Source organism: Helicoverpa armigera, chromosome 4 (genome assembly GCF_030705265.1).
Source record: "Helicoverpa armigera isolate CAAS_96S chromosome 4, ASM3070526v1, whole genome shotgun sequence".
In the NCBI taxonomy this organism is placed as follows: Eukaryota; Metazoa; Arthropoda; class Insecta; order Lepidoptera; family Noctuidae; genus Helicoverpa; species Helicoverpa armigera.
The window spans coordinates 259,599-331,687 of NC_087123.1; positions in this window are offsets into that span (position 1 = coordinate 259,599).

The following is a 72,089-nucleotide window of genomic DNA, read 5'->3' on the forward strand; positions in this document are numbered from 1 at the left end:
TTAAAAAAAGCGTGGGGTGCATGGTGTCAATAGTTATAAATATTTTATTGACAGATATGAGTAGAGTGATTTTCATTTCGATAATATCTTAAAAAGCACCCCACGCTTTTTTTTAATAAAATATTTTTTTATTCACACTATTTTTAATTAATATTCATTTAAATTTTTAACACTATTTTCTTAATTTAAATTCATTAAAATTTATTTTCTATTTTTTTTAGTTTGGTTTTCTATAAAAAGCGTTTTTTTTAGTTTTTTTAAAACTATTATTTATTTTCTACTTTTTAGTTTGGATTATTTATAATAGCTTTTTAATTTTAAACTATTGCACGACTCGTGATGCGAAGCATCAGAGAGTGCTTTACGATCGAAAAAAAAATTTTTTGAAAAAATGTTTTCGCCTTATTGCGTTAAAAATAAAACTTATTCAACTACGGGTAAAATACATATTTTGGATGTTGGTCTCTTGATGGTTGAGGATTTGGTGCGTAACGTGACACGGGTGATATTACGAATAGTTGTCACTATCCATATACAAGTGGGAAGTTCTCATCAATACAAAGAATATAAGTCCAAACGAGGTATTTTACATATTCAGTTGTCGAGTTCCCTCGACTTTCTCTGGTCTCCATCATCAGGTCAGCTCCAAACCTTCACTGTTGCATAGGTCTTGTCAATACAAATAATTTAAGCCCAAACACGAGGTAGTTTACATATTCAGTTGTCGAGTTCCCTGGACCCTCTCTGGTCTCCATCATCAGGTCAGCTCCAAATCTTCACAGTTGAATAGTGCTTTTAGGCGTACACCTGAGTGTCAAGTTTTTACCCTATGTATGCCTACAACTTTCGAAGGTTGCCCTCGATTTCTCAGGGTTTCCATCATCAGATCCTGACCTGATGACTATGGGACCAACTGGCAGCTATTCCGAGTCGTACAAAAAAAGAATCACGTAAACCGGTCTATAAACCTCGGAGTAATCGATGTGTATGTGTAACCTCCTCCTTTTTGGGAAGTCGGTTAAAAATGGAATAATTTTATCAAATTAGTGTAATGTCATCGGTCTTCAATAAATCTACAAAGTTTGAACGAAATCTGGCCGTTTAAAGTGGGTCAAAATCGCGCCCAAAGAAGTCGGTTACAAACCTACAAACATACAAACATACAGGTGAAGCTAATAAAAAGCGTGTAAAAAGGGCCATTGAAAGAAATTGGAATCTTATTTAAAACACATTCCTTAAAATTCTAACTTAAGTAAAGTTAAGTAAGTCGAGTCTCATCACCACACATGCAACGGTAATATAATCCAATAAGCCTGTCACTACCAGGAGTACATGAACACCAAGAGCCAAAACCAACATAAATTAGAAGAAAGTCTTACGCAACAGTTTCCCACCGAACACAGCTTCTATTTTAATCGGCGCCATTCTACGATAAATTGTACGAGTGTAGGAATTCCCTGCCTCAAGGTCGGGGGCTTATTAGACTACAAGAGAAATGCATTTGATCGCCTTGCGTTATCTCGCGATGTGGAGATAAACAGGTGTGTGGGCAGTCCCGTAATGCACTTGAGTCGTGTTGCACCGTACGGATGCTGAGCCGTACCGAATCAATTGTACGTGCGAGAAAGTATTGTACCTGCATGCTAGAAAACCGACGTAAATAGAAATTACCTGCTCTTACTACTTGCAGTAGTTTTATCTCAGTCGATCTCCGTTTCAATTTTAAATTGATTTATTTTATTTAACAGAATACTGCTGTTATTATTATTATACGCCAGTCATAAACTTCATCTAAAAATCATGACTGAAAACGACTCATCAAATGAACCCCACAGCCAGCAGATTGCGTCCATAACATTTTACTACGAGAAAAACATAAGCTGGAGTTCTTATATTATGAAACTAAAAATAATAATAGAATAGTGCTAACAAGCGCCATCCGTTGGATACCAATATGACCATTAAAATGCCCGAGATCTTCCTTATAAGAACTAGTTGTCACATAACATCAGTCGCGGAGGAAAAATTCAGCTTTTGTTCCACTCGAGAAGTCACTTAAATGCCTTACAAAGTTGAAGGAAAATGATTTCGAGGAAATATAGCTATTGTACAATTTGACACCTTTGTTTAAGAGAACATTTATTTATATACGTCTGATGTAAGTTAGTGTTATGATCAACTCTATAAATGGTCCGTAAATAAATAAAACAGCCTAGTCTATGGCAGCCGTGGGCTTTATTGTTAAATTCCTGCCTGCGACTGATGTGGGGTAATTAATATATCAACTGCCTTCAATGCTAAACGTTAATCTAGGAATTGAATCAGGTTTGTCGACCCATTAAGAACAGAAACTAGAAAATAAATCCGTGCATTAGCCTTCCTAGCTGGAATTCATAAACTTCAAAGATATAAAAACTAGTTCAAGATTCACGTTGAAGAGCTTCCTATTAGAATGTTTCCTAGTTGGTTCTCCGTTTTTCATTGCAACAAAGTTTTATTATTCACTGCACAATGCAATCTTTAAATCCGAGGTTCAACAGGTGGCCTGTTCTACTTGCCATTCCGCTAAACCCTACCGACATAAATTTCAATAAAACTTGTATTGAGAATATGTAAAAAATACAGAAAAACATTGCTTGAGATGTTTTTTTGCAAGATAGATGCAGATACAGTTATCTATGATCATAGCTATCGGCTAGATAAGGCTCGCGTACCAGGAGTGCAGAAGTAGCGAAGAGCTCTCGTTGCGCTGTCAACTGATGGAAAAACTCAGATGTACTAACTGCAGTCTTAATGAGAGTCGACAAACTGGATGGCGAAGGGCCTTCACGTTCGATTTGTGAGGATATGCACTTGTGTTTTTTAATGTTTGCGTTTACATGACTGGAGTAAAATACACTTCTTATAAAGATAAACAAAAGAAATTTTATTCAGTAAGTGAATTTAGGCTTGAATTTTTCCAACCAAGCAGTAATAAAAAGGGCCTTCCATTTCTTAGGAAAACACAACATGATGCGATGTGAATAGACACATCTTTTATGAGACTGATTTGGGAGCACGAGGTTAATCTTTTAGTAACGATGCTGTAAAATATTTTATTGTGTTCAGTTGTTTCACGAAAATGTAGGCAGATGTAAATTATTCCGTCCTAGTTGAGTTAAGTATGGGATATGAAGTTGATTGTGAAAGTCCAGAAAGTTCTCTTCTTTTAGGCATACTTTAGTGCGCCTTTTGAGTGGTACGAGTAGTTACAGGTGAAATTACTGCCCTCAAGAACACCATCGATCTGTAGCACCATCTGTTTGGGACCCAAAAAGGGCATAAAATATGCTACCGTTAGCGGACCAGGGTCCATTTACAGTTAGATGTCTGTCGTATCCACAGTTCGCCGCTGGCCCGTCATAACACGCGCCCTAAAAGGCAGTGGTATCATTACCCGACCGGTCGCTACCGGCCACCTCCGCGCCGCTCTGCGCGCCTGGTAGCCGCGCACCCAGCCTCGAGTGTTGTTTTTATGCACCTCGCTATGTTTGTGTTGCTATTGAGATGGCATGTTACCTAGTCCATCTGTCAATTACATCTCGCAATACAATCCCTACCTTTCTTTCATGAAATTAAAGTCCAATTTTCTCCTACGCCACTCCAATACAATGGTGGACAAAGTCGTTTCATTCACGTTTCTTTGTGTTCGGTATTTGGAATATGACGTAAATGGACGTATTATATATTTTTTGTGAAGTTTATTTACGATGTCTCGTAGGTGCGGCCTTTTTGCTGTGCACTGACTGGCAATTTTCTGAAACCCAGTAGCTGGGAGTAATTTCACATAGCATTATACGGTAGCTCTGTCGTGTTCTGGTCGCCGGGTACCGCCTCTGGCCGAATGCGACTACTGCTAATAATAAACGTTGAGAGGCGAAACTGAGGAGCATTTATTACTGTTTATTATTATACGGTCGGAGCACTGTGGTTTGTTGCACGATTAATGTGTTCAATAAGCCGGGGAGAGAGGAATTAATCCGGCGTATCGATCGCATTATTGTTATCAATAGCATCGTGTTCGTGGAAATAAAACAAATAACCTTCTGCACTACCTAGTTGATATTATGAGGCCGAGTGTGTGCCGGATGGCTGTCAGTACATCGCAGGTACTCTAGCAAACAAATAGTCAACATTGAACAATTAATCTGGATAATTAGCAAACATTATAGCTAGCTAGTTATCCGACACACATAGATTGCGGTAGTTTATGCGCAGCGCGATAATTAGCAATACTTTATCGTCATAAATCGTAGTGTAGGTAGCAATTAGCGAGTAGTTACTTACTGGGCATCCACTAGTGTTGTATCTAATGGCTCAGCTTACACCGGGAGGGAACTGTTCTATGAGTCTGCGAAGCTTCGGCGCATATTTGACATGTCCCTAACTAACGTTACTCCTTATATGGAGGCCAGTTATTGGACTTCGTATGTTGTTATGAGAACTATTAATATTCGATTGTACAAAACATTGAAGCAGTTAAATGTTTTCAACAACTTGAAGTACCTACTATAAAATAATAATATATAGGCAATAATTGAGGTATGAAACTGTGAAGTTAGTTTATGTAATGATTTCTAAGTCTTAGCAGTATCTGTGTCTAGGTAAAGTCAATTTCACGCACATTAAGAACTTGGTGATGAACTAAACAAGCAAGAAATTGATGAAAGGCAATCAGCACGCGATGGCACGTGCTGTACCAAAAAACTCATGTTATTGAATATTACATAACTAGAGTACATTTATCTACGACAGGCACTGAAAAAACATGTATTAACAACGTATTTGAGTACTATGTTTAACTATTCAATTTGCTCCTTATTTTCGAGCTTTTCTCTTTCAACAGAAGTTGAGAAGAATACTATGTTTCTTGCTGCACACAGAATTACCCGAAGAAGTTTTTATATAGTTCTGACATTCTGTGTAAGGCATGTATAATGCAACAGAGATGAAGATCATAATTATCTGATTTCTACCGCAATGTTTTATCATTAAGACTAAATGATCCTTTACCAATCACACGCGTTTAATATAAATTGGCAAAGAAAGCGCATCTGTATGATTGATGAGCGAGATAAATGTCGGGTCGGCCGCCACGAGGCGACGGTTATTATATTAATTCGCAATTACCCACTAACCTTTAATCACTGATGTACCTACGAAATGCGGAATCTTCATGACATTAACATTATGGCTATAGTAAGTTCAATGGTTCCTGTTGTCACATTGGTACCAAATGAAAGCTTTTAACATGTGTACCCATAAAGTATCAATTATTTCCTAACTCAGTTCTAAAGCCATATTAAGTACAAAGTGAGAGTACATGTAGGCACTCTCTTAACCTCAAATGCATTGATTCCAGACAATTGAAGTAAACTCTAATTAATGATTCCTGTAAAGGCTATAAGTATTTCATTACTTCACACGTTTCACGGCGTTCGAAGTCAACGTAAACTAATTAGGTTTGAGGAATCTAAGAACGAGTCAAGATCTAAAGGAAACGAGAAACGCAATTTAAAGGCGAACTAATGGTCATAATCTAGTTGTTATACAACAAAAGTTACATTAATACTAATTCGTGAAATCGATTAATATAAATCAGTATTTGACACAAAACAGCTGGTTTCTAAACTAATCCCAATTTTACGACATCGGGCGATATTTTTAGTGTCAAATAAAATTACAGTTAAATTCCAGTGAAAGTGAGTACGTTTCTCTTCCCACGTGGGCTTATGGGACGACCTTTAACTTTCCCATGGCGGACCACGGGGAGATGACACCGTAACGTATGTTTTCTTATTCTTCTTCATTTACTTTGGGAGAAAATTCTGAATGATTTCTTAAATGTCACAAATCGTGGGAGACTTGAAAATCCCGGAGAATTAAGGTGAAACAAATCTTTGGCCGAACTTTGGCCTGATTGCGAGTTGACCACGGACACAACTATCTACAATATAGAAAACGCTACAGTTGAGTAATAGCTTGCTTATAAAATAATCGGAATAATATCTTAATTTAAAACATTTTCCAGAAAAACCGCATCTATCAAGGAAAATCGGCTTGCTAAAGATATTTGATAATTGATAAGGCCAGACAAATATTTTGTTTGTATTAGGAACATAAATATTAGGTAACATGCACCATATTGAGTAGCGGACGTATACGGCGAGCCTCCGATGTATGGACATTAAAGTGCCAACACCTCAACCATAGCAAATCATACTTTTAAATCGAAATTACATAAAAATGCATTGAATCATTCATCATATCTCGCACAAAATATCGCTACCATATTGATAGACTTCCACACTTTTTTGTTTGTTGATTATGTTAAACAATTCTATATGTGTGGTCTAATTCAGTTTAAATAATTCGGAGGGCGCGGCTCAGACTAAGCTAAATATTAATATTGCCATACGTATGGTAATGTTATGATTTATGCCTATTACCGGCACAAGCGTTGATTAATTGGTAATTATATTTACTAATCGTGAGAATTGGGTACCAAAACAGCGGTCATTCACTTTGATTAATGGTTTTAATAAGATAATTTTTGTTCTTCTTTGAGATTCTATGCAAAATTATACGTCATTATCACGGTTTTACTTTTTAATTAGATAACGGTTTTAGTAAGTGTTTATTAATGAATAGTATTGGTGATCTTTAAGTTAGATTGTTCAATTGTAGTTTAGGAAAGATTTCACGATAACAAAACCATGGAAGGATGCTTAGTTTATTCTGAGGTCCCAGTATTTAGCTGAAACCATGTAACCAACCAGCACATTTATAAATAACAGCTACGTACAGAATGCTCTTAAAGCTTCGGGAACATAATCCCTGCCTCCCAGTGTCGCCTCAACTGTGCCCGACATACCTGTTGATATACAAAACTCACACCAAATACTTGTTTTGCACCTACACAACAATTCTCTACAAGAATTTGGGCTACTTTTAATTGATAAAAAAAAAACAAAATCATGTCATAGTATAACATTTTCGTTGTATATTTTAGTTCACATAATAAGCATGTTTTAGTTCCATGTAATTATATCTGAACATCTTCTTCAAACATAGTAACAAGAGAGTTTACTCAAAGTTTACTTTAGCGCTGTTTTTCAATTCAAAGTCGACTAAATTGGTCAATAGACTATAATTATTCTTTTTTATCTACTTAAGCTCATTGACCTGGTTATGACAGTGTCCAGTGATTTCGTCACCGGGTGATGGATGGGTGAAGCCGTGACGTCACGCTGTATGCTCGTTTGTCATCGCGGCGATAGACCGACTGCTACATATCTACGGAACCACATCATCCATCATGCTGTGCCAGGGTTAGGCGCCACGGTTACAAGTAGGTACATTAGAATAGAACTGTGGTGATAATATTATGATGTACTTTTTGAGTACTTGTTGGAAAATTATTATGAACAACGTGATGAAGTACATTTTTTGTTGAAGTCTCCTCCAAAGTTAGCATTTATGATCTTGAGCATGCTCAGTTGTGTTTTGTTAATACATTTTGATCATATTGAAGTCATAATAACCAACTTTAGGCAAGCCAAACTGCTTGACAAAGGCGACAAATAAATATTTCTGAAGATCCCTTTTTATGCAGTAACAACATGAACTATAAAATAGTTTATAGCAAAGAGATTGGAAGCAACCCCACATTTTTCATTTCCCAAGAAATATAGCATCGAAGCGCAGACAAGTCTCCATTACGAAATAAAACTAAAACGGCACCATTGATATTAATACGATACATTCAAAGCAATTGACGCTGTAAATGTTCACGATAAATCCTACGCGCACTAAATAAAATAACACGAGAATCGAACCCGCTATCCGGTAGCCGAGAGCTGTCTCTCACACACTCGCAACACCGCTTATCCTGACACACACTACAAAAAAACGATCCAAGATTTATTGTGCATCGATCTTGAAATCGAACGGCGCAGTAATCTTGCCTCCGTCTCGCTCACTCGCCAACAAAAGGGTTTCCCATTTCAGCTTTCATTCAATAATCGAAGCTCATACAGAATCGCTTTTTGATCTTATTTTCGATTAAAGTATGATGAATGAATGATTTACAATGTTATAATGTAAACGCCTCGGAATCGACTTAGATTCAATCCTCGATTGACGATTGAACTAGTTTTCATTTGTTTTGTTTTGAAATAATTTTATTGTTGTTTGAGATACGATCGCTAAGCTTAGAGATGTTTTGATAGACAATCGTTTATTGTAGAAAAAGGTGTATAATTGTTTCGTGACACAAAATGCAGGTAATTTCAATGGAATTTTTTTATTGATTGATTGAATGCGTGTTGTTGAGGAATTGGGACGAACACTAACAAAAGATTTCAACGAACGATGTTTACTTTAACGGCAATTAAGTTATTGAATGAACGTTAAAACAACATTATTTTAGAATAGAATAGAATAGAATATCATTTATTTCTAAGTATATGGTACATTGAGGTTTTACATTGAATATAGTTTCACATACACTACCATTGCTGGTGTAGAAATATTTAGTTAACCATGCTTTAAAAAGAAAGAAAAAAAAGTAATTATAAAAATGTCAAGTAAATTGAATCACAAAAAAAAATAATGTATAAGTAAGTATATGATAGTAATTAGAAGTAGGTAACAATATTATTTGCGTCAAAATGGTAAAATATTAGAAGCGTAAATTGGCGTTATTTATTGACACCAAATTTTTTGACATACTGTTACATTAGTACAACAGCGTACACAGACGATTTAAGTAGGTGTACCTACTGATGTCTACCATAAACTACTTTTTTCCTTAACATTACAATATGACTCCATCTACGAGAAAAATAGATCTCGATACATTGAAAGTCTCAGGAAACTAGCTCAAAACCTCGCAAAGCAATAGCTGTTGAGACGATTAGACCAACAAGGCAGTGTTTTAACTGCGATTAAAGTACTTCACAAATGCCATTTCTAACTGCCACTAATACGTGTGTTTAATGAAGTGATAATTTTTAATGTTATTTGTTATTAACCGTCGTTATTACGACTAATAGCGGAATGCGTTCAATCGCCAGCGATTACGCGTTAGGAAAAAATGTAAACTTAGCAATTCGTTTAAGTAGTTAATAGCTATAATCGGTGTAATCGGTCAAGCCGGTCCATCTCCATATACAGAGAGAGACTAGCGCGCCCCGCGGCGGCGCTCGAGACCTTGCAAACACAAAACTTGACTTACTTTTACTGGTACTTGACCAATTTCTGTGTACGATATAATTTATAATCGCCAAAAACAAGCTTCTTAAGGGGTTATTAGATGTTGCAATCGCATAATGAATGTTTGGTTTCGGCCTCGATACAATTGGTGTTCAGCTCGCCTCGTCCTGCATACCGCGCCTATGTTGCATGTCCATCGCGAACTTCGCTCTAATATCCAATACGCGCATACATTCGATACAGATAAGGTAGAAGAACCTTTAATTGATACTTAAAATTCTGCTCACCCTTTAATAGAAAAATATCATATAAATAAGTAAAGTAGCGACGGCAGGCAGCACTAACATCTTCACAATATATAAAGTGTATAATTACGGTGCGTGGTGCGCTCGCGCAGCTAAATAAACGCGAACATTGAGATCGTGCGCTGGAACACGTTATAAATGCCCCGTAATGATTGATATTAGACCATTACGGAACATATTTGAGGCTACTAGGAATAATCACGATTAAACCGTTTATTCAATATAGTAAATTAACTACGAATATAAATAAGGAAATAAATAATTCTTTGTTTATTAATGCGACACGTATATTATTCGAATCTTACAAAATCTCTAATTTTATCTATTGCTTCAATCTGGGACGATGGATTGTAAGAATAGTTAACAGTTTTTTTCAGAGATTAAGATAGTATCTCAGAATATCAATATTAGTATCGACGGAACGATCTCACTCATGTTATTGTCAATAAAATATCGAGGTATATTTTACACAACAGTTCTACGAATGTCTGGACAAACCCAACATAAAAATTGCGACTCCACCGCAAACTGATGCGAAATATCGACCATTAGATAGAGATTTCTACAATAAATTAACACCGTATCGAAATCTTAGTTACAAAATGAAGATGATGCTTTCCACATGTTTGGAAACAAGATGGCGAATATATCTAAAATGATTTTAAATGGACACCTGATACGATGCAGAAGGATAAAGTATCTGGCAAATCGTTATTGACGATAAGGCGGGCCGAGGTCGCGCCAAATCACTAGTCTAGGAAGCTGATATAGTGATAAGCGATAGCGGGGTTTTGACAACGAAATTCAGCCCCTGCAAGCACATTTGTGTATATTGTACTAGACCAAAAGAAGGAGTGCCAGGTGTCCAAGAACGATGTCGTAGATAGAACGAAGTGGAGAAGAAAAATTAGGAAAGCTGACCCCACCACCATGTGGGATAAATAGCTAGAAAGAGAGAGAGAGTACTAGACCAAAAGATGAAGCGTCATGAAAAACAGTTTTGTTCATGAGTATATCTGAATCCTTGTCCTTTTTCCACTACGAATCTTATTAGCAACACCACCAAACAGTGATGATTCTATTGTCACTTGTGTCTGCCCCGCTCCCGCGCTCGCTCCCGTCCCCGCTGGTCTCGTGGCCCGTCGCCTACACATAGTTTAGGCGAGCCCGCAGTAATGTTACCTGTTTGCGGGGACATTCCGACGACGTTGCTGTTGAAATCGACGCGAACCAGATTGTTTACGTTTTAGATAGAGATAGTTGAGCACGTGAGATACTGACGCGATTATGTTAACGTGGATACGCTACTGGACACTCGGTTGGCTTGTTCTAGTAGTGCTGTAATGTCGCTATATTGGGTCGAAGAAATTATTTCAATTATAGAGTTATTAGCAAAACTTTTGATTTACAATATTCTGTAAAAAAGGTCAATTAATTCAGTTAGATAACTTTTATCATTACGAAGAAAAAACGACCGACGGAATGTTTGAAAATCACGAAGTCGCAAGTGTTCGTACAAAAAACTACCAAACAAGGATTAGACCAACAAAAAAAGCAAACATTTTAATCCGTAGCGGTGTCCCATCCACTTATTGAGAACGTGGCAGTTTCAATAAGTTGCCATACTGGTCAGACATCAGCACCGGGCGACCTTCCTTGGCGACAGGTCAGGCCGTCGAATGGCGACTAATAGAGCGGCTCCGAGCTGCTCCACTCACTTGCGAAATAAACAACCTGCGCTTGACCATCCTGCTCAGCTACTGAACTAATAGGGATTTTGTCTAAGGAGAACTGTTCTAATTGAATCTTATAAGGTTTCAGACAAAATAATAATAGATTGACAAGACTGGGTCAGAATAATGGGGGCCGATCAAGAAAAAGTTGTGATCAAGAATATTAGGCAGCTATAGCCGAAAACCGTCATTGTCATTGCTCTTAGAAAGAAGAAAAGTTAGTGTCTCAGGAACATAATGAGGCAAAGCGTAAATGAACAAATAAACCATCAATCAAAGTTCTGAAAATAAAGCACACCTATATCCGATACGACACTTACGAAAGAAGACGGATGACCTATTGCTGTTTTGTCTGTCACACAGGATTGAGAGCACGGAGACAGGTCCACCGACCAGGCGACACTCAACCAGCCGGCTGCTGACACTCCATCGATTCTCGCAGATTAGGCACAATGGAACCAGTTCCTCCTGATAAGATAATTTGAGCAGCTTAGTGTAGTGACAGTTAATAATAGGTCGAGTTATAAACTGGCTACCAGTGACTAGCAGTCCACTGAGCTCTCATTACAGTTTAATCTGCGTATTACTGGCAATATTACCGGATAATCTTTTTGTAGATGATCCTCCAGAAAGGGCAGGCTTCGTGTGCGATCCTACTACACATAATCTTTAACTGTAATATTATTAGACACCAAACCACTTTAGACGGTTTAAAATATATCAGACATCCTACAAAACTGCGACATAAATTAGACGTCCTTAGCAGTGATTCGTAACTGACGTAACAACGACTAACATCCCAATTTCCTCTTGCACAGTATAAAGAGTGATGGTGGCGCGAGCGCAGTACTATTTGGCTTGTAAATCAATATAATTAGGGACGTTAAATTCCTGTTAACACCTCCCCGTGATTACGATGTCGTGATCGTAAACGAGCGCCCACTTTGTACATTTCTGCATACATATACATAAATTACATTGCTGGCCGCGGCGGCTGTGCGTGGCGAGGGACCGCTACCGGCTACACGATGGAATAAAAATAAACTTAACCTATTATAATTACGGATGTGTCGCGTTAACTACGTGAGGAGAGATAAGTTTGTTGGTTATTGTTTTAATAAATTGTTTGGTAGAATTTCAACACAAGATAACAGACATAGCCAACTGCCGATGGTTGTCATATACCATATTAATTTGTAAGGGTGATCCAAGTTCATAGTCGTTTTTATTTGCAAACAGCATACTCATGTAACTTTGAATTTGTTGTGTTTTACTACAGAGCACATTAGAAACTTCCTTCACAGATTAAATTCTCGGGGGTTCACTTTTTCGACTGAAAAACATTTTTACATTTTATTCAGCACAAAAACTACACACAGCGCTTTGATATACACACAACAGCTTGTCTGCCAGTCTGTCAGCAGACAAGTTTCCAGCAGTTTCGATTTCAGTTGTATCTGAGACATGAGACTTGCATTTTATTGCTGTAACACTAAGTGGATGGCGTTTAGAACTTATAAATAGCAGGCCGGTCCAACGGGTCGCATATCATTTCTAGCTTTCTATACCACGATGGGTCGCTTATGCTATTTCTAATGCTGGATTGAAATGTCCTTAAAAAGGTTCGTGGTTCGTCTTTGGACTCTGTTGTCCTGCAACAGCCCGCCCTTTCAGACCGTTTTGAATAACTATCTTACAAACTTCTAACGTGCATTGCTTAACCATCTACACAAGGGTTTTAAATTATATGATTAACGCTAAGATACTACAGTTTTATTTCGTTTTCAAGTGATGAGGTAAGTCCAAGATAAATCAGATGAAATAGAATCTCAGCTAGAAATGATATTACATTTATAGATCGATATGTCAAGTTTAAGAAACATGTCGAGCGACATGTAGAGCCTCTAATGGTGTACAATAAACCCACCAAGTTTTACGATGACAATCATTGCGCTAGCATTAATTAGTGGTGGACTGGTGGGTCGCCCGTACACCTACCATAAAAACGTATTTATTCCATCTTGTAAATACGCTATAATGAATAATTAATGCGTTAATGGTCGCAAGTGACATATTTATTGCTGAAATAACATGTATTTTGGTTCGTGAAAATACATTTTATTAGTTGATTCGATAAAAAAAGAAACAGTTATGATTTAATTTGACAATATTATTGAAAAAGTTTTTTGCTGCGTCTGAATTAGTGGTACCTGTTTGGCGACATAATCTAATTAAAAAGCTACGAATGTGAACATAAATAAGATAATTTCAGACAGTTGTTATATTTATTTTGTGTGAGGTCAGGTGGCTCGACCGCAGCATCCGCATCTAACATTAGGTGAACATTTATGCGTGGATTGAGAGCTTTTAAATCAATTTAAGCTACCAATAACTTACCTAGGTATTAAGGTATTAATTTACGATCAGGATGTTAGTGTTTATATACCTACTAAGATATTTCTTTATTAAAATTACCTAAAACCATATATTTGCCAGACACCATAAATACTGAACTTTTCAGTACAACTCAGTACAAAGTGAGGCAGTCTATAAGGCATCGTATGAGTTATGTAGTTATGGTGTCGCGAGTCAGGCGTGATAACGTTTTATCACCGGCAAGTGTTGTACAATCTCTGTAATAACCAAATAACCTTCAATTTATAGTCCTCTTTACGAAACTGCCGTATCACCGTACTGAACGCAACGCAAACGGGATTGCGTATAATGTTACTTAGTTGCTAAGAAATATTGTTAGAAAATGTAAAATTTTGTTCATAATTTGGGTAACTACAGTTGACCGCCAGAGAAAAAAGATCCGGACGAATTGAGAATATCCTCCTTTTTGGGAAGTCGGTAAAAAGCTCCCTTAAAACACAATTAAAATCTCAACAAAAAGCTATTTAAACAAAACATAATAAAGTACTTAGTACCTAGTATTGTATATTGCAAATCAAGTAAATATAATTGAACAACCGTGACGCGGGAACAAGCATTTAATGTCTCTTGCATTAAACTGTCGTTACTGGTACACGCTTCTCGTCAAGAGGAAAATCTATTAAACACAGCATGCGTTATTTAATAGTTCATATTTAATGTATTTATTTAAACAAAATATTCTAATTGAACCAGTGATTATGTTAGTAATTTAATTACTATCGAAAACCAGCTAATTTGTTCATTCAATATTATTTTTCATTGAAATTTTGTAGTCTTTTCACACGTTTCTCCTTGTAGGGTCAGCAGCGAAACTATAAAGAGTATAAGTAATGAATCGCGCTTGCCGTCGGTACGGCACGGCGATGGGACACGGGCCCAAAGTTTTATTGGTCCATAAAGTTGCCGGTATCCGGTATCTAGCGCTGGTACCCGTTACTTTAGATACCGAATTTATTTCATCAAGCACATCTCTAGTCGCTTTCAAGTTCCCACTGTTTGTTACAGCTATTTCGTGAATTATTGCCTCGCTTGCCAATGTTTGACTGGGCTATTTATCACTATTGAGACTATATTGATGGCATACGTTTATACTTAATTATAAAACTGCTACGTTGTACTCAATTCGAGAATTTTATTGAAAGTTATATCTTTGTAATCTGTGCCTCTCCTTACACTAATTTCTTGTCAAGTTTCAAGTGGAATACCAGCTCTTGTTGAGCCTGTGACTCACCGGTAAGTAAGTTTGGCCATTACCTTCCCCGTATCGGCATTAAACTCGGCTCAAGCGGAGAAATCTTCCGAATCGCTTACGCTGTGTGTCTGCTTTATACGCGTTTTAGATATTATTAACAGCGCTGTTTTAGTGCGTACTTCACGTTTAGTGTTATTGTATTGCTGTTGACCTAGCCATGAGTGTCGTACAATATAGAAAACGATGCATTTATTTGTGTTTGAGTTTGAGCTCTCACTTGATCGTTCACTACAACTTAGGAGAACATCACGCTACCCATAAAATTAGAATGGAAATAAAGTATACAAGAATATTGCTAAAACCAATTCATAGATAAGCGAACTCAATCAAACTCACAAATAAAGTTTTATGCCTTCATGATACGGTGATCCACAAAATCATTCTAAATGCAATACAATAATTTTAACTTCTATTGTATAGATAGAAGAATCCGCAACTACATAATGTGAACGATAAAAAGGTGCAATAAGCAATCCCGGAAACAACACCTAAGTTACACAAATAAACCAACAATCGATTAGTTTTCATTTCCTTTTTACAATTACAAATAATTTCGCATTGCGCACATCATAGACAATCATAGACAAACGCTTGGTTCCGTTCACGATGGCACAGTTTTTTGGCCATTCGATTACTCCGTGGCTAATCAATAGCCACGCGCGGGAATTAGCCGGCTATTTGTGGCTAAGATCCTCGAAGGCCGGCTAATGCCTTCCGGCTTTAGGCTCCAAATATTAATCGATTTCGCGATACATGATATAGGTCATTAGGTTTTGAAGGCACGGATATTGGTAATTAAAATGGTGGTGGAATTATTGCTTGTAATGCTTGTGTTTGTTATGACTCACAGGTATATATTTAGTTGTTAGTATCCTGAGCCTGCTAGCCCAAGGCACTATGATTATGATGGCATTGCGAAACCTATTACGCATTAAAACTTCTCACTTGGTTCAGTTTTGTTATGCACTAACTTAGTAGATACCTTGATTCTCCTCTACGCAAGAATCCTAATCAAAGACAAAACTATATTCCCACGAAAAAAAGCCATCACATAGATCATTGTGAAATGCATCAAACAATCAATTAGTGAGTGTTTAACCTTCCAAGATGTGAGTGCGCCAATAAAATATGATTTCGTAAGTCTAATCGCGATGTATGAACATAAATACCGAAGTCCACATGACGCCTCTTGATTTACCGACCAGGCCGGCCTTGGGGCAAGCGGGAAACTAGCTCCGTGCCCTGACTTCACCCGTTTTGGATACCTTTATTGGTTATTGAAAGTCGTTTTGGATTTTCAATTAGAGGTCTGATTTCCAATTAAGTATTGTGTGGTTTGTGGGTTTATGGTTGAGATATGTCAATGGTAGTTTGGGTTTTGTTTATGGTGTGATAACTGTCGTTGTTATTTGAATGGATATTGATTTTCTTCAGCATTACACATATTTTGAAAAATAGACCATTAAAAATTATGGAGATCGAAAAACAAACACTCGAATATCTGCTAATATTACAGACCAATTTAAGAGACTATCATCAATTATACCACAATCATTGCTAATAGATGATGGTGTATGTTCGTAAAGGTTAATATAACATGTAACAACAGACGTATTAACTACATTTAATTGATTATCTAATCATGTCCTCAGGTGTATCGCAGTGAGAACGTGAATGTTTCTCTTGACGTAATACATTACAATATGTCGGTAGGAGGATGAGTTGCGATATACAGGTTTAAACTGCTTAGACAGAAGCTGTTAATTATTTTCTTAAAATGAAGTAATTTTCTCTTAAACTGTCTTGCTTTAGGCAGCACTTCCATGTCTTTTGATAATTAACACAACATTAATTTTCAATTACCTGTAATTAATATAGTGTTCATGTTTTAAGTTATTTTTGTCTTACGTTATTCTGTCTGTAAAATTTCGTGTTAAACAAAAAATATATTTCTCCAGTTTAATCAAAATAACTCAGAAACTAAGAAAAAGTCAGCAGCCCATCCACAAGTGTCGTGGTACAAGACGTTACGCCTAAGGGTGCGCAAGCGCCGTCGCATGTCACCCGCTCATAAAGCCCGCGCCCCAGGCGACCCATGCTATACCAAGCTATGCTACACTCATTTACAGATCAACTTCATATCCTCGCAGGATGCTTGCAATTTGAACAGAACCTTCCAAACGCCTCGAGTTACAATTTCGGCAATATGCAACTTTGTAATAAAGTTGGATCAGTGATATGGTGTAATTTTTCTGTCTTGGTGGTCCAGGCTGTAAATGTAATTATGAGACTGGCACCAATAACGGCATTTACTTAGTTGCTCTTAATGCTGATACTCGCAATGAATGTTTGCATTATTGGAACAAATCTATGGAAGTTCCATATTCTTGAAGTGGAAGTATTCATCTACTTTATATCCTTTCGGAGGAGCAATGATCATAGCAAGAATTGATTTAAAATAACAAGAATATAAAACCAGGTCGTAAAATTGCCCCACTTACAAAATGAGGATCCACCCCAAAAGGCATCGGTGCAATATTTTCAGACATTAAAGGCAGAGAACACAAATATAATCGCATGTTTAACACTAGTCCCGCGGCGGTCAGACATGCGATTGGACAGAGTTAACGCAGATCAGTTGCGTGCGCATACGACTTAGCAACCGATGCTTTCGTCCTGCATCACTAATACAGCGGACTTGGCGAAATTAATGCACGAAGCCAACTCTGTCAAACATGGATATTAGACTTCATAATACCGATATCAATACATTTCTTGCAGCTTTTTAGCAAATCTTCTAAAGCTCCCAATCTGTGTGATCTTTATCGATCGCAGCCTTTCATCTATCTAGTCTATGTATATTAAGTTCATTACGACTTTTATTAAATCAACTTATCCTTTGTTATAGATTTGCTGTCATTGGCATTCCTGAATGAGCTATAAGTGAATTCCTTTGGTGCTAAAAAATATTCATTTTTAAAAGCTCCAAAGCTTTCGCGGGCTAACCCCACAAAGTTGCCATCACCCAAAGATATGTGCAACTCATCCGCATATATCCGATTCCGTGCGTGGAGCCCATGCACCTGTGCCTGACGGACACCGGACAGCCGGACAGGCACCGCCTCCGGATAACATTGCCGTGTCTTATAACTATTGGGACGATGTTCACGCTATTTCGCAGAATGCAAGGAATTTCGATTGGGGTGATCTTGAGATTCGGAACATAAGGGTTGCGTGATGTCGTGCGTCTCATCTTAGACAGACAGTGAAAACATGATGGATGGCCAATTCAATTTTAAATCCATTCAAAACCCAATACACCTCAGGAATGCTCGTGTATTGTCCTAGGTATAGTTTATTATAATAGCGAATATCATTTAAATGTATAATGTGTAATTTATGTCAATACGGTGTCAGATAAGAGATGGCATAATTTACTGTTATGATTTAAGATGACATCATAGAACTTTGCACAGGAGGTGAAGGTATACAAATCTCAATGTATTATATAGCTTTTAGTGTCACGTTTTAGTTGTACTTCAAGATACCTAATAGCAGGTTTTTAACAAGGACTGTTTATAACTTCTTGCAATTTTTTCTTCAGAGTGTCGAGTTTATTACTCACGAAATTGGATCATAAATAGACGAGTAACCTTTAACTACATAGAAAACTAGTTTTTTTTTTTTAAATTCTAATAAAGCTACATAGGCACTATGATGGAATGCAACAATTCTCAGTACATGACGATGGAAGCAATTATAAGGAACGGCTAAATAAATAACTGTGACACTTCAAGATCAGCGAGTGTTGGCGCCACTCGCTGGCGACGTACTGGGGTTGCTCATAGCTAAGTTATTTTACTGTTGAGAACTAATATACCTTGTGAAGAGCTTGAAGACCTTGATGAGCCGAAAGGAATCGTTTGGAGGGAAAGGGGGCTACTCGTCATCATCATCTCCCGAGCATCGACGAAAGTTATAGGTTACTTTTTGGGCTGTATGCTCGCATTTGTTTTACGAAATATCTATATATTTCACCTGCTGGAGGAAGCTAGTATAAGATACATGTATCTGCATTTTCGATGCATCGTTTGAGATAGGAAGCAAGTGGTAAGTCGATCGATGATGTGTTCAAAAACATTCCCAAGTACAGGTACCTAATACTATACTAGTACTTGTAGCTTAGTAGCGGCAACACGACGGTAACCGACGTCGGTCGTCCGTCATTGGTCCGGTAGCGGCAGTCACGGTGCGCGTGATCCGCGCAGAGTAATGACGCGCCTGCGCAGATCGCTATCTCTTCCGCGTGCCACGCCGCGTGACAACAACCATTTCGGCGTAGGGCATTGTGGGTACAAGCATATCATCTTAATCAATAATGGTTACTACTATAAAGATTTAAGAAGTATGAGCCCTTACTTCTTACAGAATAAAAGCTAATTATAAAATGCTCCTTAAGCTTTTAAATTATACTTTTCCTTAAAATCTACGGGTTGAATAAAATTTATGTGCAAAATAAAAGCTATTTAATAAGCTTTCGTTGTTTTCCTGTTTTACAACCGAAACAGCTTTTGATTAATGTGCATCTCTTTCTAGTAGCAAATATTAAAAATAACAAAACAAACTATTCATCAATGGAGACCAGTTTTTATGTTTGTTTGTTTCTACAAGTCTTGATTTACATGTGTAACCTATAATAATCATATTTCAAATGAAAAATATGAATATATAAATAAATTATAGTGCGATCTATCCGCGCGGTAACATCGGTAAATTATTCGGTTTTTACCATTCAGGAGCACGGACGAATGGTAATCTGCTCAATTATTGTACAGCTACACATAAAAATACAAATAAAATGAGTAATAAGTACTTCCGAATTTATATTTCACATGTAAAATTATTCATAATTAGTCGTAAAAATTATACGGACTATTTATCAATTATTTAAATGTGTATAATGTTACACGGCAATTATGATACGTTCGGATAGGCTGCTGACGTGGTAATCACTCGCGTTTATTTTACTGGGTAATTAAGAGGAGAAACAAAAACTATACTTCTCTATTAGTTAGTCATTTTAAAGCTATGAATCATTTATCAGGAATAACGCAGGAAGAAACATGAAGATGTTCTTAAGATGATGATGGTAAGTGCATCCAGGTATTAAAGTTTATACTTCTTCTATAGTTAAGTATGGGTAATCTGATCTAATACCTGCGTCACTTGCAAGTAATGTTACTACTTAGAATCTAGACACACGGCAGTGTGTCCGCCAAGTTCGAGCAAAAAAGGCTACACACCGGCCGTGGGTTATATTACACGAACCATTTCGGGCCAAATTCGACCCCCCTGTAACTCAAAATCTATTTTATTTACGCATATCAAATTTCTAGTATCTGTTGAGACCCCCTCACTTATCTAAAATACAAAATTTCATTAATATACCTTTTGTAGGTCTTGAGATATTGACGTCAGAAAATCGCTATTTTTACTATACACTCACTGACTGATTCACTGATTCACTGACTCACTCATCAAAAACCTAGACCACTTCCAATGGTCGTATTGACTTGAAATTTGGCATGGAGGTAGGTCTTTATGTCAAGGTAAAGGGAAAAATCTGAAAATGGCCAAGTGTGAGTCGGTTTCAAAATAATGAAGGTGTTTTATACCCGGTGTAAATTTATACCCCTAAGGAACTAAAACGAACTAAATTTATCTATATTTATATAATATATCTTCGAATGGTACAAAGGTTTGAATTTAGTCAAAGTAAAGTAAAAATCTGAAAACGGCCAAGTGTGAATCACTTTCGAAAATAACGAATGTGTAACTTTGATCCACGAACATAATATATGATAACATGTCATGTCAATCAGTTGGTAAATCTAGTCATAGTTAATCTAGTTCATTTCTTTGTAAGAAACATAGTGCATATTAAAAAATCTAAAAGATAGTATAAATGAGACATTTCTTTAACTAACTTCATCATAAGAAAAAATAAAATAAACAACCTTACAAAAATAAATGAAATCCCACCCAAAACAAAATGTGAAAGACTGCCAAGTTCGATAATATGGGAATGCTTCGCCTATAAAAGAAGTGAGATCTGAATAAGTACCAAGTTCCATACACATACCTCAGTTAAAAATAGTTACTTTTTAATGATGATTACTTGGCAAGTTTTAATAGAAAATTAAATACTTGATTCATTGCGTTTAGTAGGTTTATAACAAGGTGTATGAAAACTTGCCAAGTAACATCATTAAAAAGTAACTATTTTTAACTGAGGTATGTGTATGGAACTTGGTACTTATTCAGATCTCACTTCTTTTATAGGCGAAGCATTCCCATATTATCGAACTTGGCAGTCTTTCACATTTTTGTTTTGGGTGGTAATGATTACATCCCAGGGTGAACCACCTAGTTTTATCGGCAACAGGTTCCAGTAAGAAGAATTTATTGTTATAATTTTTGAATGACACAATAAAATATGAATAAAATTATGAATACCCATAATATTGCTTATTTATTAGCTTTAGAATTCTATTTTTATTTCACAAATAATAAACATATTTTATTTATAACTCTTTTTAAGGCGTAGACGCAGTTGCTAAGCTCGCTAGGACATAGATTAAGCAAAGGATAGACAGGACAACTTTATGTAGGTATAAACACATACACAGGCTCTCATGATTATTACCTATTGACATATTTATGTAGCGAGTCAGCTGTGAGTCAGGCTGGAGATTTATTGAGACAATTGTAATTGTTGGCAAGCATTTGTTAAAGTCATGTCGCTAATCGTATGTACTGGTTCCTAGTACAGTACATAGGTAAGTTTGTGCGAAGGCAGGTTTCCTTGGAAAATTTTCTCAAGGATGGAGAGAGGAAAAGTACCTAGGTAACTAAGGTTATAAGATGGATACGCTTTAATCAAGCCTTTTTTCAAATAAATACATGAGTATACAATACTTGACATTTCCTCATGTATCTTTTTTCTTGAGATTGCAAAAAGTGCAACCCCATTATGGTTCTTAAAACCTGTAATTTTGTTACGTAGCTATTAAGTTACTAGATTATTGATGAAACTCTTTAAGAAATCAAAACCTCAGTTATTTGAGAATGTTGAGTAGGTATTAATGGGGACAAATGTGGTGAATCGAAAACAGTCTTTGAAAACCTGCCAAGAAGTCAAGGCATAACATCTGATGATGACGTAGTTTTTAACATATACGTATCTACCTATCTACGTAGGTACGTATATACTAGAACTACTGCGCAGATCTCAAGGTGCGCGGGCGCCGCCAAGGCCGCCGTCGCTTCCCGACTCCTGCGCATAACAAAGCTATAAAATAAAATAATACTAATCGTAATCCTTGCCATGTTTTTTTAGTTGAATGTCAGATTGTTTGTGTTAATGTTGTTGACAGTTGAACTAGTAAAGTTACGCTCTTTTCTAAGCATGGTACTTGAAACATTATTGAATCGATGAATGATCTGTTGGGCTATCTACATAAAACGTGATTTAGTAAAAAAGCTCACGAAAAGTAAAGCAGGATTTAAAGCGGGGTTGTACTTAAGGTATAGTTAGCACCTAGTTATATCCTTGCGAAAGCTGACCAAACAAACTCTTAACCGAATAAAGTACCTGGTCAAGGAAACAAGCAAATCCATAAACAAAGATATCCCCTTAATTGCCTCGGCACTGTAAGCAACCTTCTCAATAAATTAGCGGAGGTTATATATCGGTGGCTGAAAAATGCGCGCGATATATACCCGCCAGTGGTGGGAGTGGGGGGGGGAGTGAAACAATGGGATAGTGAGCTGTTCCAGCTGTAAGGAGGCTGATTGCTGCCTTCGATCCGACATCGATCCGAGTAATGTGTTCTGGATAAGCACAAGTTATAGGCGGTAGCGGGAACAAGAAGGTGAAGCGATTTGAATACTGCATAATAAGTATTATTTAGTATAATAAGGAATTAACTCTTCTACAGTGAATTTTAAGGAACAAAACTTTCTGTTACATATTTCACCTGAATTAACGACTGTTTCAAAGTGACAAGTTAGATAAATGAAATTATTGTTAATAATGAATTTTATATTCTTGTGTAATTCAGCTGCCTGACTGTTACATACATTGAAATTGAATCTCATCTACCTTAATCAGGTTGTGATACAAAATTATAAATCTCAATTCCTACAACAGAAACTTCGTCACACTCGACACGCCACTTAAGTATGTACATGCCACTTAAGTTTGGCAAATCGCTGTCGCCTATGCCTATGCCTTACAGTCTCCTCCAGCGTATCGTAGCGTAATGGGGTGAGCGATTGCGCGTATTTACGCACGCGGAGCACGTACAGCGCAGGAATTACGCGTCGAGCCCGCACCACCGGATTCGGTCAATCGATGCCCTCGCGGGACGCTCCAGCATCCCCCAATACCATATCTTATTTAAATCCAACAATATTTATAATTGGATTTTATAGCTATCTAGAGATAGGCCCTAAACCTCTGCCTAACTTGAAGGTAACTGTGAGATATCTTTTGCCAACTATGTTGGGATCGGCTTCCAGTGTAACCGGATGCAGCTGAGTACCAGTATTTTACAAGGAGCGACTATCTGACCTCATCAACCCAGTTAGCCGGGCAACCTAATACATGTGAGATATCTTCATACATAGTAAATTTGTAAAAATATTTTTGGAAATTTCCACTATAGCATACACAAACAAGCGCAGTGATCAATGCCTTCTCTGCCTAGTGGGTCAATAACAGGCTAGCAACATTCCATTTTCCACTTTCACAATTAAAACCATAGAGTTTGAGCAATCTTCTGTTATTTGAGCGCAATTACTTACAATTTGTTTGTTTGTATGCGCGTCCACCTGCCGAACTAATGACATAATATCGAGCGACGCTAATGGAGCTATAAACTAGTGTTCATGTTCTAATGTAATTGATTCGTCAGCCTGCCTGAAACTATGTAAAAATACGTGCACTATCGTGGAGTATTGAGTCATGCATTCTTTTTCGTAGAAAATGTAATGAGTATTTTATGAATCGATTAATCATTTACCTAGAATTTTTGTATCTAAAACTTGGTTTACATCGATTCTTTGAATTCTTTACGGTGCAGAAAGCTTTCAGACCTTAGGAGCGCAGTTGCTGGGCAAAATTACCCTACTTGTAGGTTAGGTTCCCACCAAGGTACCATGGTAACTATTGGCCAGAAATAAAAAAAGCAGTGACTTTATTGGTTACATAGCCAAAGAGCCACTAAGACACCTTTCTTGGGGCCTTACCTGCCTTAAGGGATACCTATCCCTTATCAAGGAGAGATAAACCATCATGTATTATGTAATTACAAGTAAATTGATCAATGATCGAGCTGCAACACACACATTAGCCACACAACACCAGCAGCCTGTACAAAACGTGAGCCACGATCTAGATTAACAACTCAGAGCTAAATCATTATTACTGACACCTTTTTGCTACACGTTTTTACTGCTATGGTTTAATTGATTGGTGTTAATCTATCCTAGAAGAGTGTTGAGATGTATGTGAGATCTCTATTTTTGTGATGAAACTGTACTACTTATACTTCAACTGCGACTTTTCCGCGTTTCGAGAGTACTATATCCCAAAGATGAATAAAAAGTAATAGTACTATTTCCATCTCTAGGTTACCCTTACCTCCAGTCATAATTTCAACGATTAAGCCATGTTAACGTAAAGCAAATGCACCAAACTTTCATTCACACTTTCACATGTAGGTTCAGATATTACAAGGATTATAAAACGCCTCGTTCTGGCCTAGACTTTGAACTGTGAAACATAACGACAGTACGAACTCTGACCTTTAAACTATAAACTCATACTTATCATAGTTTAAACTGTGTAAATGCAGAGGTGCAGAGACATAAACCGTCACGTCCAAGTGAAGTGCCTTATGATGCGAGCGACACAATGCAGGCGTTTGTATGGCCCTTCGAGTTTATTGCGCTCGCTGTGAACAGACACTAAAACATCGCTTTTATTTACAGATTTATCAATTGCCTTCAAAGTTTAAGATCATCGTCTTGAAGTTATATTTGTGGCGTATTTTCTTAATAGTTGTGGAGTTTCCACCCTCGCAAAAAATCATGGTCATAACCGTCAAAGTCAAAACCAAGAACTTCGCCGCTCAAAAAAATGTTATTTTGAAAAAATCCCTTCGTGCGTTAAACGCCACCCCGGGGGTGTTTGCCCCCCGTACCGCTCTCCCCGCAGTCAGTAATACCGCTTTATGCAATGTGTACGTGCGTGACAATCACGCTTTATTGCCACAGACGCGAAATTGAATGGATCCCGGTACCAACGCGTTTTTCCTCAAAGAGATGTTTGGATCAAAATTGTTGTTCTAATTGTTTTGTTTCACTGCTAACATAATTAGACATCTTTATTTAAGGTAAATCGGATTATAGGTCATTATTTAATCATTGTTGGAAAAGGTCAGTTCTGTCTGTCTCTGTGTTTAGCTGTCCCATAGATCACGGTATAAACTGTAGAGCTACGTCAGAAACAGTTACGTAAAAGGAAAAGTTAGGAAACTATTAGTTTTTCAGTACCTATTTGCATTGTCATCAGATTGTAATTAGACAATGAATATAATTAAAAATAAAAAAGAAAATGAATAAAAAGTATTTGATAAGATAATAATGGATGTCCCTGTTGCACGCAAAAAAGTTTTTTGTTGATCTTGTTTATAATTAAATTATCGTACGTAATTTGATTCCGTGGTACGTAGGTAAATACAAAATTATGGTGCATTTTGTGCTCTTGCAAAAAGGTCTATAACCAAAATCTGAAAGCAATACACCGAATTGTCATACATTTGAATGTTTAGCAATAAAACGCGATAAAACCAGGGACATCGGTAGGGCTGTCACAAAAATATCGCGCGTTTAGAAAGATATACAGTAATGCATGGCGTACGTGCCGCGTGGCGCGAGGGTGACGGAGGACTGTCGGCCCTAACAACAATGTTTGTTATGGCAAGTGATGCTGTACTTCAGTTTTACAGGTAGCATGGTGTCTCTTATGGTGGAGCTCGTTATCCAGAAGTGCTTCGAATGTCTATGGCAAGTTTAAAAGTGGAAAGTGCGTGATTTGAGCTTTGACTGTTAATGGTGGTGCGATGGAGTCTTTGGTAGATACTGTGTTTGCATCGCTTGACCGACCGAAAACACAAGGTGTGCAGTAAATTAACCAAGTTATTTAACGGTTAGTATCGACTTTTAGAGGCAACAGTGAGCAGTGGTTGTCCCAAATCCACAAACAAGACCTGACAAATAAATACGAGCGAGCACGGCGTCACCCGCCACAGACTTAGCAAGCGCTAGACCCACCCCCCGTAATCTTGAATTATTGATGCGGAAAGCGTAACGTACAACATCTATTTTTACGACTCGCCGATACTCTAGCCGCTTTTTACGACTATAATATATATCATGCAGTTGTAGAAGAAAAAATCTATTGGATGTATCGAGTGGTGTCGGTAACCTAGTGATTTCTGATGTGCGGACGCCGCGGCGCATAGTAATGTGATGTTACTGTTGTATGTGACGCAGAATACTCTTACTGAATTGGGTCGTGAACATATAATTTGAGTGTAGAATTTATCAAGAAAGAGTGGAGATAATCCCGGATTTTAGTATGTGCGGATTATGTCTCGTTACTTATTAGGACATGTTTATTTGGACAAGAAAACGAATTGAAGGATTGAGGCATGGTTTTATTAAAACTCATTGGACTGAAAGGAGATGTGCTTGATTATCTGCAAACTGAGGGAAATGTTTAGAATAATAATAACATATAATTTATTTATTAAAAATATGTTGTTCACGTCTATCGGTTTCCACGCCTGCGTAGGTGTAAATTCTCTATCGGAATGGTGTTAGTGACCATATCGAGTGAGTACTATTCAAATGTTTGCATAAAACGAAAATTACGCTCTGGAAGTGATAATTCGTATATTAATACAAATATTTAGTCAACCACTGATAAATGGCCAATTAATTGATTTCAATGAATATTAAAATTAATAAATCCATTAATTATTCATTCATTGACATAATAACAATGGTATGTTTATTATTTTTGAATTTGTGGATATACATTGTTTAATTTCAATGAACAATATTTAACGCGTTTATCTATGTATCTGTGTTGTTATAGACGCCACTTCTAACATTATCTAATGCTACGAGGTCCCCAAAAGCAGTCCATCATTGGTTAATAATAATTTATTTGTTTGCGTCACATCGGCGGTGCTTTATTATTATTGCACCACATATTTATTGACTGCGCACACTTAGGTGCATTCATATATTGCTAGTAAATCCAATATGAACAATATTTGTTGCTCTTAGAAGTAAATTACAAAGGATCATTAATATCTTTTGATTCATTAAGTAAGTAACCGATATCTATCCTATTTTATTTTCATTTTGGTATGCACATGGCTTAGTTGACTATTAAACTGTTTTTTGGTGCTCTGTTAGCATTGTTACCAACACCGAGAGCAACTGTTGCAACTTTTGAATTTAATTTTAAAACCCCATTAACTAAAGCACTAATCCCAGTTCATAATAACTCCCCAGCACACAGATAAATAAGTCCTTAAAGACATCTCAGCGTCCAAATCAAAGATACGAAGTAGTCCGTCCAGCAAATCAGTTAAGCTGTCCACAGAGAATGCTGTAAGTAGGTTGGTGGAAATAAACTAGCCACTAACTATACCGGCTGATTGATGCGGTGTATCTGGCCGATAAGCTGGCTGCTAATTAACATTGTGGTGCAGAATGCCGTCCTGCTGCTGCCACTTATTGTACGCTTAGATCACGTTTGTTAATGATAGTATCGAGTAGTGCTGGTTTGGGATTTGTTTTTGTTCCATTGGTGTGATGCAGGTGCATTGAGGCTAAAGTTTAGTGGTCATTGGCCACCTGCGAGCGTAAATTTGATGTCTTAAAATGCGTTCAGTCAGATCAGTTTCTCAAGTAAACTTATAACCAAAATCAGTGTCGCGACTCACGGTCAGAGAACAAAGAGTCTTAGTAAGTTCTAAACCCAACTTTAATGTACATCAGGTATGAGTATCTCATTTAATCACTACTGCATTTTAAAGGAACTCACATAACTTTCCTGTATGATGTGTTATTTGTATCACAAAACGACCTTGTCTTTTAACATAGTCTAACCTTTCTCTTACAAACTTAAGACTTGCCAGCTTCCACGCAACAGAGCATTAATGACAAATATAGGACATATTCTACTTCACAAGTACCTACTGCCAGCCGACCAGCCTACACAGAAGTAACCCGTCTGCAACTAATTCCACGCGTAGGAAGATAAACAACTAATGGGCCGATGTACTACATTGTTTAGCGATCTCACTGAGGCTGGTATTGGGTAGGCAGAACTTGTGCGTCGCTCATGTTCGTAAGAGATAATTTATGAATGTGTGATGGGTAACATGAGACAGGGAGCCATATGGTTTAGTAATGATGTAATGGTTTTAGAACTGCTATTTTTCAAATTCGATAAGTTACATTCCTACTTACTTGTTCTTAGCAATAAACTTAGGACTCTTTAAATAGGCAAAATCAAGAGCAACCCACTTGTTTAAAAACTGATTGTTGGCTGCTACCATGTTTCATTATGTTATCCCATACATAACATAAATTTGCAACTCTTGCATTTTCATCTGCTTCAGCTTATTAATCTTCTACCTTCACTTTCGATATTTCAAAATACAATACCTACAGCATAGCTTTTCAGATACGAAAAAGTGAACCCATCAAAGCCTAAAGAAGGTAATCATAGAGCGGGCGCGTCACGTGCTCGTGCGCAGTAATTATGATGATAATTAAATTATTTGGACCGCCCGCACCACGCGCCCGCGGCGCAAAGCTACGGGGTCCGAACAAAGAATAGATTGAGTAGCTGTAGATGGATAAATAGGTACAATTTAGCTGAAAGCAATCATAGAAAGTTATAATTTAGACATGATTAATTATGTAATCAACAAATTAAGGCCTCGTATTTAACGCGTTCATTCATACATACCTAAGTTTTTATTTAAAACTCTCCGCACTGTTTAAAAGTATTCTCGATTTAATTGTGAACATAAGCATACAAATCAAACAAACCGAAGATCAACTATCAGCATTACGAATCAATTTTTTCCACTAAACAAAAAACAGTAGCAACAAGTTATTAACTTCCAATCATGTCATCAATTTTAACATTATACTAAACGTAGGTGAAATCGTGAGTGTCAATCATGTGTCACTTCTACTCGGCGGCGACTGATCTATCAATCCTCTCAGAATATGAAGATAGCAGCCGGTTGTAAGATTTTATTACTGGTCTCAAGTATTTTTAGTGTCCGAGACCATGTGACCAACAATTAGTTGGGAACATCGTAATTTGTGGCTATGTCCACAGATTTAGGAGGTATTAACATGTCCGATGAAATCATTAGTGTCTTTTTTGGGATTATTTATAATTTTAAAAAGTTTGTCTTAAAAAAGATGTGAAATGGTCCGATATTTAGGTGGTGATATTTATTTTGTTATGGTAGGTATAGAGTTAAAGATGTTAGAGTTTGGATGTCAATGCTCGATGATTTGCAATCCAACCACTGATCAATCAATGAAATAAGAATACATCTATCTAATCTTCTGACTAAGATAACACACTGTATGAATGAACAATAGCTGATATGATAGCCATCTGTGCGATCTAATAAAAGACTGGTAGATAACATCAGCTGATCTGTCTGATAGCTTGTTATAAACAAATAAGGAAGAGTTTAGCGTTAATAGGTGATAGATAGCTGCGTCACGTACCTTGCAGTCACTTGTACCGGAAGTTTCTGATGCACTTACCTGAAATTAAAGAAAATTAAATTATTTATTTGCTATAAATGTACGTACCGAAATATGGTGTTAAATGAAAGTAGATACCTCCAGAGTTTAGTACATGCAAAAATGTATAAAATGTAATTTAAAAAATAATAATTATTAATCTTATATCAAATTAATAATATCTTATCTTATTTTAACATATATTTCATTGTTAATTATTAAATAAAAAAGCACTTGTGTTGTTAATTTTCGGGCTGAGAGCATAAAACCTACCTCCGTTTTCTAATGCTTATTTTTAATTTTCTAATTGTTATTTAAATTCAACTACTTGCCTGTTTGTATTCTGATAGTACTTACTGCACTCCGTGTTAATCGTAACACGGAGTGCAGTAAGTACTATAGTAATATGTGAATTTTGGCGCTAACACGGTAGCTACTGATAAAATTAAAATTAATATTGTTCACGATCATTATTATCTAGACAAAACACTCATAACCCAATACTTATTAAACCATCGTTAACAGTAAACGAGTGGAATTAAATCACCAACCCTTCTGAAAAGCTTAATATTTCACCAAGTAAATTTCCTTTAATTCGGCTTAAAATACTGCAAGCTGCATCGGTATATAAGACCCGGGCTCAATCTTAACCCTTCCGTAACGAGCGGCGAATGAACCCGCGCTTAGGGTAGCACTGGAGGGTTACACCCGCGATGCCTAATATCTTTGTTAAAAGTAATGAAGAGACTTTATGTGACGTCATTTAGATCTTTTAATGATGGAATGGATAAATCGGGAAGGTGTTTGGAGAAAAGCTTTTTGAGCTGTAGCACAGATGACTTAGTAGTTACTGCGGAAGCTATAGTAAATAATTCGAAGGCATAAAACAAAGTTACAATTAGGACCTTTTTTACATCGAAGTTTTTCATTTCCACCAAATTAAATTATAAAACTCTTAGAAATGATTCTGACTTTACAGATCATATATTAGTATGTACTCGCGTAGGTAAGTACATCTGCATTAAACACCTACACATTGTTATCTTATCACGCGGATAAGATGTAAGTGGGGCTAGATTACCTATCTGCTGCCACGCGATTGGCTGATAAATATTACGTTATCTGGGAAGATAACGAGTTATAATGATAAAATACTTGAGGTTTCTATTTATCTGATACCTAGTTCTTCATCAATCCTCTAGTGTTGTCAAAAAATAAATCAGTCTAAGAGTGACAATAAAAAATCACGTTTGTATTACCGAACCGTTGTTTACGCCTAGTGTACTGAATCTATTGCCTTGGTAGGTCCTACTTCATATTTTAATCACCAATACAAATTTAGTATTACAAGCTTATTTTACACTAACCAGCCAGTTTAGTATGGAGTCGTATATAATTGTGGAACGAGTCTATTGCCTTCTTATCTATCAATCTTGCATCTATTACATCTGATAGATGCACGATTGGTTGACATAGGTCTTGCAGAGCTTGCTACCAAAAACACATAATTCGCGTAGAACTTTTCTTTGGAACATCAAACTAATCCATCAAAGTTCTCTTTACACATCATGTAGAGGTACATTAAGTATCAAAGTCAAGTACAATAAACAAAGGTTGCAGCTCGCTCTTGGCTGCAGTCTGCACGTTGTAAATACAAGAACAACTAATTTATAATGAGATGAGAGGCAAGTATAGGCCGGGAGACTGACAACGTCATTCTCACACCATTTCTATTGGAACTTGAACTGAAATGATATTCAAAATAAAGCATTTTGATTGTGAACTAAAATTAGGAGGTAAGTTATTTTTTCAGCTTCTATAACACTCACAATATGTCACAAAATTCTAAATCTATGTCAGCACGGATAAGATTTAGACCTGATTACATTACAAATGAATTCCATAACAATAGTGAGTTTTTGATGATCTAACTAAAGCTTTCTCCTCTAAACTCTTAAGATAGTAACTTTTGTACCACATTGTCACATTTTTAGGTTAAAAGCAAAAGCTAAACAGATTTTTTCGAATTTAATTTGTATTGAAAATCAGAAACAAATAACATTAAATAATGGTTGACGGCGATTTCAATTAGAGATAAAGTTGTATGTGAGTAAATAATTGAAATTGTTTATCTGTTCTATCGGTCTAATAACTCAGCTTTGTATATTGCGTAGGTTTTTACTAAGTGAGCAACTGATTAGGTTTCATTTGCATTTTGCTAAATTACGTCTTTAGTTTGATCATAGCAAATATTTTGTCATAAGTTTAATAGTTTTGAATGAATAACTGCACTAAAGTACCATTCTATTGGCGATTATTTGTCCAATTCTAAACATGCAATTCTTATCATGAATCTTTTATACCAATTCGGAGCTTGTGTTGATTTTTCACGAGTAGGTACTTTTAATGTAAAATCTTTATAATTTTTCCAGTGAAACCCTCTGGAATTTTCCATTGAAATTGCAAAAAAATCACTCTTAATGAAAATCCTCCCGAATTCACCAAGACTGCCAATCTTGACTGCATCTCCTGTACTATACCACTGGTGTTATAAATCCCGGGCCCACGGCGCGCAATAAATAAGGGTGCAGCCACACCTGGCGGTTTGACGGACACCTACGAGCGTACAGCGCCCCGTCGCGCCGTGACGCATGGCCGCCAGTGTGCACAAGGCCTAAAGCACAGGTTACGCTCATATGCAGATGTATGCGTATGGTATTTAATGCTGAAATTGGGTTTTCATACAGCTAATGAGGAAAAGTTTTACAATTCATATTATTAGTATGCAGAGGGCGAAAGATTTAACGAAAGCCAGAGGCCCCACACACTATCATTCATGTGTGCACAATGTTGTCTTCTGCTCTGCCAAATGAAAAGTTTTATTGGAATCACGATAAAACTGTCAGGCAATCAACGGGCCAACGATTAGCTGATTGTTTAGTCTGCAGTGAGCAGAAGCTTTGACTCATATACGTTATCATCATATAAACAACATAGTTGTCTTCTGCTCTCGTAGCACTGTATGCTACGAAGTTTTAATAAGCTTTTAAAAAACTCAACTCCTTTATACCATAAATAGTACTGTTAGGTTTTTTACTACTACTATTTATAAAACGTCGCCAACATCGTATCTAAACAAAATGAAATTTAAATTCAGTCACAAACAAACATCTCCCAAGAAAATCACGGGCTGTCAACCACCATTAAAATAAAGTAAAAATACGTTCTTCCTTACTTATATAGAAAAACAATAAAGCTTGTTTAACGAGACGCGTCATAACCTACACCCACAGGACGCCACACAAATCGCATTACATTATTTGCAAGCCGGACAGCCGGCCCGGACCGGTACCCGTCCGGTATCGGACGCCTGACTTATTACGGATGTGTATTTCAATTGTATTTACGTTCAGCAAATAGGTGTCGAAGAACCTCATTATAATGGGGATAGTGTAATGAGAGGTGCTTTAGGTGAAAATGCAGATCTAGATAAGGGCCTCAGATATGACCATTATCGTCAAGATTTTATGTCTGATGCAGAGGAAAACATGGGTATTAACGTTGAATTTATAAGTTATAGTACCTAGGTATGGTGATGTAGCAAAACGGCACAATTAATCTCCAGCGACGCACGGTGTCCTGTCCCATTTAACAGACTTGAGCAATCCGCAATTCGTTGTCACAGCTTAATGTAAGCAGCTGACACTAATCATGCTATATCGCAAGCTTTAACTCCAAACATCAATGTGTTTATGTCGCGTCGGTGATTAGCAACATTAATAATAACATTTATCTCGCGACCATGTGTACCTAAGATTATTTACCCGCAGGTAAATAATGAGGTGATATTTAATTAAACTTACTTTGTATTAAATCCACCTTGCGAGCAATTACAGATACTCACACGACCGGCCATTAAAGCCATTTGCCTCCCGATATTAATGTGATCATTAATGTAAACAACAATTTTCTTCGTCGTGAATCCTGGTATGTTAGTGATTATAGGAAATTTACTAGCGTTGAGTGCCAGCAAACGACGCTAGCTTTACATTTAATACAGAACTAGTCGCACCAAATATGGGATAAACAACAATAAAGTTGAATGATTTATCAACAATACATAGTCTTGTAGATAGCACACATAATGTAGAGCGTGTTGGTGCCAGGCCCCGCGAGCGCCCACTTCCTACACCACGTGTCGCCGCAGGAATGTGGCCTTGTGGAATGCGACGCCGACGCCAACCGCCAACATCTCGCCACCAACCACCACCATGTCAATTCTAAAACGCACTCTATTGCCTATGACACTATTCTCTAATTACCATCAACGAACACGTGTCAATCGCTGGCCCCAACGTTGGTCACATCGTTACCTAGACTCCTTCTACATGTGCTAGAGATAATTGTACATAATTTGTATGCTAATATGTTAATGTCCGCGAAATTATAGCCAATAGACTATCGGAAGTCGGTTAAGGCCATTTTTTGTGGATAAAAAGTTACAGAGAATGAGCGCCGAGTTGTTTTCTGATATTGGCACATAAATATTGCCCAAATGTTGTTTAGAAAAATGTAATTAAAGATAGCTGGCATAGTTTCAAAATAGGCCTTAGAGGCGAGTGGAAAGAGGGTCGCGGGGCGCCTTGGGCCAGCTTCATCACAAAAATGTGGCTTGTACAAGCGATACTACAAGAAAGATTGATTTATGAGTAATTATAATCTTCTGCGATGCGAGAATGTGTGTTAATTGTATACCTAAGATATTATTTCTAAATTTTATCGTCTTTAAAATCCATAAATAAAGAGAATTAGTATGGCAAGAATATTTTTTAATGCCGCGGTGTGTCTGTAAAATGCAACCAGATCAATCTGTTACGCTGATCGCATATATCACCATATAAGCTCTTGTATCTTTAATTATGTGGACATTATAGAGTTGGATTGTGCATTTAACTACTACCGTTTGTTACTGCATCGTTGATCTTAGAGACAAAGTAGTGGGTTGGCCAAATAGGACATAAGTCTTAGAAGAGTCTTGCCTTACCGTTTATTTAGGGGCTAATAACAAAATGATAATTATATTTTATGCACAGAAGTGTACCTAAGTATCGAATAAAAAAAACATCCAATAAATCCGTAAGACCACAGATACCTCAAAATCACTTACAAATTCAATAACCATACCGTTCTCCATAGGTTCGGGGAAGCGAGCCTACAAATCATTTTTTCCATAAACATGTTTTTAACAGTGACAAACAACGGTATGGCGCGAAGAACAACTTGTTCCGAAATGCCGTAAATAACAGCTCAGCTATTTATTTTTATTGGTTTTGCTAGTGAGGAGAAAGCAATAGATATGTGACACAGATACCGCTGGTACTGTCGGACTCTGGACTGCGGTTTAACCGGCTTACTTAAAGGGAGATTCGCGAAACTGCAAACTGTATTGTCATAGGTCAAGTTCGGGGCTTTCGGCTTCATTTTGGAGATTTGGATGACGTCAATGTTAATTTCCATAAAAAAAAAAAAACAAAAATAATAGTTTGTTTGCTATCTTGTTTTGGAATTACCTGTTACACATTGGAAGCAGTTAGTCTAGAGAGATCTTGTTATGATCGTTTGTGGGTTATTAAGTAGGTAACGTAAACAAATACCTGTTTTATGTTTTTTGGAGATGATCAGATATCAAGTAATTTAACCATATAACACAAATAATCCGAAATACCGCTACTTGATCATAAAAGCATTAATTATGGCGATAGCTACGCCATAACTCCACTTGTGGACTTAACGACTGTTCCCACACATCGGAATGTTGATTAAAATATCACGTGCTAAGAATGCCTAATATACACCTCTTTAAGGGGTTAAAAGTTCCTTTGTATTAGCCACAAAAACATGTAGGTACGTCAAAATTTGCGAATAACTTGTTTACATTCGCTTAGGATTTTTCCAGAGTCAAACTTCATTCGTAAAGTATTCTATTGCACTGCCTTGCTTTCAAACAGGCGGGTTCTCAAAATCCCTTAAAAGAGCTCATCCCTCTATTTGCCAACCGACGCGTAAGACTTACAATCAATACTCTCACTTTAAAATTGGCTCTAAATCTAGTCGTCCCTTGTTTAATTCCGCTCCACTTCCAGCTTATAATGGGGAAGTTAAAAAAATAACCATTTCAGGCTCGGTTAGTTCACCTTGCTGGGGCATCGGCCGAGATTAACTACCTCCTATTTAGAGAGGAAAGATTACGCAATTATATGAAAGAATTGGATTAGAGTTTCAATAGTCTTGCGGGGGTGATTCGAGTGTGCCGTGTTACTCGACGGGCCGCGAAGGTCGCCATGACTTATGAAATCTATAAATGTTGAGTGTTTTGACATTTCGTCAAAAATAACAAAAGGCAAAATCTCAGATATTCCTGTTTAGTCTGAAGAACAAATACACTACTAATGAATCTAAGCAATTATTCTTCTATCAAATTAAAACAATTAGTTTAATAACACAACAATCGACATTGAGAAACGAAACAATTAGAGGTGTCCAAATACTACGACCTACATTGTTATGATCACCTGTAAAGGTCAACGAGAACGTTATAATATATCTGGATGTTAAAGTTCACTAAGCAACAATCCGACCAAAACCATCCATCACGCAGTTTAAATAATAAATAAATCAGTAATAATCTTCAAGTGGGTCGGGGAACAACCACCGATGTTATTTACAACCTACAAGATACGAACATAAAAATCTAATGTACGTTTGTGTACTATAAATCACTCAATGTTGTACGATATAAGACGGCGGTGGAGGCCGAGTTTAATGGCGAAAATTCCACTATTTCGACATTGCGATCCCACAGAAGATTTTGTTTGAACGTTAATATACGACTGTCATTATTATATGACATAGTGTGAATGCCTCTGGAAGTCAGGATTGAGGAAACGTCATTTGCGTAGGACAGGGTTAGACAACGCCAAGAAAGAAAAATAAAAGTAGAAATGTTGATAAAATTGCTACACCTAGGTGTGAATATTCATGCTCGGTTTTATTGCAGGGTATTTGAAATTGCCAATGTATTGCAACTTTTATGTCCGATTTAAAGTAAGGGCACATTTTCCCATTATATCGAGAGTCAAAACGATTTCTTTACGTGTCATGTTTACGGAGGATGAGCGCTCTCGCTCGAATCTGTCATCTTAACTTGTGTGACATTAAAAATTGTATTAAGTAGGTAGGTATATTTACGGATAAACTATACTTAAATTAATACTATACTTAATATGCGATATTTTCAAAGCTTGTTCTCTGTACTTCTCTACAATATTTGCACTGTGATTTTATACCCGCCTTTTTAATTTAAGTTGGCTAATAATACAAACTTTTATCTCAGCTAAGAGGGAGATTTCCCCAGAAAGAAACCGTTTCCCATCAATCGAATAAACTAAGTCGCGTCCTTACTTTAATTTCATTTGGAGCTACAAATTAATTTGTGGATAAATTTTCCTTTATGGTGTTTTCTGGGGGATGTTTTTTGCATGCGAGGGGTGTCGTTTAGTTTTTATCGGATGTATTTAAAGATCCCCCGGCATCCGTGGGGTTAAGTCGTACGAGTTTAATACTTCCTAGTCGCACGTACGTGGGGGTCGTGTCGGTCGCATCGCTAGGGTTCCTTGCTGGTGTTTTGTAGTTTCGCAATCACAAGAGATATTTATTATGTTTTATCGATAGCAGTACTATCGCATTCAGTCATGGGAAATGATTATGGCAATTTATTTGCGAGGACCTGCGTTACAAATATAAAAAGTCTCGTCTGGCAAAATGACTGAAACTGAGCCTAAAATTGCTACAATAACTTAATAACTTTAGGTAGCTACATGTATCCATTTCAACAGTCAGAAATCACGTCTGTTTCGTGCGCTCATATTGCATACATTAAACCTCTTATTATATTTCCATTATAATCTCTATAACAAACATATTATTCAAAGTCTCATTACTATCACACTCCATCACAGTCTATCAGTCTCTATCACAACACGGATTCAATTAAAGTATCTCGGCAACAGCAGCGCACTGATCTCAATCAACGTTTTTTGTTCGCTACCGGCGTGTGCGCAACTTGCGCCCGACAATTAAATACATAATTGCTTAAGGATTAAGGTTTATAGAGCTTTTTTACAGTTTTTTTTGATGCGGTTGATGTGTAGGATCTGTAGAATTTTTGATATATTAGTTTGCTGGTAGCAATAGTACCATGGTATATGATATTTAGGTTTTCCTCATCTCAAATTCTATAATATTCATCTTTAAACATTGAAAGTAAATAATTATAATTCACTATATGTATGTATCCTATTTACTAAGAGACCATAGATCTGTTTTATCATGTGAGGAAAATCTTAGTATGAACATTATTTACTAGGAGGCTGACCCACTTGTGTATCTCAAGTCGATCTCAATCACATTGATCGTCTCACTTTTAATTGAAAACATAACTATAACGATTTTTAGATAAACGACTTTAATTCCCAGCTTTGGTGTGGCATCTCCGAGATAATATCTCATTGGGGACTCAAATGTTCTCATAAAATTTTACGATGACGCGGCCATTTTAATTACTATAACTCTTATAAATTATAATCAAGAATTAAAGTTACACCTGGATGGCTCAGAACAACAATTCAGTAGGCTTCATAACTCATTATAATGATGATTAAAATAAAGTTGATGATACTTGAAATGATAAACAGCCATTGACTCATTCTCCAGTTTAACGCAGACATACCTACTAATTGATTTAATAAAATCGATAAAAATATTTTATCGGTACCAAATAATCAAATCGATTTTGGACATGAACAGAAACAATTGTTAAGAGCAATCAGCAATCGCATCACGTTCGAGCAGACAATGTAAACGAAACAATAACTCTTAAGGAAGGTTTCGATTAAAATCGTTCAAGTTTTATGAGCTTGTGCTTGAGGGAAGCCATGCATATTGCTAGTTCGCTATAAGAATTCTTAGTTCCCCGCGAGGGAGTCTTACCTAAATTGCCGTAACAATAAGGGTTCGGCTTTAAGGGAGACTTCTTTTTTTATTTTACAGTAATTTCCCATTACATTTTACGTGAGTCAGTCCTGTGGGGTGAAGTTTTTGCAATTGCAATTTTAACTGACGCTCCGCATCCTGTTTTATGATTGTCGTAAGTGGGAGCCGTGTTGTGTAATTGAAATAATGAAATTGAAGTGGGTCTCACTTGCCATTTCATTCGAAAACTATTAAAATAATAGGCACAACAAAATAATTCAATAAAGCGTAGCCATAAACCAAATAATACAGGAATGATAGGCGATTGCGAAATCACATAAATGCAAGCATTACACTCAATGGCCTCCAAAAATGGCCAGGATTAGTATTTGTCGTTTGCCGTTGAAAATAGAGGCTTTTTATGGCTCACCGCCCGCGGCTCGCTAATCCTACGCCAAAAAACACAATAAGCCATATCGTGACGTCACAAGAAGAATGCCACCAAAATTATTATCCTAGTGGTCGGAACCCCTGCGCGATCTCTGTAAAGCGTTTGATAAAGTGGATCACAAAACGCGACGCAGCGCTGCGCTGTAATATAAATAAAAACGGGCCCATAAGTGGCCCTTGCGGTAAGCCCAAGTCTCAACCGCCCCACGCGGAATCGCGAAAGTGGTTTCATAAGCTAACCGTGCGAAACGCCTTCTCAGTTGTTATTGTGAAATATGAATTATGAAAATAATAAAAAATAAAGCGTTCGGGGGTAGAGCGGGGTAAAGAGCGGCACGCGGCAGCACGTGCGCCGATGCGAGCCAACCAAAATATTGAAAAGTTAACCGCACTATTGTACCCGCGCCCGCCGTGCCCGCCGCCTCGCCAGCCGCCTCGCTGACACGTGACTGTCTTAATTTCATCAATTAAAGTGAAAAATTGTAATCGAATTACCTACAGGGAATGGCTATAAAAATAACCGATGAGATATGGCAACAAAACATCCCAATGTTGAATGTTTTGTTGTTGCCCAGCACATGAGGATACGCTACAAAAACAAATGAATTCAAAATGTTTAAGTGAAGTGTCGCAGTCGTGACACTACGCATAACTAGATAGGGATTGTCTTTCATCGGAAAAACATGTTTTTCTTTAATTTAAAAGTAATAAACCCGGAGGGACAATAAGTTGGCATAGTTGAATGATTAACCCGTTGTCTCAGGGAGGGCTGTTTAACCTCTCTTAATAAGGATTATCTGCGGGAGCTCGTGCATTCATCCAATATTGACGCGACGCTAACGCCTTTGTATTAATAGTGGAAACATTTAATACTGTTTGTGTGCCGCGTCCGTCCCGCCGCCGGATTACGGGGGGTAGTTTTTTAAATAGGGTTAGGTTTTTTCCGAGGGTCGTGATAAATGACACATGCACATTTTTCGAAATACCCAATTTCGGATTTAAGTCACCCTCAAAGTGGCCGGTGTCGCCGGACAATGGGGGACTCCTCCAGTCATTTACACCATCGCTTTGTTGTTACGCGAAAGGGTATTATGGTGTTACTCGCTAGGATATTGGAAGCGGTTATGGGGTTTAATAATGCATTTTCCTATCGTGACGGCCCACCATTACTTTGAGATAAACTGCGCGTAAAATTGCCTTCGAAAAAACTTAACGAGTGTGTTGTATTGACGTATAATTATGGATTCTGTTTACGTTGGGTTGGCGAAGCAGCAGACAGCCTATGGTGCGGTTTTTGTTAGAACAGACAATTGAACAAATTGCTGCAAGATACACAACTTTGTTAGACTAACGGTTCGCAAAAACTGCACAAGTAAGCATCGGTAATGGTAGTGCATTAAAGTTATGAAGCGGAGGCGTCAAAACGATCAATTACATCGTCTGTCAAATGGACTCGTGCGCACATCCGCGCGACTTTTTACGCACATGATCGAAGTTGCCTGGTGATTAAAGACCTGCAATTATATTGCGATTAGCTATCGTGTCAACTGATACTATGTACGTAAACGAATATATTGAATTTAATTATGCATCACTGATAGCAAGTGATTGCTTTACCAATACTTAGTGTAATCTTGAATGAGTTCATTATACTAACTTGTACACGTGAATATCTTTCGCGCAATCAAGAAATTTTCTCATTCTATTAAGTCGTATGCGAGATTATAATTTAATTAGATTCAATATTTAGTTCTTGTGTCTAATATTGAACAGATGTAAAATAATATACTTGCGTTAGCAAAATGTATACCTATCAAATTTTAATTTAGTAGTTCATTAATTTACAAAACGAAAACTGTTTGACCTTTAAAAACATCTTGACGTATTTTTTTCCTAAAATTTTGACTCACGTACCAAAACAAATGGTTCTACTTAAAGATGTTCGTTATATATTATAAATGTGGCCATTAAAAGTGTGGTGAGCACAAATCAAAGTGTCGTGGAACAATTCTTAAACAGCTATTAAAGGAATCGTGATAGTCGGCCATCTTGGTGAAATAGTTCGGTAAATACCCGGAACTTTCGTTAACACAATATTAGCATAGTTTTTGTAACTAATAAATCTTAAGTATTGTTGAGTGCCTGTTTTAAATATTCATAGTCAGTAAAAATAAAGTTAGGATCTCTATGTAACGTACTAGGTTGCAGTTAATCTCAACTAGCTTCCAGCCAGCGGTTTTACCTTAGTCGAACATGGGAACTACTCCACGCATCCGAATAAAAAGAAGCTTCCTTGATAAATGGGCTATTGAACTGAACAGCCTAGTAGTAATAGGTCTAGTAGTCAGTGGGACCAGCACGCTTATGCAAACAAAGTAACAAAATCTTTAGTTTTATAACATAGATAAAGGCATTGTGAGATTATTTTTCTTCAGCCTAAATGTGAAAAATAACTTTCAATATTTATCGTTTGTGCGTAAAGGTACTCTGTCTTCCTCAAAACATCCAAAGCTACAGGTTCATAAGTTTAGAGAGATAATTTAAATATGACGCCATAAACTGTGTAACGGTCAGTAAACAGATCGCGAGTGGTTTAAGATGACTATATAAAGTTAGTGAGCCAGTTCACAACACAACTACTATACTGAAATGTGATCGTTAAGTAGAACGACCTTTCAGATTACGCGAAAGTACAAACTAATGGAATATTTTGAGTTTATAAGAAAGTCAAACAATAAACTGTTGTAATCGTTCTATAATTGTCGTGTTGCTTTTGTATTTTTTTCTATTATTTTTTTTGTTAAAGCTTTTGGGATGCGTGTTGTGATTAACTTATGAAGGTAGGTCACAATAGCACACTTTCTTCTTGTTTTGTTTGTTTCTGTCTCATACTTTGCGGTAATCCAAACCTTGAGTAGCACAGTTAATATGCTAAAAGTTACATGTGACAAAGATTGTTATGCTTGGTAAAATCAATGTATCTATGACTAAACTTCTTCATAGTATCTGTTTTTAAATCATTAGTAGTTGTTATTGCGTTCTTTCTCCTTTCTAAAAAGCATACATTACCTACCTCAATCATATGATTGAGAGCAACCGTTCTCTTGAGTGAACTTTTAGCACAAATCATCATCATGTTTAGCACTTCACATCAACAAACGTACATAATAACAAAAAGCTGTGAAAACATACGATAGCATCGTTTGACTGAGCCATACAATTATCTCGTCTCTAAGATAATAATATAATATGTGGTGCAGCGGGCGGAACCGCGGGCCGCTTCTTGTATCGCGCGGCGCCTGCACGGACCATTACGCTGAGGTTTATCGGATTCTGTTTAGTGGTTGCCAGTGGTAGGTGTGCTGAAGATTAATTGACTACTGTTGATGATGTTGTCATGCGAATTTCAGTAATTGGGTTAAAAGTGAAGAAAACAGTTGTAGAACTAGCAGCTTATGTCCGAAATATTTTACATTCTAAAGAAGTTTTTTAATCTTAAAACTAAATCCCACAACATGCCACTGTATATTTCCCTTTCAAAGGGTAAACGACAGTTTCTCTCACATAGTCTCAGTATGGAATCCGACACAACAAGACAAATAGCCGACAAAAACTTTTGATTTTATTCACCGTTACTTCGATCATATCCCAGTAAAAACACCCTCAATGGGAAAAAGAAAATGGCCTTTAGGAATTTCTCTTTAGCCAACCCTTCTAACCGTTAATAAATGTCACGGGGAGACCGTTGACATTTGGGGTGACCCCACGACGCCATGTGCCAGGACCGTCCTGCTAAACGGTGTCTCCACGGCCCACTTCCGACGTTTATGGTCACCGTACTTATAATACTTTTAAACCGTGAAGTGAGACCACAAGCATTAAAATTTACGAACTATGCTGATCTTATATATTGATATGGTGACTAAAGTGGCAAATACACTTGAATTTCTATGTAATTGCTCCGCTTTTGCTTTACGATATTGCTTCGCTATTGCCGCGGTAGCGCCTGCAAGTGACTATTGTAATGGGTGCACGTATCCTGTATGTGTTTGTTTATTTTTACAAGTTTCCTTATTGCGATGGCATTGTTCAACGATAATCATAATTTTGCACATCCGGAGTGCGTAATTTTTGCTATTTTATATTGGAATTCCGGTATGGAAATAGCTGTTAATTGCTATTAAATGCTATGCCATTATCAGGATATAAAGTATTGAATTTGAAAGCTCCACCTGTCAGAGAGTGATAAATACTGAACGTCTGAACTGACACTTATAAGTAATTTACAGTGCACAGGTATGAACACAACACAAGTAATTTGTTTTGCTCAGTTATTTTGTACAAGCATGTCATAAGCATTCGATCAGTTGTGATAACGCAGTAAACGAATTGTACCAATTTAGTGAATAATGACAGGAAGTCATTACATACTTGGGCTCAGTGCGAAACGTTGACAACTGCAACCCTCCATTAATTGAATATATATTCGCGTTAATGCGCAGGCGCAGTGCGTGGACGTAATCTTGCCAAAATGTCGCGCTATTTACCGGCGGACATGTGCTCTTGCACCTTTAGCCCTCGGCGTGAACATTAAATTGGCCTCAAGTGTACGGACAATGAACAAAACTTATACGTTAAATTGGCCGCCAGCGTACGAAGGTTGAAGTGTAACTAATTGCGTCACTCTACAGTACACTTGATTGCAAAAAAACTGAAATGCTATAAAACTAACGGCAGTTTTTTCTTGATGGTTTATGAGTGCAGGACATAATGGTTCTCAAGTGAAGGTACTAATTACGGAACAATTTTCATGTTATTCTTCTGAATATGGCACAAGAGCCATCATTACTGGTCGCGCTTGGCAAACTAGAACGAATTTCAGTCAGACGTCTTTAATTTACGACATTTTTTTTAATTATCTAATCAAATTATAATACACAGGATCATTTACAACTTTCGTTAAACTTTTACCTTAAAAATCGGTGCAGTAATTGGACACGGCTCTTTATATTCAAATTCAACACAAAACCAATATTTGTATACACAGATAGGCATGGCGATGTCCCAAATCAGTGTTTTTCAATCGAAAGGTCTTCGTTACTTCATTCATTTAAAAATAAATAAAAAAGTAAATACAAAACACATTATTGAATTAATTAATACATATCTATCAGTTCTATGCAAATCGATCACCTCAGTAGCATTCAACACATGTTTTAGCATTTAGCACATCAATCGATGCGATCAAACAAACTTATAATCAGATAGATAGCCTCACAATTATGTAGAAAACGAAGAATATCGGGAAATCTACGCGAGACGTACATTTAGCGAGAGTACACTGGAGACTAAACAGTCGGCCGACTGTTGCCCTGCTTGCAGTTTTTTTTTTGAAATTTTTGAAACGTGAATCGTTGTTACGTGTGTACTTCCATTCATCTTCATACTGATTTATGTTTTACTAGCGACCCGCTCCGGCTTCACACAGGATATTTCCCCACTATGTCATGTATGTATGTTATTAGGTATACATATAAACAATCCACTTCAATCACTATATCTATTAAAAAAACCGCATGAAAATACCTACAGAGGGAGACGGGGACGTAGGGACAGAAAAAACGACTTTGTTTTATACTATGTAGTGATGAGCCCAAACCAACTATCGGCCGACTAGAAGTTTGTAGTGTAACTTAACGAGTGCTCGATACGCAGATGATAACGTTGCGTACGATATGCTAATTAGCGAGTTATTAGTGTTTATGCGAATGCGTTCGGCCGTGCGATTACTGCACTTTTTGCTGCCACCACCGTTGCTAATGGACGCTGTAAAAAGGTTACATATGCCTAATTTGGCTGTAAACTTTGCATTAGAGCGGGATTTTTTTGTGGAATTTCTCTATGGTGTTGTGCGATTTGTTGTGGTTACCTGGAGAAAAAGGTTTTCGTGTTTATGGGTGTTTACTTACAATGTAACAAATTGAGACATTAGTAGAGATAGTACGAAATTATTAGCACTGTTTTTTTCATTAGAGGCGACTGTGCATAAACACATAGATAGTTTTCAAAATTAAGAATTTAGAGAGGAACTAAATGATTACAGATTTTATGAATAAAAAATATTACTTCACAATTTTAATGAATAGGCTTATTATGGTATAACTCAGACTAGGAATTGCAAAAAATTACTCCCATAATCGTATATCTTAGAGATGAAGAAGAGCCTGCCCTTTTCCCATTAACGGATGTAATGAAGCGAGTAAAAACTAAGCCAGCTCCGAGCAAAACAAGCAAAACCCATAGATTTATATCTCCTGATATTAATTACGCTTATGGTTGAATTATGGTGATTAGTATCGATGATAGCTTTTGAAGACGGGTCATTAACTGCATACTTGCATACTATCTATTTGTTACCGTAAACGGGTTTTTTTTTTTTTTCTAAGTTACGGATGTAAGTTCCTTGTTTAGGAAGTAGGTTCCTTTTGTTAAAAATCATTTAGATCACACTATCCTTTGTGTATCCATCCATATATAAAAGTAAAAACAAGTTGTTTGCATAGCTAATTTATGTATTGAAAATTTCTCACACAGCAAAAAGTGATTCACTATAATATCAGGCCACTATTCAGTCACAGTCAACCTTCTCCTGCTCACGTTAAAAAACAAAGCTCATCAAGTTTTTGCGAGCAATAAGCAATACTAGTAGTTACGCACTGGACACGTTACGTGTACTGGTCGGTTACAATGGCACAATTCAAATGAGTTGCGTCAACAGCGTGCGTGCGAGCGAGTTACTAAACACGCATTATGCTGTCACATGGACACGATTCATTGGAGCCTCAGATGTGATGCTTCATCAGGTTTTTGAGGGTTTAATTACTATCTTCAGGTTAAGTTCGCTTGGCTAATAGTTTTTTTAAGTAAGATTATTAATTTTGTTTGGCAATTCCTATAGTTCGTCGAAAAAACTAATGCAAGTTGTCCTTGTGATAAACCTGCCTAATCGATACATTTTAACATGTTAACGAAAAGGCTAGACAGATGATGACGAACGACAAGCTCCTTGTCAGTAGTATCCACCTTGTTCTGATCGGTATAAGAAGTAGTGTCAACATGCAAAAGCATAATGTAACATTGTTTATTGTCCATTCAAATAAAATGATCAATCAGCCAGGTCCAATTATAAAACAAAAGAAGAAGCTGTTGTCAGATGTAATCATAACGAACCATTGATATTATACAAGCGTGCAGTGCTAATTAACAACCAACGCATCTGCTTTATCCACACGTCAATAGAACAATAGAAAAACCAACAGCGTGACGTAAATAAACCAATTTGAGTCACTTTCGGTCTCACTGGCCCCTGCGGCGGCCGCACGGTTATCGACCATCTCAACGGATTTTAGACAACAAAATTAGAATCCAACTAATTTCACTAGACAGCCGTGTCCACTAATATAGAGCAGTAAAAAACACGCTTTATATTTAGCTAAATAACCTTAATCTTAATGTGGGGTGGTAACATCTTTCCGCCTTCACCCCTGACCCTTGCCTCCATTGCAACACCAACCCTATGCCTCCCACCACAGGGTCTAATTTCATCTACGAGAACATTCTTCCTTAAGTCATTTTAGTTGGTGTGCTAATTGATATCTTGTTGTATCTGGACACAGTACGTTATACTCGTCGCAAGGTGGTCGGGCGCAAGGTGCGCGGCGACCGTTGGCGCACCTTCCTACCGCCGGCAGTAATAATACCGGCGCGGGCGCAACCAACTGATTACTGGAACGAAACGGTGACACTTTTCCACATGACAATCGTAGATTTATTGACAGATAGCCCCTGATGAGCCACTTCCGTAGTCCAATGGAGTCATTATCAATTTTGTGTGACAAAAAATTTGAAGGAGATTGGATAAATTGGCTCCTAGTTATCCTGACAGCAAGTTGGTCGTATTTACGTATGATCTTGCTTATAAGCACAGTTCCAAGTCTAAGTTATTCTCTTTCGCGAATATTAGGTACTTTCTCAATAATTCTACTTAATTCAAAGGCTATAACAAAGCAATGCTTAAACAGCTGATTTTGCAAAATGTATAGCAAAAAGCTCAATCAATTCAATTGCGTATGACCTCCTAAGACGGTGACTTCTTAATCAAATTAGCTCGTCATCATTATCAAATACGATTTCCACAGTAATTCTATGCTTCTTAAAGTAAAAAATTGTAGAAGGCAATAGACGCTGAGGGGAAGTTTTTATGCAAGTGCATCCCACCTGCAGCCAGATTGATGCAGGTGGTATCGCGAACACGTTTAATTTTATTCAAGAAGAAAGTGGAAGAATTAATTATATTGTTTTGATGTTATATAAATAACGTTTTGTTTATGCATCAATCTCAGAAATCATGTAGAGAAATGATTCAGCTTGAGAGATGAGCTTTGCGTCATTAATACATTTTTGCAGTGATACCTATTCAATTTTGAAAGGCCACGAACGCTCTTTCGACTCTATTGTGGTTTCCATCTGAGGCCCATCTTCTTATTTGCACCTAATGAATATCACCTAATATCACCTAATGAACGTTGTAGTTTTGCTATAGGTAGTTTTTCACATATTTCTAAATATGCCTAGAAGTTAAATGAAAATGTGTCCAATCTAGGCAGTAATTAGTAGGCGCACTATAATTAACATGCCGTTTCTACGAGTACATTCCAATAAATTCTTATCAAATTGAGCGTGTTATTACTCAGTCGATAATTGCATGTTTACGCATATGCGCATACGCATTTCGTGTATTACACACCTGTTACTAAGTTCTATTTGTACGACTGCTAAGTTTAGCGAGAAGTAATTATTGCTAACAAATGTTATAATAGACGATATTATGGTTCTTTGAATTTGCATGTTTTATTTCTGAGTTGATCATACAGTGTTATTTCCATAAACATTTCCTTCATGAATCTCAGACCTCAGATCCCAATTAGTTATCATGTAGTTATTATGTTTATCTGTTTTATTAAGAGAATACTTCAAACATTCGTACCTTCGTCTTGACTTGTACTTTTGTTATGTCCAACAAGGCAGGCGGCCAAAACTTTCAAGTTTGCAGCCCCTTCGATTTTGGTTTTGCATTAACTGATGAAAGAATATTAATTAACCTACCAAAAACCACTAGCGCTACCAGCAACTTCGCAAAAAAACCCTAACAAAAACCGTCCAAACATTGCAAGACCAGTCGGAATACTTCGTAATCCTGAAGCCTCGTGTCATTGTTCGCGAAGTGTGGAAAGCGACCGATACAAGCATTAGCAACCACGCGGTAACCGTTACGAGCCGACTGCTCACGCGGAAAAATACTAGCTTATCTACAATCTACAACTATGCTACAGGGAACCCACAGAAGGCTTGCTGGACTGTATACCCTTAGTTTTATAGTACTTGTAAACACCCTGTTTATTGAATTTGGAGGAAATCAGATAGACTGTAGGTAGAACCCAATTTAACTCGCGAAAGGCTAGGCAGATGATGATTTTAAAAGAATGTAACGTCTATAGGTATCTATGCTAGCAGAATTAGAAGCAGAATTGGAAGGCGCCATTAGAAAATGGTCCCTCTTTTCTAAGAATGATTTAGAAAGGAACAAGTTATCACATAAAAGGCAGCTTTTATGTACCAGTGGAACCATTTTTGTAGGCATTGATGATGAGCAAAACTCTGTAGTTGTTCGGAATACAACTTTGTTTTGTCTGATATTCTCACTTTTTAATTCAGCTAAGTACCTCCTTAACTATTCACTAGAACTGAGTATTCTGTCAGTTTCTCAGTACGTTATTGTAAGGCCCACCTACGTTCAGAGCAGCGAGGTTTACGAGGCAGTTAACTGCGCCTGCGCGGCTGTTAGTCGCGATGTCCGCGCTCTGTAGTGTTTGTACTAGCCAAATCATAACTAGTTTGCATTATACATTGTCAAATACGAGGCTTGGGTAGGTTTGAAGATTGAAAGTTCTCGCCAGATCTTTCCCACTTTTTCTAGACTTTCAAATAGTTAATAAAACTTTTTTAGTCTCTAATTTTTCTGTTTATTTATAGTTCAAACTCAAATTAAGAGACCTTCTAATGGCGTTCAAGCACTTTTCTACAAATAAAGGTACTTTACGAAAACACCACAAAAAACTTCAAGCTCACCATGCTTTTTAAACTATAATTTGATTCACTTAAATAGGCCTTCAAAAAGGTCGGTAAAAAAAACTCAACCCCTCTTTAGACCCTATCACTGATCTAGAAAAAAACGGACTCATTCCGTTCCACGCATGAACTTTGTTCTTCACCCCTAGTGGAACGTTCCCAAGTCCTAAATAAAATGATAACCCATCTTCAGGGGAGGCTATCGAATGCCAAGCGATCGCCGTTACCGACCCCGGGGGTGATGTGGCCGAACTTAGGCTATTTCTTTTGCATTTGTTTTGTTATAAGTGCGAATTGCGGCCTGTCAAGTTAGTCTTGGTGAGTGGTAATGGTGCTTCCAGAATTGGACAAAGGAACTTGGTATTTCATTAAAACTACCTACGATAAAAATCAAAATAAAGTTTCAAAAAGGCCAGTAAAATCTCTTATGTTACCTTAAACTTGTAGTTGCATTAAAATACATAATTACCATAGAACTATCACTGACACCTAACATTCAAAAACCACAACCATCACCAACAGACAATGATCTCCTAAACTTTCTTTATAGAGCACTTAAGCTATAAACAGGGTTAACATTAGCGCTCAAGTGGCTGATAACGTCTTGCTCGGGCCGGTCATCAGATACCCGGGTGTGGGGCTCCCGGGTCAAATGTCACAGCTTCACACTTACTTCAACACGCATTTTTTCTCAAACGATAGTTTCGCGTTAGATTTTTATAGAGTTGATAATACGACTTCCATTATTCTATTTTGATAGCTTATTTTAATTTTATTAAAGCTGACAATAAGGAAAATAATTAATAGTATCTTACAAAAAAGTGTTAACAGCAAATATAAAGATATACAACACGTACCTAGACAAACAATAAAATAGTAAACTTTCACATCATAAAGCAGCAACAAAAACTATTTCATTCTAAGAGATTCCCATGCAATACATTGATAAATAGTTATTTTAATTTAATAAATAATAAAAACAAAACAACATGCACATTCATTTGTATCTATTAAACGCTTGATTACTGCGAAGCCTATGTTGACAACAACTAAATGAGTTGAACGTAATATTGATAGTGTAAACGATGAAATGTAATTATACCTCCCGGCTAGCTGTGTGCACCTTGCCGATATAATAAACTGCAACAAAGAGAGAAAGTACACCCATGACAGCACTACCTACATACTATAAAATTATTATTGTTTCCAACTGTTTCTTTCGGTAGATTGTTACTTTCTATGACTTTAGTCCAGTTTTATCTGTCTCTGTACTAATTGTGATCAAGATCGGTTCAATGATTATTATTTTTTTATGTATTCTGTCACGGTGTGAAATAAAAGAATATTATTATTATTAGGTAATTGACAACATAAACAGCAATTTTTTCCCCTCATTTCGCCATGACATTAGCCTCAAACTTGTTTATTTTAGTGGAATTAACCACTCTATATGGATGTTAGTCGCTGGACACATTTGCGTCAAAGAGCAGTGCGGTACATGATGATGGCCCCCTTGGAAGCGTCCCTTCGCATTACCATCCGATCCTACTCGATCTTCCAAGATGGAGATGAGATCGTTTATACAAAAGATGCTATTTTTTGGTTTATTTACACAATTTTTTGTCGCTAATCTAAGTTATCAAGCGTAGTGTAGGACGTCCTCAGGCACGGTGGAGTGATGACTTGCGCAAGACGGCTGGCAGGAGCTGGATGCGAGTAGCCGAAAATCGATCTCAGTGGCGTGCACTTGGAGAGGCCTATGTCCAGCAGTGGACTGCGATAGGCTGATGATGATGAAGTTATCACATAGAACCAAATATGAGTTACATATTTAAAATCAGAGTCAAACATCACAATCTTTATAGGTACTACTCCTAAACACACATTAACATCCTATTTTTTAAGTGAATAATTTTTAATGCAAACAGAATTTCGAACATCTCATTAACGGATCCCTCTGAAATGACTAGGCCGGAAAATTCTTTTGAACTGACATGCAATCCAAAACTTTTTCAAACAAAGTTATTAATTAGTATTAGAAATATCCGTGAGAAATAAAAAGCCAAACTAACACATAGCAATAAAGGGACATTAACAGCGGATGCACGTTCAGTAGTCCCACTCAAATATGTGGCTGCATTCCAGCCATTACCAACTGACCACAGAATGTATACAAAAACTATACTACAGGAAATGACAATTACTCAGTACAAAATGTTTGAGCTTATGTATGTAAGTACGTATGTTCAGTCCGTGTCAGTACTACACGCATTGCAACATTAGTGTCGGCTATTAATTATCATGCTGTAGATATAAATTTATGTAAATAAAACTGGGCTTATTCAATGTGCGACAAAATAAATTATTAGCAACCATAACTTTTTTTTAATATTTAAAGTTCACATCTTCATCATATCAGCCGTGAACTCTAAACATCTCCATGAGCACTGTCAGTCTCAGGCAGCCCGCATCATTCCTGTGCTCACAACTTTCTTCAAATCATCGCTCAAGCAACAAGCCACCCTTATCTTCCTTAAAATATTAAGATTGTTCCAGCGAAAGTTATATGCCACATACCACTAAGCACATGGTTGCTGACTGTCTCCTTTATAACAGACTATGTATTGACTTAACTTAGAGCTCAACCAGCCACGCTCCTAAATCATCAAAGCCCCAATTTGACGAATAGCGATCGCCAACAGGCATTTAGAGAAAGCCAATGAAAATGCCCAGTAAACTACAGACAAAGGTCTTGGTATAATAGAGCGTTATCCGAGGTGAGTAAGGACAAAGCAAATTGGCATGCCTCCACTGACCCTTGCTTGTTGGCTGTACCACCGTCTTAGACATGAGTGGTGCAAGTAAAAAGTGGTAGCGGTTGGGAGAAGCTAGAGAATGGCCAGAAGTATTGTTCAGTCGCAAGGAGATGAGTTTTAGGAAAACTGTTTTGATATAGAAATGACGGCCTTTCACAATCAATTGAAATATGTATTTACAACGAAACAAAGCGTTTTGTAGGTAGTAATCCTGATCGCAAAATCGATAGCGCTTTGACCTGCCTTGAAAATTGTATTGATGATAATTATTTCTTAAAGCATATTATAGTGCTTTTATATCAAACTGTTTGTACTGTTGCGATTAGGTATTTTTGCCAAATCAGTTAATTTATGTCTGGGTACATCTATTACAGAATTTTCTTATATGAAAGCCGCTGTAAGTTTATCCCCAATACCGTGATCTAATAAGCGTGGTCAGTGGACGTCTCGTCAATAATCCGGAGCGGATTAGGACGCCGGCCGGCTTACGCAAATACGATCGGATTGTACCGGACGCCGGACCGGAACGGACACGCCACCTGCGCTGAGCCGATTTTAAAAACGGCCCTATTAGTTGCGAGGTAGATAGTGAAAATCGTAAAGCCGATTAAAATAACAGCTTCGATTTAAGAGGAGATAAAAGTATCAAGATTGTGAGCAATACATTACTCAATCCTTCTTAATCTTCCGTATACAAATATCTCCTATTTATGTATTTTCTAGGCTTGTCTTTAAGTTATTCTTATCAAAAGTTTGTCTTCACCGTCTATCTACACAACTTATTCATGACATTTTGTAACATATAATTATCCAATGGGGGGTGCTAACTGCGGTTAGCTAGAGGCGCATCAGTGCTGACGCGAGCGAGTCTTGCGGTCACACGCAGCCACTAACTGAATGTAATGTAAAGTTACATACTTCATGTTTGTTTAGTGGGGAATCCAAGTTATCTTTATATTATTTCACTTTGTCTTTGACTTTCGTCAAGTAAATAAACATACGATTTTTTTTACAATAACGAAATAATTAGTGGACCTAATTAGTACAGCTGAATAAACGAGAACAACCTGAATTACGAATGAATTTTCCAAACTACAACTACACTCTTTTGCAAAAAAAACGGGCACCTGTGCGAAACCTTAGTTTTAAGGACTTTACGTGTATTTCAAAGGGTTTTAATGATTGTAGTATGTTTCTAGCATCAAAAGAGTTAGCCGAGCATGCGTGAGAGTGTATTCTAAATTTGAATTTTGTACAATTGCTAAGAAATTGGCTAAACCTTGTTTTGGAGTAATTGCTGGCAGAAAGTTCGTCGGTGTTTTGAAAAGTTTTTGAAGTGAGTTTCAGGAAAATGATAATGCAGTTTTAATTAATGATTAATGTACTTTTTTGTTAGATCAAAACATTTTTGAAAAACTATGCGTATTTGATAAAATTTTCACCTGCTCTAAATGGGCTATACTGATGATTGATGGCAATGTTAAGAGTTTCAGTATTTTAGTGTAAAGCGTTTCTATTGTTTAGGTATTGTACCCACGTGTTTAAAAAAAATAGCTTTTTCATAAATAAACACTATTTAGAAGAGTATCAGTAGGTTTGGCTGCGATAAAACCAATTTAAAGTAAGTAGTGCCCATCACAACTCGTCTCCTATAAGACTTTGACATTTTTTTAAGTCTTGTTATTCTACAAAATATAGAAAATAGTGCATAGACTGTGAGCACGAGGTCTTAAGGTCTCGTAATTACTGATTTTTAAACAACCTCGTCTCTTGGGAAACTCCGTAGACCTCTGAAGATCTATGAGTCTGAGCGTTCAAATAGCGTGTTTTCATCCCACGGATATTTTATTAAATAAACTTGCCTACACCGAGATTTTCTGGCATCTGCAGCACTTTCCTGCTTAAATCATAACAATAATTGACTAGCTGCTCATTTCTTAAGAAACATACGTTTGCCCAATAATTTTGAATTCTTGACTCCCTTTCAGCTAAATCGTTGTTTAGTAACCCGATACCTATGGAGTTATCGAGAGCTTCAACGAGGCAATAATTTGACTTTTTAGATAGCTTTAACCCTCCTCATCATTTTTCATGTGGTTAATTTTAACATTTATCACAAAATTTGGTATTTTTTAAATGTCAAAGTCCAATAGGAGACAGGTTGTGATCGGCACTGCTTACTTTAATTTTATTTTGTCGCTGCCAAAGGTACTGATACTCTTCTAAATAGTGTTTATTTATGAAAAAGCGATATTTTAAAACATGTGGGTACAATATCTAAACAATAGAACGCTTTACACTAAAATACCGAAACTCGTAACATTGCCATCAATCGTCAGGATAGCCCATTTAGAGCAGGTGAAAATTTTATCAAATACGCATAATTTTTCAAAAATGTTTTGATCTAACAAAAAAGTACATTACTCATTAATCAAAACTGCATTATCATATTCCTGAAAATCACTTCAAAAGCTTATCAAAACACCGACGATCTTTCTGCCAGCAATTAGTCCAAAACAAGGTTTAACCAATTTCTTAGAAACTGTACAAAATTCAAATTTAGAATACACTCTCACGCATGCTCGGCTAACTCTTTTGATGCTAGAAACATACTACAATCATTAAAACCCTTTGAAATACACGTAAAGTCCTTAAAACTAAGATTTCGCATAGGTGCCCGCTTTTTTTGCAAAAGAGTTTATTAGGTTAAAAGCAAACAAGCTAGTGTTAACTTGAGCGTCGCAGACAAAACAATTAGTCTCGTACATTTTGCAAAATTTTCCACCAAACAATATTCAAATTTTCCGTCCGCATCGGAAAGTATTCGCAAGATTTCGCCGAAAGCGTCCCGTAAGGAGTGTATAAACAGAGCGAGTCTGTTGGTCTGTTTGTCGTACTTTCTGTTGATATTTACGTAGCCGCAATCAGGGCGCTGGGCTACGGGCAATTTATTCAGCCCAGCGTCTTGGACTTTGATTTGTCAAGTATTTGTCTTTCGTATAAAATGAAAAATAATGTTAGGGGATGGAAATTTTTGAACACTTAGTCGATTGGGACACGATTGTGTGTTTGATTCTGACCCTAGTTTACACGTATTTGTTATTCAAATTCAAGAGACTGACGTGAGTTGTTAGACTTAACATAAACTAACCAAATCAATGAAAGCTAGAGCGCAGCAGCCTGTCAATTTATTTCCCCCGGCTGAAAGTTTTCAAACTATTGAAGAGAGTATTTCCTCCGTCAATAACCCGAGTTTAATCTCGTGAGGACATCGGTAAGGTGTGTAACCCTACACATTCCTGGCGATGCTCGGACGTAGGGGACGCGACATTCCTAACATGTTCCTCCGAATTTTTGCAAGACAAATAGCGGCTGCTTGACCGAAATGACATATGGGGAGTGGGCGTCTCATACACTCCCCGGAATCCTCAGTTTTCGAGGGTTAGATTGTATGATTTATGCGCTGGCCGCACAAACTTTCAGGTCTAGCTCCTCTTTACGAGCGCGAGGGTATTTATGGCACTGTTTAAAGTTGGACCTCGGCTTCATATTTATTGTGTTGCTTGAATTAAGTTTGTTTGCCGTGTTTTGTTTATTGTTGTGTGCTGCCTGCGATAATGTTATGTTTGTATGGCGTGTATGTACTGGTGTGCAATTATCTTTTGTTTTATAGAACCACTGACAGTTTGATTTGATAATAAAAGTGCGACCCTTTTATTTTCTATGCGGTTTTCAATTACCAACTAACATCGTACAAAACGATAAAAACTTGTCGAACAAACCACAATGTCCACAAAAAGGGTCTGACCACAAGCAGCGCTTACAAATGACACGCGTACAAACCGCAGCTGTATTGAGTGCCGTAAAAAACCGACCGGCCGCAAAACCGATGGCAAATGCGCTACAAATGCCTGCAAAATGCCCTGAAAATGAGCGGAATTAGAGGTAACATTAGTGGCCGGGCGAAATGGCGCGCGTTTTTGTTGGACCGGCCAGTAATTGATTCATTTGTTTTTTGCATCGTCCTCAAACCGCGGACGTTTAGCGAAGTTAAGGCTTTTCGGATCGACTCGTGTGGAGTTAACTAACGAGAGTGTTGCCTGTCCGGCACTAATTAATGTTGTTTAGTTGGAAAAGTCTGCACCAATAAAAGCTGCATGCATTTTGGTGTTGCTGAAGGGTTGTTAATAAAGCAGTCTTTTTTCAATAAAGTTTAAGTTTCAAAACAAAGCGTTCTTGCAAATCAATAAATAACAGCTTACTTATCTTAACTTAAACCTGTGAGAAAAACTACCTACCAACGAAACCCATGTAAACCTGATGGCGGATACTTATAAAATCCCCATAGAATCCCATAGGGGTTGAGATTCAATAAGTGTTGGCAAAAAGCGCCAATCAGCCACAAATTCAGCCGCCCATGAGATTTGTGCCGTCCGGCCGAACGCTGGCAGATTTATTGTAGTTAGCAGGTAGATATAGCCACTATTGACTTTACACAAAATAGCTATAGTTTTCTAACAGTTACTTAAATTGGGTTCCTCAATTTGATCTTGATTTCAGATGTTCTAAATCACCTGGAGTAATTATTATCATAACTTGGCTAGTTCTACCTGTTTCCGCTTTCTTATATACTACATTATATACTACCCCTATATCCTCCCCTGTTACCTCTACTTTACATTGTCAGCCATATCGGATAACTAAATGTGGCTAACCGGCTCGCTTACCTCAGGCTACGAAAAATGTGCAATCATTTGGAAACAACCTACATTTTTACACAGCTTTTAACTCCCATTAAGACATAAGACATCAGTAGCTTCACATACATTCGTCCATCGTTCAGTTACGGTTATCCGCCCACCTCGTGTCTGGCAACCAGTGTCCGCCCGCCTCGACACACATCTTATGTCTGAAGTTTGTGGGGCCACGAAATTGGAGTTTCGTGATGATGGATTAAGTAAGACACTTGTAATTGGTGTTTTCTTTCTATGTAACGCAGCCGTTTTTTTTGTTGTTTTCGAGGAATGTTCAAAACAACACTAAGCACAAGGCCATGTTAATCCCCCCTAATTAGATAATTATGAGTTATTGAACGAAAATTTGGTTTACTAGCACAGCAACTTTAATGACACGAACATTCAAATTCGTATAAATAAAAGTCGTATTCTTACGTACCCTAGAAGCAACCTATGAAAACTGAACACGAACGCAGCATGTTTCGTGGCCACACAAGAAACCGCAAAGTCCATCGGACACCCATCTTACACTTTTACTCCCATGTTATCTGATTTGCTAGTGATTTATCCTGTCCCGGACTCTCCCCACTGTGGAAAACAATCACCTATTCCTGGTCTTTCATTTATCACTTCAGGAACCAACTTAATGACGTTTAATGTGTTTTAGAACACAACGATTTTCTTAAATATGTAAGAATGATTAAAAAATCGTATGTATTTGTTCATATAAATGTTTTCAATAATTGGACTGTGGGTGTAATAATACAATCGTCAGATTATTTATCCTCGTTAATCAGCAGTACCTATCAGCACAGTGAAATATTGTCCTATCGACTTAACAAAGCATGCATGATTTAAAAGTCTTCACAAAAACAAACTAGACCCCATGCTGGCTGAACAAACATTAATTATAATCTAAACAATGAAATAGAACTACTTTTTTGTTGAAATCAATTCGTCCATTGAATTTGAATGAGATCAAATTTCCGCACGTGCATAATCAGAGCTCGTGTTTATTTATTCGCACCTATCGATCGACGCCGCCTATTTGTCGATAGTTTTTGTCCACAATAGCCACTGACTTCTGACAACCACATCCAGGGGCCTAACCTATATTTTACCAGAAGGTTCACGAACACATTAATATTTCAGGAGAAGAGAAAAAACTTTTTTTTTTTAAATGGCACGCTGAGATATTTTAGTTACTCTCGTATTATCTAATTTTGTAATGTAAATTAAACATTGGAAATTGTAAGTATGTTATTATGATTAGGCTACAATTTGGAATTGATATTCTGATTATGTATTCGTCATATCAATCCGCGAGGGTCAAATTCAATAAAAACGTTTATGATTGACAAATCATGAGCTTTGGCGTAATGAGAATGTAGTCTGCTTGTTTGTTTGTAATTAATTGATTGATACCCAAAATTTTATTATGAACTAAACTAGTGTGCATAATTATAAACTAAACTAGTGTGATAATGATCTTATTTATAAAAAAAACTTTTATATAGGTGCAAAATAACAAAAAAAAATAAAAATAGCCTTATTTATTACAAAATATAGTCTAATTATTCAGAACTCTGTTTAGATTACAGCCTAAACAATAAACATGGCTGACAGGGCTCGCAAACACGTACAAACATTACAAAAACACGTTACTGTTTTCATAATTTATTTCGGAAACTCCCTGTACCAAATATAGAACGAGAACGAAACATGTACTCAAAAAAGATTCAGGTTCGATTTAATTTGAACTGAAACTGAAATTATATAAAGACGAATACATTGTAAGAAGCCACGAAACACCTCTGGTAATTTAATGAAATGAGACATCAGCGTATATTGAAGACATTATTAAAGTACTTATTACTGGCCAAATTCCTTCTGATTACTATCGGAAACTGAATACCACCAGCAGACTAAAGGTCTGACCAATTTTTTCCATCGGTCAATTAACTGCATACATCTGATATGAGCTTGAAGGCTACAAATGAGCCGATAGATCAGGTAGCTACCACACAATGAGCTGTCTATCATTTATTACTTATTAATTTTAAATAACATGATGTACAATCATAGAACATAAATAGCAGTCCACGATGATATGGCAACAACTACGACGATAGGTCAGTCAACTAAGAATCAAAGTCACAAAAATGTGTATTTTATGGTCTTTACAGGGAACTTTGAGTAGAATGTGGCAGAGATGAGTATCAAAATGGTGTCAATCCTTAGGTACGTTTTAAAGTGCAAATTTTTTCACTAGGCAATTTTCCCTTTAGTAAACTTCACACATCAAGATTGCAAGAACCGATAACACATCTTAATAATTTGATAATATGGGATCTCATATGAATTCTTAGCCTGCATTTAAGCAATAACAATACAAAATTAAGTTGGCATTACACATCGCGTCGTAAACCGCACGAGCGCATTACAAGCGCGCCGTAATGAAACGAACATCGCTATTAACCTTTTTTTAATCACCTCATATTCGGAGTGAACCTCTCGAGACGATCCAATCATCGATAAGTCATCACCGGTGAATAATTGCCGGTTTTTATGATAGTGTAAACAAGTGATAGATCGGTGGCTACCGCACTACTCGTTATACGCGCTTCACTTGCCATCCGAGATGTTTGATCGATTGCTCGTAAACACTCGCATGTGTTGCGCTGAATTTATAACCAATATTGTTTTTTTGATTGCTTCTTATTGTTGCATTGAGAAAATTATAAGCTTGTTACGAGTAATAACTGTGATTTTCCGTGTTGGAAACCCATAACAATAATAGGTACTGTATGTCCTTTTCCAAGTTTAACAGATAATCAGACAACAGCTTTTGTCTTCTCTTGCTTAAGTTCGGAACTGAGGATTCATGGCAACAAGACTCCAAATACAGGCAAAGTTAACAGTAAACTTGTCGATATTTTCGATCCTAACAGTACCGTAACATATGACACCCTCACAGCGGAATATGAGCAGCATACAAGTGTCATGTAGTGACACAAAACCTGGCACTATCGTGACTCAACTCCACACAATGCCCATTGTGGCCGCCATTGTTTTACCAACTTTCTATTAACCTTTAACTACCGGGAAAAAACGGCGCGTGCGCTCCTTGCGTGGGACGACACCGACGATATTCGGTTAGTTTTTAAACGTTATAAAGGATCGTTAAATGTTTTAATACGGAATTGTAAGGATAGGTTTGTTTTCGTAAAGTTTTGACTTTAATTTATGTCGCATTGTCACTTAACTCTTGCAAGAACAAGTGTACAAAAACGTAAATTAAACGAAATTGAACATATAAAAGGATGGCCCTTTCACCTATTTGATCACTAACACAGAAAACAAATGCTAAGCAATATAGTAAATACTAGGAATTTTAAGTTATCTTTTTATGTCTATATACCTATGTCTCATCAAGTAATCATCATCGGTAATCTCTATTTACACCAAATAATTATCATGCATCCTTATTATGCTGTACAGCATAACTGTACTATTTGCTCTATCTTTTAGTCTAGTCTATAGTTTATATAATGTACTTAAAATAAACAATCAGACAGGTATTCAAATATCGAACAGTTGAGCAACCGTGCCAGTAGAACATGTCTTTGTAGTGGCATGTGTCTTGTAGGGGAGGGACTGCCACCGTGAGCGTGTTATACCAAGTAGGTTGTACTTCTTATACGCTTGACCGTTAACTGTTGTGTCAAGGTTCTCTATTCTTTATGTTGGTAGCAGTGTTTCTTGAAGCCGTTCTAGAATGTTTTGAATTCATGTCCAGAATAATTTATGCTCGAAGTTTTTCAGCACTAAGCTAAGTATTGTTATATTCTACCGATCAAAATCAGCTAAAAGTCGGAGTGCACCTGTTATGTAAGAAAAAAAATCTACCTAAGTCCTTCGGCAAAGCTATGATTCCAAAGAGGAAGTTTTATTTAATAATTGTAATCATTTAATGCTCTTATCGATCAAGTATTTAATTCTAGGCTACAATAATGTATGTGATTACTCTTAGATACTAAGCTGTGGCTTATGTACATTGTAAGCAGATCTCGTTACGATCGTGACGACCTTCATGCTTGTTCCTTGTTCCACCATCTCGTATCAAATACCATGCTGATATCGCAGAATATATGGTTTGTTTATACGGCCTTCCCTGTCAAACACTAACTGTAATGCTATAAAATACTACTTTGTATTAACCTTTGCAATCCCGCCTAACGCTCATTGCAAGCAATACCAACCTAACTTAGTATCGGTTTCTACTCATTTCGCGAAATATCCAAGATGGCGTCAACAGAAGAAACGCCGCCACATACCTACAACATTACCTTATTTCATTGCAATGCAATAAAATTTTATACCCTCACTCTTATCATAGGGTTAATAGAAAGCAAATAAACGGATTTAGTAGCGACAACCACTTAACCCCCCAAAGGTCAACGAGTGTGACCGCTAGAACATCGCGGCTGTAGTACATAATAATGTAGGTGAATGGGTGCTTCTGCTATAAGTACCGTTTTAGAGCCGTTCCTACCCACGCAACCAGATTGTATTAGCTACTGATTAAGGTTATTGGTGATTACCATCAAAAGCCGTAAAAACGTATGTCGTAAAAAATCATGTCACTAACATTTTTAGTTCAGTTATTACTTAATTCCTTCACTTAAAGTGGTTATTTCTGCCGCAGAAGCAGACGAATATTTCTGAACCAATTGCATTTTGATGAGCCATCCGATTAATTGATAAAACATTTCCGTCAATTTCTAAAATTGCACACTTTGGCCGGCTAGACTGGGTAATGGCATACCAATATGACACGTTCCATTCCGCAAATGACAATGTTTTATGTATTTATGTAAATAAATGACCGATCAAAACAAAATCCATTATCGGATGTCGTTGCGCGTCAGTTACTCACGATATCCGCCAATACGGATATCACGGTGCACGTCACTACAACACTGGGCCGCGTAGTGATGCGCTCGCAAAAACAAAATATCGAAAGCGCGCTGTTGACATTAACAATTCCGATGAAGCTTTCAGTATCATCAGCTGCGTGTCATTTTAGATATTTTGATACTAATACATAAAACATACGAATGTGAAACGTTTGAATCCGAAACTATTTTGATGTTTGCACACTTTAGTGAATATGCGTCTGAGTTTAGACTGCTGTGCAGGCTTTTAACAAAGAGTGCTACTAAAATAACTAATAGGCGAATAACAAACCGTATGGTTAAACAAGTTTTAGTGTGCTTTCTCAACGTGTGTATGGATTTAATAGTTGTAAGGAATAAAGGGGTATTTAGTACCCGCAGAAGTATCGACATCAGCTGCTTACGTTTTATTAATTGCAATCTAATGTGCTGTGAGTTATTGCATAAAACAAATCGTTTTGTTGTTCCTTTCGTAAACGTTCTGTTAAAAGACGTAAAATAAGACAAAACTCTCTTATGTGTATGGCTGAAGTGCTACTTAACGTATCTTTTATAATTACAATAAAATATAATTGCCATAAACGTGAGCCAAAGAAATGGCATAACCATCTAAACCTCGTGTATCTGAACTCATTATAATAGCGGACATTAAGAAACTATAAAAGATGATTATAAAAGTAAACATAAGTCCCAGTTAATAGGTCTCTATATCTTTATTAACGGTTGAAGGGTTAACAGAGTTGTGCGCAATAAACGAAATGGAATAGTTAACCCTGCAGCGGTCTTCACACTCACTTTAATTTAGTTAACTGTTTCGTTGCGCCCCGGGCGCTGCAGGCCCGCTGACTGGGGAAAGGGTTGAATAGTGATGGGGAATGACTTTGTCGATAACATTACAAAATCCGCTGTGAGGACTTGTAACGACGAACATTGTATAGTTTAACCCTACAAATCTTGAAGTACGCTTAAACTGTTTTGATTATACTGCGAGGTACTCAAATGCTATATTTTTTTAGTATTTCTTTAACAGAACAGGACACCAAGAATGTGACAACTTTGACCACTCTACTTACGGTTAGTTTAACTTTATTGCAGTGAATATAAAAAAAATTAATAGCAATTAACAGATCATATGACAGCAGAGCCATATGATAAGACAATCGACAATCACAGTACACCTTCTCCCATGCCTATCCCAGTTTCATCGCCAGCTAATTTATATAGGGCCGGCGCACCCCCGCCTATATTTAAAAGCTTATAATCGCGCGATGAAGTGTTGCCAGCGTTGATTAATCACGACTGAATTCCGCGACTCTGAGAGCGCGGCGCAAATTATTGAGGCTCGCAACACCAGCCGTTTGTCACCAGTCGTTTTGGGCTCAACGGATCAAATTAAGAAATGAACGAGTTATTTTATGACTTGTTTGGTAATTTTAGGTACTAGTTGTTTGTTTGTGTATTGGCATGTAATACTTTCAAAAGTACATCTATGGGATCCGAGTATCTTTCATGCAGTAACTTTGGGAGAAGAAATACCAACTACCTTATCACAATGATTTACATTTTCCATTCCGAATTAAACCCACAGGCAAATTGCTAAAGCAAACTTCATCAAAACTACAACATTCCACACATTTTTATAAATAAATATCTGCTACCGCTGTTGCGCTTAAGTACAACTTAAGCCCAACATAAAAGCAATCCAAAAATATAAAAATAGAATGCAATACATTTCGCAATCGAAAAATTTAATTAACTCGCCGTAATAACAGGCGTATTATCCGTCGTTCAATTACCTAACGATAATACTGAGCCGGGCACCGAACCCTGCACCTGCCTACAGGTTTCTATATAAAGGCGCGTTTGATAAAATCAATCGAGTTGTCACATCAACCGAGTGATGTAAGCGCAATTATATCGATACTCGATGTTTGGCACTCGCACTCGATCCTGAATCGAGAATTATTGAAATTATAGGATTGAGGCTTGGTCGAGCGAGCTGGTCATGGTTATTGAGCACGTTAATTGGACTGAAGTGACTGAAGCTTAATGGAATAGTTTTACAAATAGTGCGTGTACTTTTTTATATGCAATTATCTAAGTCAAGCCTCGTTCTTTTTCTTTATAAAAGTAATATGGTCATAATATTGATGCATCAGCAAAATGTCAACTTTCCAACACAGCTGCTTGAACTTTTGTGCGAATTTATCAGTTTTCGGGTTTGACCCTTAATATTAAGGTCACCGACCTCTTGTCTGGGTTCTTAGAACTCATTCGCAACAACTTTCATAATTGAATTAAATACTTAATGTTTGGTATGAACAGGTGGTTATAAGCTGTTATAAGAGACGGGACAATAACCATGTAAGCTTGCTGTATTAATACAAAAATGATATAAGCAATTTTTATCAGTTTCACAAGTTAAATCTTACATGTACTTACTTCTCATACTTTTACGTAGTAAACATCGTAAAGTAATATTAGTATCTGCGAAGAAATATAACAATAAGAACACGGTCCAACGAATTGAGTTAGGTAAATTAACGAGGCAATTTACCAAAGAAAACAACGAAACTAAATACGATCTTTATCAATAATGTGACCACAAACCGCAACTTATTATTCGTACTTAACACAATAACAATATAATTCATAGTTATTTGCTACTGCGCAGAACCAACCAGCCGCTAAATCAATCTGCAGCGATAAATAATACAAGTTATTAACATATCGACAAATAAGTGCAATGAGCTATATATAGCGCTTTAATGTATACTAATATACACTTAAGGAGGAAACATTTTTATGTTCGTTTGTTTATATAACGCCTCCGAAACTACTGAAACGAATTGAAAAAATCTTTCACTGTTTATAAGCTACATTATTCCCGAGTGACATCTAAGGCATATATTGTATACAGGTACGGGAAAAAACCCGGGAAGAAACCGCTAGTATGTGTACTTATAGCTTATAGTAACAAGTTGAACTCCTCATTAAAACGACCGGGCTAACTTAGATGCTGAAGATAGAATTATGAGCCAAATAAATGACAATCAACACCATAAGTTTACTTTTAATGTATTTTGTATTCGTTCCTAACTAGCTGTTTGTAATTGCAGGCTAAATAAATATTGTTTAAACTAGCTTGCCTTGCTATCCTATCCTAGAAATAATTATGATTATGTGCTAGTCTTAGATGTTTCTTTTTTTCCTATACTTCAATTGCAGCCATCTTAGAATTAATGCAAGCACAGATACACGGACCACCCAAGATACTTATAATCAAGTAAACCTTTCTTTTAATGAATAAACGTGAATATATACTTAGAGTATCGGAAATAAACTTTAAACACTTGACTGTTTTTGGTCAAAATCTCTCAAAAATTCTGTATTTCAAACATTTTGCTGTAGGCTTTTTTGTTGACTCTCATTCCTAGATCCACAGTTTTGGCTAGTACATACGCATATTGATTCCGACCGCGGTATCGGCGTGTCCAAAAGTCAACAGGGTGCTGCGACGCAATACAAAGGCATTTATTGTACGAATTTCACGCTTCCACGTGGGGTGCGTATAGTGGGACGAAGGGAATTGATACTTTAATTGTTTTTGGTATTTTTAATGTGTAATTTTTATTTTGGTATGTGCTCCGATATGGAAATCAGAAACTTATGAACCCTATTTGTACATTAATGAAAACTGTAACAAAATGCTCAATAAAAAAGTTTATGCCTAAATAAAATTAAACTAAGAATAATGTAATGGTCTAAACATAGTAAGCATGATAATATTATTGAATTTATATAAAAAAAGTATTGCATCTCAACTTTTTGTGAATTCTAACCGACAGACAATTATTTAACAGGCACTCCATAGCTTAGATTGCACGTTACCAGTATTCACCCACTAAAAAACAAAAGCACAAGTATCAAAACTGCTTACTCGTAGTATACAACATCCCTCAGCGGCCGCAGACCGCGGTGCGAAGCTGAAGGGTTGCATCACCACATACCCCATGCACAATTTTGTCACGCTTGTCTCAGGCCAACCCCATACACTCCACAGTCTAAAAACACCACCCTACTATCAATTGGAAGACTGGACGAATTTATAAACGGATGTGGATGAATAAGGTAGGCTGTGGGCCTAAAAAATCGCGCGCCAGTTTAATTTCACCCTTTACATCGGAGGGTAAAATATATTTTTTCTAAATCAACAATAGAGACGGATAACTAGTTTGTAGTGTAAACAAATTGGTGTATTGTAACTTTAGCGGAGTCAGCGGTTTTGTGTGAGATGGGTCAATATTTAGTGCACATTTGAATAATAAAGAATGAGTGTTTGAAATGTTTAGTTCAAATATTCAAGTAGCCTTTTTAAATGCCAATGACTTGATGAAAAATCTGAGAAACTAATTACAAATTAATGTGGCAGGAAGCAAATGCTAGTAAAAATCCAGACTTTTTAAGCGACCTATGCTAATTATAACACTAATCTCAACGGTTTATGATTATGTCTGTAACAGTCCAACAATAGTCAAATAAATAGATTTAAATACGACACAAGTATGTGTTTCCCCATCTACTGGTAATATCGACATTGCATCACAGAACTAGTTCTCCTAACATCCAACACAAGACCAGTATATTTATCTAAACGATAAAATAACGTTTCTGACTATCGCTTTACCTTATAAACCTTATTTATTAATGTAATTGTACTAATAGATACACGTGCGCCTACATTACATAGAATAAGTTATAATTCGATATTTATTGAAGGGCTGAAGTCTGTTTACTATGAATATTTATTGCTCAGATATGAAGCAACTTGTTCACATTATTTACATAAGAAGCTCGTAATTGTCACGTTTTGCGCTACAATCTCATGTCTTGGGTTATTGAAGAAATAATAATTGCTATGATTTTGATTTCATTATTAGTTGGCACGTGAACTAATCATCCTATAGAGGCTATAACAGTTTAACAAAATTATTAAGGATTCTAAGGATTCAAAATTATTGAGGATTAATGAGAAGGTATCAGTAATTTTTAGTTCACGCCATTAATCGAAAATCTAATGTTCATCATCATTTAGTTATCTAGTGTTAAAAAGCACATACATACCCCTTCGGAGTACCGTCAGCAAAACGTCAGTCAAGAGACGTATTCAAAAACTGCTGACCTTCTACAACGTTACACCAAACTCATAAATTCCGAATTTAGACTCTTTTGCAAGGTACTAAAGGCTTGTGAAGTGAATATCAAAAATGGCTGGAACAAAGTTTGCGCTCTTGAATTTGTGTGCCGTGTCACTCTCACTGAAAGTTAAGTATTAGAGATCTGTTGTTCTGGAGATCAATGGATTTACTTCTTTTGATATAAAAGCTAGTTGATTCAATTACAAGGAACAAACATTTTCTTGCAAGAACCACAACTGCCAAATAAAATTATTAAGATTTCACTAAAAAGCATAAAAGATGTAATAGGCAGTCAAATCTTCAGCCACCTTTTGTTTTATGACAGTAACTTTTACTTTATGGCAAAACTAAATTGAGAGAAAATTTAGTAAACAATAAAATAAAAGTTTTTTAAGGCCTGACTTTCGACTCTAAAATACAAATATTTCTAGCAGCCACCGTATCAACATTATTTCCCAAAATCTGCCCGATGTGACCAATCATTCCTGATTTATTTTCGATACAGTGAGAGATTAATAATTAATCCGCCAATAAGATCGTTGTGCAGGGGAGAAAGCACGCCATATGGGCCCAATATAAGTCCGCGTTACGCCGAATTAACCGTAATCCTGGCCATAATGTGAACATGTTTGAAAAATTTACAATACGAAGGGATGGTCGAGGACCTTTATTAAGGACATTTGGAAACAAGATTGCCTATTAAATTTTAGTAGATATTAAACATATTGTAGACTTTTTCTAAGCTATTCCAACTTTCAGTTTTAAGTTTTGAAATGTTACCAGTTATCGCAAGGTTACCTATTTATTAATTGAATATGGGGGCGACCATACCGTGACGGGTTTGTAAGGTATATGATTTTCTGCCTTGTCTTACACTTATAACAAAAGTCTACCTACCTAGTAAAAGCTACTTAATAGTCTCGCATCCATAACTCTTCTCTGCGGCCTCTTATAACAGTAACAATATCTAGCGCAATGTCCTCTCTACAGCACAAGTCTAATTAGATCCGAGTGACAATATAAGGGTTGAAGATATTGACACAAATGTCGCAGCCCTCTGTTTGCGGTTATTGTTTCCCTGATTCGGCCGCCGCTAATTCATTTACTCTGCAACCCCTGCTGATTGAGGACAAGCTGGATAAATTTCTATTTAGTTTTAAAGATTAATTAAAACTGCAAAAGATGTAGATATATATTTTATTGAAGAAGGACGCGTTGATGGTATGACGTGTGGTATAAATCATGAACTTGATACTGTATTATCGTGAGATAAAGTAAATGGTTATAGATACCAGAATAATTATGACGCAAAAAAGTCTGGTTATTGCGCGAGAACTACTGGAGACTCGAGTGAGAAAAATTGTAGCTTACATTTTATTTAAGTTATATAAATGGGAAACTAAAACTATACTGGCGTGATTAGAACTATCAATTAGATAATAGTGTTTAATAAAATCCCGTATATATGAATATAGCAAACATTCATGAATTTAATTACAGTTTAGGTACAGTAGAATAGACGTTACATAACTAATTTGGACCCTAACTAAGACCTTACATTTGCACAACCAATATAAACTTCTAAACATCTATTTCGAAACCAAAATCAAATTTGATTAAAATGAAAGAGCACACAAAAGGCACCTCTATGCGGTGACAGCTTGTTGAAATCAAATTATAAATAAAGGAGGGGAACAATGGGGTGGACCCACTCCGCGCACCCGGATCATCCGACTGATGGATGGAGAAGCTACGTGCAATCGTGCATACGCCGCGGAATGGATAATATGCGCCGGACTCATGGAACTAGCTTATGGAGTGAGCAAATGCAATTCTTTTTGGAATGCAACGTATTTTGTGGGAATTGTATGGGGTTGTGAGGAAAATGACAGTGGTAGACGAGATTAAGTACGAGTTTTTCCCAACCGTCTTCATGAAACTTAAAAGAACTAACATTATTATATGAGGTTTTGTCGCGATCGTTTTCGTGTCTTCATATGCGAGTATCATATTTTACATATTAACATATACCCAAATAATAAATAATAGCCACTAAGCATCTCATTTAATTGTTAATACAAATGTAAGCAAGTGTAGTGTAACCGCCTATGTATGCCTGTTGCAACCCTGTTGTCTGCGGTGGCGAAGTTTCCCCCGCCGCGTGTTGCGGCTCGCGTTACCACTCTAACGACACTTTTGTGTTTTTTCGCGTGTTATGTGTGTTCAACTTCGCTTAACTTTGCTTTGCCAATTGTAGCTTTATTTGGTTGTGGTGTTTGATGTACAATTGTTGATTGTTTTAAGTTTTGAGTAGCTTTTATGTTTTTGTTTAGTGTAGAATTGAGACCTCTTAAAAATCTGAATGCTCTTACAAAAATATTGCTTTCCCCTCGGTACCGATTGACCGACCACAAGTCCTAACAAATAAAGTCCACAGAAAACATGCACAGTAGTGTTTGTATAGTCTCATTTCTGGGCACAGGCACAATACCGCGGTTCGTTCATATCGGCTGTCAGCGCCAACTGACGCCGCTCATATTGACGTCGCGTCGCGTCACATTTCACGTCAGACACGCTTTTTGATTTATACACAACGCTTGCTCTTTTTGGAGCCTTTCGTAACATGCTAGATTTTTGCAAGCAGGGAATATACGTGCACAGTGGGCCTATGAACGTCAAAAACAAAAACTTTTTCAAACAGCGGTGAAAAGTTAATGCGACGCAATTATGATAACATTATGCACAATTATGGCCATTTACTTCGCAGTTATGCATAAAAGGAACACTAAAGAAAATCATAACACACTTCTACAACTAACTAATTGTGCAAGTAATTAAGTTTTAAAGTTCGTTTTAAAAACAGGAGCGTTTTCTTTGCAAATTATTTTCTAATCTCAGGAAGCAATTTCCTACACGTTAGAATTGCAGTGAGTAAATTGTTATTCGTATTGTGTGCGGGTTCGGTGCCGGGAGATAACTCTTTGAGCCATTAGCGTGGTTAATTGTGAAGCGCCGCAGTCCCGGGTGCCGGGTCCCGGGTCCCGGGTGCCCGGACAACTCAGTAAAGATGCGGTTGGATTGGGAATGGAAATCGTTGCGGTTTGTGGACTTGTACGGTGTACACGCTTATAACGATGTGTGGTTAACATTAAGTATTAGGATGGAAAAATAGAGCATAGTTTAGAGCAGAACTTTTTAAATTAGTTATTAAAAATTAAGTCAAATATTAGATCGCAAAGATTCAAATGATTAAGAAAAGAAACTTCAACTTTATAGAAAGAAGAAAAATAACATTGTGACCTTTGAAACGTTTGGCAAGAGTGACTGAATGCCTGTTTTGTAGCCTCCGACACAAATTAGTCGAGTTTAACAGTGAAATAGTCTTCATTAACGCAGACCGTGGGTTCTAACCCTAAGCGTGAGCTCCACGTGACTCGGGAAGACCGCAATCGGCACGAAGCGGTTTTATCGACTGTGACCGAGGAGATTGCTGCTTTCAAAAAAGCGCACTTTAATTTTGGGCGGCAATGGAGGCTTGGATGCGGCCGTGCGTGTCGACCGCCTATTTATTTTATTAGCTATAAAAAGTTTTTGCGACTTCAATTTTATTCGAACGTTTCTGTTACTGATCTTCCTAGATAGGTCTTAGCTGAAATGACAGCACCCGGAATAGATGCCTGAGATTTTATGCAAATTTTGCGAAATTGAGGAAATTCGGGATAGCGGATTTGAGAGGGCTGAATTCGGTGGGAATTGTGATATTGGGAGAATACGCGCGTAGTTGCGTCCAAACTATGTAGTTGAGCGTTGATGATCTGATCAGCCGACAACATTTTTACCTACTTTAAAAATTGCGTAATAGTAAAAATTTTAAACAATAAAACAAAACAATGATCTAAAACAGTCAATAAATCATGTTAAAGCGAATGTGTACCCAGTTACTCCAGAACCAATTCGACTAGGGTCTGCCCCTTGACTAATCGCACAGCAATCGATACCGAAGTTTTTTCTGCTGCCCTCAAGCGGCAGACAAATTGTCTTGCGAGAAGAAATTAATTTGACAAGTCGCCGGGTAGAGAGGTCCCGAGACGCCTGTATTAATTTATTTGGACAAGAAAAAATGTGGCCGCGGTCAGGGAACGTTGTGACGAGATGGGGATGAATTGCCGAAGATGCTGTGGAACTAATACTGAGAAATCGTTGTTTGTATTTGTCAAATGATGTTCTTGCAATATGTTTTGTTGTGTTTCGGAATTTTGCAGAAGAATTTAAGGGTTGTGAACACTTTTGACTTAAGGCACTCAACATTTTAAAGTAACATACCAAAGTGACTGAATGACTTGAGCGCATGGTTGTACCACTCGCTAGTAAAAATGGATGTGTGTCATACACAGGTACTGTAATATGCTCTTGTACTATCCAATTCCTAAAAATCCAGTAGAAAAGATATACAAAAGAGATGCCATTAAAACTTTGGTTTATGACCACAATTCCACACATTAAGAACAGATAACAAAAATCAACAACTATGACTTCCTTAATACTGCCACAGATTCAGTTAACACCAACACAGACATAATGACATCAGGAAAAACTTGAGCCGTATCGGGAAATATATCGGTAACGGAGGGGAGCCGCGGGGATCTCGATTTATGACAATCTGATGATACAATCGAATCAAATAAAGCATCGATATAAATCAATGTCCGATTGGCGAGGAGGTGAGGATGATATATGCTGCTATTTCTTAGTTTTTGTGTAGTGCTAGGGAGATTTGTTGTAAGTCACTCGGATTTAAATGTGTGAT